General features: G+C 35.2%; 2 protein-coding genes across 2 annotated transcripts; both read right to left on the bottom strand.

Annotated features, from left to right (window-relative positions):
- Positions 1-44,140: 44,140 nt before the first annotated feature.
- LOC131067149 (probable xyloglucan endotransglucosylase/hydrolase protein 8) lies at positions 44,141-45,812 on the bottom strand. Its single transcript, XM_058002087.2, has 4 exons — positions 45,575-45,812; positions 45,265-45,365; positions 44,784-44,980; positions 44,141-44,697 (listed from the first exon to the last, which is right to left on the bottom strand). The coding sequence occupies exons 1-4, from the start codon at positions 45,768-45,770 to the stop codon at positions 44,295-44,297; spliced, it is 897 nt and encodes a 298-aa protein (XP_057858070.2). The 5' UTR covers positions 45,771-45,812; the 3' UTR covers positions 44,141-44,294.
- Positions 45,813-65,815: 20,003 nt separating this feature from the next.
- LOC131067150 (probable xyloglucan endotransglucosylase/hydrolase protein 8) lies at positions 65,816-67,637 on the bottom strand. Its single transcript, XM_058002088.2, has 4 exons — positions 67,399-67,637; positions 67,197-67,297; positions 66,730-66,926; positions 65,816-66,638 (listed from the first exon to the last, which is right to left on the bottom strand). Exons 1-4 carry the CDS (start codon positions 67,592-67,594, stop codon positions 66,236-66,238), a joined length of 897 nt encoding a protein of 298 aa, XP_057858071.1. The 5' UTR covers positions 67,595-67,637; the 3' UTR covers positions 65,816-66,235.
- Positions 67,638-72,089: the final 4,452 nt, after the last annotated feature.

Genomic DNA, 72,089 nt, shown 5'->3' with positions numbered 1-72,089 from the left:
GCTTCCTTTTGTCGGATCGATATTATTCTTTCGATGAAAATGCTCCTTTTGGTGGGTCCTTTCTATGTTGCACCGATAGTATTATTTCCTCAAGAACTTTTCCCATCGATGAAGACCCTCTCTGCTTTCTTTGATATCTTTTGTCGATGAAGTTATTATCTTCGGTGAGTCCTTTCTAGAATTTATCGGTGTTTCCTTCCTTCGATGTCTCTTTTATATCAATGAGACATTGCTGGGTCTCATCGATCCGAATTCAAAAGGTATCGATGAGACCCAACGATGTCTCATCGATATAAAAGAGCCATCGAAGGAAGGAAACACCGACATCGATAATAAATTTTTTTTTTAATATAAAATTATCATCATCGGAATTACGAGGACTACCAAGCTTTCGACCGACGATGTAATTAGTGGACATACAATGTTGACAGAGTCCATTGGATTGTCGTATTTCCGACGGGTATGGCATCGTCGACCAATCCGACGTCAAGTTTTCGATGGTTGATTTTGTCGGCACTCTGACGAAAATTCGTCGCAAATCCAACAAACGGCCATCGTAAATCAGCTCTGAATGTACTAGTGACACAAGGAAAAACCATAGTAATACCCAACCTATCTAACCTCATGCCAGTAAGAATTCTATCCTGAACAACCAACCAAGCAAACGCCCCTGCTTTGGGCAAACAGGCAGCATGCCAAAATAGCTTAAATGGGAAATCATCCCTTTTAACATCTAAAGACAAAAAATTATATCCTTCTTTGACCGAGTATTCCCCTGATTTTGAATAAGTCCAAATGAGCTCATCATCCTTCTCCAAGAAGAGTAATGGGCGTTTCTTAAGCTCATCCACAAATGCAGACTTAATATCTTGATCCAATGGAAGAGAATCAATTGATTTCCATTTTGCCACAGGTAGGGAGCCCGAGGAGTCTACAAAAATATAATCCACCACAAAAATACCCCAGGAGGATTTAAGGATGGACATAAGGGGCGACCAATCCCTAAGACTAGAGAATACAGGGAAGCCATTCCATACTTCATCCCAAAACCTAGCCTTAAAACCGTTATGGATAAGCCAGGACAATCTTGGAAAAATGACAAATCTACACTCAACCATGAAATTCCAGATCACAGACCCCTTGGGAAGTGAAGAAGCAGTGAAGATAGCCTCCCTAGAATAATTATTCAGGTACTTTGTAGATAAAATGGATGCCCATTTAGAGGTAGGCTGCTTATAAAATTTCCAAACTAGCTTAGCACCAAGAGCCAAGTTCTGCTTACCTAGATCCTTAATCCTAGCACCTCCTTTTTCCCTAGGAGCACAAACCCTATCCCAAGCCAATAGGGAGATCCTATTTTTCTTATTAACATTATCATTCCATAAAAAAGATCTTACAATTGATCGAAGAGAAACCATGGATTTTTTAGGCGCCTTCAAAATGGATAACAGATAGATAGGAACCACATTTAAAACAGCTCTAATAAACACAATTTTACTAGAAAAAGTTAACCACTTGTGAGACCAAGAAAGAATCCTGGATGAGATAACCCTTGAAACCCGTTTCCAAAAATTATGCTTCTCTGAACCAGTATAAAATGACAACCCTAAATACTTACAAGGAAATTGACCCACAGAGAAGCCCCAAAATCGAGATAGTCTGGTCTGCACCAGAGGGGAGACATTAAGGGAGATTTTTTTTTATTTAGTCTGATTAACCTTTTGTCCAGAAAACAAAGAATAATCTGAAATGATCTTGTTAATGATCTGAGCTTCCCCCATAGTAGCTTTACCAAACAGTAATGTATCATCCACAAATAAGCAATGAGTATGACTCGAGGTCATATGAGGGATGGAAATCCCCTTCCATAGGCCACTCTCCCTGGCAAATGAATTGGCTCTACTAAAGGCTTCAGCCAAAATTATAAACAAAAAGGGCGACAACGGATCCCCTTGCCTAAGGCCTCTAGATGAGGGAAAAAAAACACATGGAGAACCATTCAAAATTATTGAGAACCTAGCCGTGCTAATACAAGCCTGAACCCATTTGATCCATTTAATTCCAAACCCAAATTTCTTGAGCACAATCAAGAGTGCCTGCCAATTTACCCTGTTGTAAGCCTCCATCATATCCAACTTGAGAATCATGGCCGGAATAGATAACTGAGAGATGGAATGAAGAATCTCATGGGCCACAATAGCCCCTTCTGTCGTCTCCCTACCAGGGACAAAGCCCTCCTGCTCACCCGAGATGATTTTAGGAATAAGCTTAGCAAGCCTTAATGAAATAGCCTTAGTAATAATTATATATAAGGTGTTGCATAATGCAATTGGGCAAAAATCCACAAAAGACTTAGGATTATCACATTTCAGAATAAGAGCAATTAAAGTTGGGTTAAGCTCTCTTAACATAGTCCTATTACATCTAGCTTCTTCTAAAACCAAACGAAGATCCTCCCCAAGAAAAGACCAGCATTTTTGAAAGAAGAGAGCAGCGAAACCATCAGGACCAGGAGCCTTATCTAGCAACATTGAGAAGACAACATCTTTGACTTCTTGAATGGAAAAAAGAGCCATGAGCATTGCATTATCCTCATCAGTTATAAGCTTAGGAATGGAAGAGGCAAAATTGTCATTAAAAACAGATAACTCTTCTGAAAGCAAAGACTTAAAAAACCGAACACCCTCATTAACAATCTTTGATTCTTTAGTGAAAACAACCCCATCAGAGTTCTGAATACAAGAGATCCTACAACATTGGCATTTCATCTTGGTTGAAGTGTGGAAGAATTTGGTATTTTGATCCCCATCACTCAACCATAAATCTGTGGATTTTTGTTGCTAGTAGATTTGTTCTCTGGAAAGGATCTCTTCTAACTAAGAATTCAAAGACTTATGCTTCTGAAAAGTGGCAGAATCCATGCCACCATTCATAACCCTATCATTAAGAACTTCAAGTTCTTCCTAAATCTTAGCCTTCTCAGAAAAAATATTTTTGAAATGCAAAACATTCCATTTCTTGATTTCTAGCTTAAGATAAGAGAGTTTTTTAGCAAACCGAAACATCCTAGTACCTTGAACATAAGAAGCCGCATATCACCAAGATTGTAAGAGCAACAAAAAGGAAGAATCATGAAACCACATTGATTCAAACTTAAAATAAGAACAACCAGGGGCTTTGTCATCAATGATGGATAACACAACCAGAAAATGATCTGAGCTAGCATAAGGCAAGACCAAGGCAACCACATCCACATTAGAGGAGATCCAATTGTCTGACACCAGAAAATGATCAAGTCTCTCAGCAATCTGTGAGAAATCCTTCCTCCTATTTGTCCAAGTAAATGGCCCATTCAAAGTTTTACAATCCACCAGATCATTATTTAAAATGAAAGTAGAGAAATCCTCCAAGATACGTTTATTAGGAAGAATTCCCCCACACTTCTCACCTTCAGAGGAGATGGCATTAAAGTATCCTCCAAAAACCACAAACTGACCATGAAGAGGGGAAAGAGTGAGGGATAAGGAATCCCAAAGAGCTTTCTTACCCTCGATTGACATTGGACCATAAACATTAAACAACCAGAGTTTAATATTCGAAACATGACTTCTAACCAAAGCCAACATCCAGCAGGGAGCAGAAGCAATGAATTTCAAATCAATAGTCATATCCTTCCAAAGGAAGGCCAAACCCCTAGAAGCCCCCATCGAGGGGGATACACAAAAATTCCAAGGCTTCCATTTGGAAAACAACAAATCAGCACCTTGGCAACTTAACTTAGTTTCTTGCAAAAGTAACACATCACGCCTCATTAAATCCAACTGAGATTTAATGAGACGTCTTTTGTTAGGGACATTTAAGCCCCTAACATTCTGAGATACAAACTTTATTTCCCTCGAGGGGAGGTATTATTAACTTTCTATTCTAAACATAATTAAAGTTGTTATAAAACATTCCTTCAATTAATTATAAAAAATAAATATAAAATCATATTTCAAATAGCACCTTCAAACATATGTTTGTCATCATTATTAATTTAATCTACAAAATAAAAGTAAGCCTATAAAATAATATTCTATAATATTATTTTTCTATAAATGGTAATGTAGGAACTTACCCATAAGAAAATATACTAAACTTGAACTATGTAGGCCATGAATGAATAGTACATACGTACACCAAAACTTTACAGGGTTTCCAAACTACTTTTTAGATCTGCCTTTCAACAATGAATTTTGATTAGTAGATTTCTTGTTTTGTCCAACTTTGATTCCTGAAACAAATTGTTCAAATTGTCTAGCTTTATACACATACACATACTTACATGTATACGTATATACATACATACATACATACATACATACATACATATATGTGTGTGTATATATATGTACATATATACATATATGCATGTTTATATATCTATATATGTACATATATACATACATACATATATACACACATGTATATGTATATGTATCATATACTTTTAATGTCTTATATACAAAAAATAAGAAATAAAAATAATGTATCTACTATGCACAAATCAAATTGTACTCTCTAAAATATTAAATTATAAATCTTTTCTATTGGTGTGACCATTGCACCTCCGTTTGGTGCAAGTGCTAGTTAAAATTTTGTGGACTCTTTTGTCTTGGATGACTTCTCCCTTAGTTCAAATTCACTTAAAGACTTGTACCCAACTTGTTCATTTCGGTCCAACACACTTAAAATTGATTGATGAATTAATTGGGGTAAGCCAAGGGTTTGGATGTCAGTTTCATTCGGACCTAAGTGTTTGATGCAAAATTCATTTAGATGCAAACATACATGTGGCTTCGTTAGCTGGAATATACCACACTCAATGCAATAAAATAATTTAACCAATTAAAAAATTTAACATTGTAACTTTTTTACATTTTATCATTCAACTTTTGAAAATTAGAGCATATATATATCCTATGATAGCCTTTGGTGATTCACCAACAATTTTAGAAATGTAGCTCATTTTTTATTGAATATAAATTTATACTCACATTGTGTTCTAGAAATTAATAATTAAATTGGAATAGAGCAATATGTCATTTTAGTTTGCAAGGATTTCATTTAAAATTTAAATAATTGTTGTATAAAGTAATATGATGCACTTTGTAAGACATAAAACACACATGTCCATTGAACTTCTTCAAAACCTTGAGATATACTTTCTCAATACATACAAACTTTGCAACAATTTCCCCTAAATGTTGAACAATTTATCCTATTTTAAGGATCAAAGCCATTAATATCTCTTGTTATCTATCTCTTGTTATTGGATGAATGCTAGATTTGTAATCAATATAATGTTTCATTTATCTCTCTTAAAGATTTTAATTTTGTAATTTATGAAACATCATCCAAGGATTCTATTACATCTTAAGCTAAATTAATAATATAAGTTACTACACTATATTTAGTGCCAATAGGATTGTTTTCTATAGTAAAATTTGGAGCCAAAATGATGGATCTGTAAATTATAAACAAATGCATCACTTAGGCTAAATCATTGTATTTTCCTATTTTATTTTTTTCTTGTGTTTCCAAGACATTTGGCAAGGTTAGTTTCTCAAAAAAGTTGTATCTTATGTATCTTTATTTGTTTCCTTCCTTTACCATTTTTTTAAAGACTTATAGCAAATAATTTACTATAATTTTTGTAATGGAGGAAAATTGGGAATTAGGGTTTCATCAAGTAAATCCACTAAATAACCCCATTAACACCACCACATTGAAAGAGGGTTGAACCCAATAGACCTAGGCTCAATCCCAATTGGGAAAGGTCTAAAATTCTAATTGGATTCAACTAGTTTGTATTGATTACCCTATTTTTTAGTTGAATTTATAATGTAATTGTGAAATTAAGGCAAAACCATGAATGATTGAAGTAAACTGATAGAGATAGTAAGCTACAAATGTCCCACCAAGCCACCAACTAAGGTTTGGGCAAAAGAAGATGTTTAGAACATGTTCTTAGAAGTTCGGCCTGATTTTTCAGGGAAGGTAGCATAGATCCACCCTGGTCCTTTGAATTTTTTGTCATCAAAAGCTGAACCTGTTTGTCATTGTCGACTCTGCTAGATTTCCTGAGTATAGCCCATGCACTTGTTTTTTAGCACACAAAAGAGAGGGAAAGATGTTGAGAATAATAGTTTTCCTTAGGTCAAACCTTGATTTTAGAATTAACCATGAAATTGAATTGATAAATGTAATGAAATACTTTCCTTTTGAGGGAAAGGTTGAAAATTCTTGAAACAACAATGTATTCCTTGATGAAGTTTTGTTTGACCTTCACACAAAGGTTTTAGGATTTCATGTGGGATGTCTTCATAAAATATAGATCATAGATGCCATCTTCAATACTTGAACTTGACTTCGTTGATGCTCCAATGCTTGATGAATGACTACTAGCTTGCTCACTTGAATTTAATTGAGATCTTCAATTTTCTTAGGTGATTGCTTAGCTTAGGATTTGGGGTTTAAAATGAGAGGGGTAAACCTCCTTTTATACTTGTTTTCCTAAAAAACAAATTGAGTTTCTAGAACAGGTTGACATAGAATCAAATTTCCCACTCATTTGAGATGACCATTGTGAGTCCCCAATTTAGGGCCTGATTAGGAGGACTAGGGTATGGTACACCTTGGTCCTAAAAATAAGGACTCCTAAATGGTGAGGGAAATAGACAAATGATTAAAATGCAAGATTTGAATGAAATGTGAGCAAAATCAACACTGTAATCAGGCATCAGGAGCTAGAATGCCAAAGTGAAGCCTAGGTGAGGACAAAATTGTAGGCGAGTACAATTTAGGACGCTACAATTTTGTACCATATATACTTTTGACAATAGTCATATTCAGAGAAACTAAATGATCGTTATTATTGTCCAAGCTATTTACAAAGTTATTGTCACAAATTTCAAGTATATTCTCTTTGCCCCTGTATTTAGAACTATATCTTGAAGAGGACCAGGAAAAGGAAATTCGAAAAGAACTTACCATGTTAATTATAATTGACCAAATTCATATGTAAATTTTCTTTGTATGTTTTTTAAATAGGTTTGGTCCTCCATTATAATAGAAAAAATATTTTGATAAACGTAAAATGCAAATAAGGAGTTTGTGGATGGATGGATCCACAAACTATCTATGAGGAGCATAGAAATATGGAGTTTGTGGATGGATGGATGGATCCTATATATTTCAGGTTCAGTATTTATAAAATTGACTCAATTCTCCTTCAATAGCGTTAAAATTTTCACTTTTAAATTTCAAGTAGGAAGTTAAATAAGTTTAATAGTTTTTTATATTAAAAGAAACAAAACAAGGGTATTGATCCTTTAACAACCCATTGACAACATAAACATTAACAAGACAAAGACTAACAACAACCTAACAACAAATATCAAAGACCATTATGAGTCTTAACCAAATAGCTAAATGAAATAAAGTCTTAACAGTCAAGACCAAAAGGCCTAGAGAAATAAACTAGCCACTTAGTGGCTATTTGAGCACATGGCTCCAATCATTAGTATGGAACTTAAAGAGTTCCTTGTGATTCCCTTCTTTTTTAACATCATTTCCCAGGACTTTCCTCTACATCAAACACATTAGAGTTAGCAAAGATATGTATCACCTTCATATTAAATTTGGAGACATTGACCATCCTCTATTCTATATCCAACACCTTTTTCATTAGAGCCTTTAATTATTTTGATGTGGTCCTAACACAATTGCACTCTCGCTCTCCCCCTATCAGATGTCTTCTTCTTTCAACATTTCACCTTGGGTCGGGTCCATGGGTTCATTTTGTTCAGAATTGTCACTAGTTGATTTGTTTGAACTTTCTACCTTCCACATGGTGTCCTCCTCCTCATCTACCTCCTCATTGTTGAAAACTTCCTTCACCTCTAATTCTTCCACATAATCAACTAATTTCTTACCTCTAGTTTTGTTCACCAAGTGGTCAGCCAACCTATTTGAGTGTCTCTGAGCACTTCTGCTCTTACCATCATCTTCAACACCATCCTGCTCCTCTTTACTAACCACTTCCTATATTGTGATTTTGTGCTTTTTAGCCAGGAGTGAGTGTCTCTAGCATTTCCTTCATTTCTCCGTGTTAGAAATAAAATCTGGGGTTTTATCTTTGGCCCCCAAGTCCAAGGTGGGGGTAGTTAAGGAACCATGGAAAAGGGGCTTTAGCAATAGAAGGAACTTATAGGCTTTTGTTTTTGTTGGCCCTTGAGGAGTCAAGAATCACAGCCACAAGGAGAGAGTTAGTGCACAGGGGTTTAGGGGCTTCATGAACTTCAAAGACTAAGAGCTATCTAGACGAATAGAGGACCAAGTGGAAATGGTACAAGCAAAAAATTAGGCATTGGTGGAGGGGAATCATTTTCCTAACTTGGTTTTTAGCTAAGTCCAAAGCATCATGAACAAAAAATTAAAGAAAAGTAAGCAAAACAAATAGAAGAGAAAGCAGGTCATGGTTCTGAAAATGTTTAAGCAGAGGAAGATGATAATAATAAATTTTAAATCTTCCTTCTAAAGTTAAAAAAATCATGAGCATGAGACAAACCTCACTCCAAGGGTCAGGTAATTTAGCATGAGAAAAACAACCATGGAGCTTGACTGGCTCCACACCACTTCCTCATCCTCTCTAAAGAATTGGGCTAAGCTTTTGTTGTTTGTGACCCTACTCTACTTTTTCTAATTTATCCCCCTCATGGAAAGTCCTGCCACTTTCCCAATAACCTCTTCACTTATTTCAAACAAAATTCTCCCCACGGTAACCCTTTTGTATACCAAAGACCTAGTAAACTAAATTATAAGATTTGTATCCTAATCATTTATGATTTTAATAAATGAAGCCACCCCACCCTCTTTACAGATATGACAAACAATTTATTCCTTTTGAACTCAATGTGATTGTTGAGCTCGATTCTAACCCTATCCCCACCTATGGAAGTCATTACTGCAACACATAGAACTTGAAACTTAGCCCTTTCTTTTTCTCACAATTTTCAATTAGCTAGTAAAATAAATTTCAAAGCCTTAATATTAAAGGCCTTAGATAAAAATCTACCAATGTTGATGTAATGATTAAACAATGTCCATTGTAAACCCCAAACACGCCAACCTTTTTCCTTCAGATCAATAGGGAGATTACAATGGGATTTTCTACCATGGGAAATAGTGATATTTAAAGAAACCATTAAAGAAACCATTAAAGAAACATTATGTTTTCTCCTAATAGTCATTTCAATAGCCTAGCAACACATGAAATAATGATATCTCAAATTCATTAGACTATCCTCTAGGGTGCCCATGTGAGTGACCCATGCACAAATCAACCACCTCAACATCATAACCCCTTCATTATAAAGGTAATCCCACACAACAATCCAACATGTCATGTTGTATTGTGGACAGGGTATCCACGTCATCTCAATATACATCATCCATCTAATAGTTATCTCCTTGCACCCAAGATGACACATTTTCTTCCATGTGGGCCACGTGAAGGGCATCCATGTCAGCTTGAAAGTTTCCACCCCCTATAGTCTTGCCCTTTGTCATGAGGGTCACACCTTTTTTTTGCTTGATCCTATCACACATTTGTTTATTAGTCCACCTTAGGTCACTTGACCATCTTAGCTCCATGTCCCTCATTTGAATACCAATCCTATTAGGAGCCCCAATATAATGTCTAGCCTTTAAGCAATTTAAATCACTCCCACCCCCCCCCAAATAATTTAAATTTCCTGCTTTCACTTCCCATCCTTTGTGCTAGAGACAATGAATAGAGAATGAAACCAAGAATCCAAACCTTCCATTTTTTCATCATTTAATCATTCTAATTGAATTTTCTCTTTTGTATAAGGAGTCTGTGAACATTTGTGGGGAGACACTCGCTTGATCTCCACCATCTAAGGTATCCAATCCCCAGACCCAAAGCCGCCATAGCATTCACAACATTTTTACCTTCCCTAAACGTGTCTTATTTCAAAAGTATCAATCCCAGGGAGAAGTTTGCTAACATCATAAATAATCCCATATAAGGTAGATAAACCACCATCTTATCACCTTTTGTAGAATTCACAATAAGCTTTGAATCACCCTCAATATTTAAAATTTGAATGCCAATTGAGAGGGCAATTTCTACCCCCAAAGAAGAGCCATCCCCTCAGGTTGATTATAAGTACCCTCCTCCAAACTACCCATGTAAGCTACCACCACTACACCAGAGCTAGATTGAATTACTCCTCCCGCAACAACCAAGTACTACCTAGTTGTCCCATCAAATTTTAGCTTGTTCTATCTTGACAACAGGGGTGCCAACAAGTATTCATTCTCTCAATCCTTTTAGAGTTGTCAAATCTAGAATAGGAGTTAGGCAGGTTCACATTCGTGGCCATTTTATTATCAAACTACAAGGGGGGTAAGAAGGGCACTTCTTGTTGCAAATGTGTTGTTGATTAGTATGATTGGTTGTCATTGATGTCAACATAATGGTTGTCGTTAATGTCATTGATGTTCTTGGTGTTGATGATCCAAAAGTTGTGTATCAAATCCTTTGGTGCTCCAAAAGATGTGTTGATGGTGATCCAGATATCTCTGTCTATTTGATATGGTGTTGATCAATGGTATTCATGTGTATCTTGGTTTCACACTTATTTTTGTTGTATTGGCCAGTTCTTTTTGCGTTCGGATTGAATCCAAAATTCGAGGATGTGTAGCGTGTGAGTCATGATTTGTGTCCAGAATTTGTATTGGACGTATCGTGTTGAGTTGATTGATGATGTGTGTTGTACTGTGGTCCACTACTCATTCCTTCCCACCACCAGAATGTTTAGTGTTGACCTATTTTTAGATCTTTGTCTTGGTCGAATTGGAATATTATGCTTCCTGGAAGATAGTATATATATGAGGATGATCTAATTTTGTTAGCATGAAAAAAGTACAACATTGTTAGTGAAGATACATGAGATTGAAAAGGAAGGATTTGATTATTAATTATTGATGTTGTGCAAAGTGTGTTGGTGTTGAGGCACTAGACGCAGTCTGGTTTTTGTAGTGTGTGTTACAGTGGTGGATTACCTTTCTTTCTTTATTTCTTCAACAATGAGCATTTTTCGAGGTAGTGAGCCCTCCTACAGTGAGCATTCTGGTAGTGAGTCACCCTTTGTAAAAATCACTTTAACCGGTTTTTTATATTAAGAACTAACATTCTCTATGGTTTTTCCCTTTTTGGGTTTTCCACGTCATATCTGGTGTTCATTGTGTGATGTGTTGTGTATATATTTTCATGTTATATCTGTCTTAATTAATTTTGTTAGTTACCTTGGATGTGCAAAGGAATAAAAGAAATTGATTTAAGTTGTCAAATAATTCACCCCCCCCCCTCTCAGTTTCCTATATATTCAACAATTGGTATTAGATCTTTGGTTCCTTGAGAAAAAGATTAACCACTTGAGGTAGATCTTGATCCGATGGCACATAAACTAACTATTCTTATCTTTGAAGGATCCGACTATAGTTTCTCGAAAGTGAAGATGAGAGGTTACCTGATATCTTTGGGTTACAATACTTGGAAAGTTGTGGAAACTAAGTATGTTCAACTAACAAGTGGTCTTACCACTCCAGATGAGATTCAAGCTTATGAAGAGAATCAAAAGGCATGGTATGTTATCTTTAGTTCTTTATCAAAGACTAAATTGACAAAGGTCATTTCATTGAATATTGTGTACGATGTCTAGGAAAAGTTGAGAGATATCTATGAAGGAAATGATAGAGTTAAATTATCAAAGAAGCTAATAGCTAAGCACAAATATGAGAACTTGAAAATGGAAGAAGGTGAAGATATAACAAGCTACTTTTAGAAGGTTAATAGTGTGGTAAATGAAATCAGAGAACTTGGCAGCACCTTGACAAATGAAGATATAATTGAGAAGATTCTAATATCCTTACAGGAAATATACAGTGATAAGATCTTGATTATTGAAGAAACCTATGATTCAAAGAAGTTTACTAGAGAGTATCTTTATGGTACTCTATCAGCATTTGGGATAAGGAAATTCAGAAGAGACAAAGCTAAAACTGAATGTGCCTTTAAAGTCTCTGAGGAAGGTTTGGAAGATGAAAGTTTAGATGAGATGGAAGCAAACTTTGTAAAGAAATTGAAGAAAGGCACCAACAAATACAAAGGTATGTTACTTCTTAAATGCTTTAGATGTGAAAAGATTGGTTATATTGCTACTAGGTGTCCAGAAAAAGGTTCAAGACCAAAGTTTAGAGAAGGTAAAGGAAAGTTTAATAAAAGTGCCTAGTATGTCAAAGATGATCGTGGCATTTCAGATGATGAATCAGATTATGAGGATGGTGATTGCTTATTTTTAGTAGAAAGAGATGTACCTAAGATTGATGCTACTGGTTTACATGTTAGAAGAGATAAAAATGAATGGTTGATTGATAGCAGATGTTCAAATCATATGATTGGTGATAAAAGTAAATTTGTAAAACTTGAAAAGTATGATGGTGGTTTTGTTAGGTTCGGAGATTATCAGACAACATAGATTGTGAGAATTGGTTCTATTTCTTTTGATGAAAACATAATATTGGTAATGTTTACTATGTGAAGGGTTTGCATCATAATCTTTTGAGTGTTAAACAAATGTGTGAAAATGGTTACAATGTTGTCTTTCAAGATTATGGTTGTGAGATCTAGAAGGGATCCAAAAAATTTATTGTAGGAAGAAAAAGGACTGGTGGAGAGATGTATCTACTAGGAGCTACAAGGCATTGTTTGTTATCTCAGATCAATGATAAATGGCTCTCGCATCAGAAGATGTGTCACATCAATTTTGATAATTTGGTTAAGATTAGCTCATTATAAAAAGGAACATACAGAGGAAAGGAGCATTCACCCACCAAATTGTTGGATTTAATACACACAAACCTATGCGGTTATACAAGAACAAGAAGCATACAAGGTGAGAAGTATTTCATGTTGTTGATTGATGATTATTCTAGAATGTCATGGGTTGTATTTTTGAGAGAGAAATCAGAAGGATTAGAAAAAATCAAGGGATTCAAGGCTAAAGTTGAAAATGAAGTTGATAGGAAGATTAAGTGCTTGAGTTCTGACAGAGGAGGAGAATTTACTTCTGATGAGTTTAATATTTTTTGTTGGAAACATGGTATTATAAGATGTTTGTTTTCCCCTAGGACACCACAATAGATTAGTGTAGTGTAAAGGATGAACCAAACTATACAAGAGGCAGCCAAAACAATGATCAAAGGAGAAGAACTCCCAAATGTCTATTGGAGAGAAGTAATCCATACTACAACCTCCACTATTAATAGAATTATATATCAAAAAAGACATGGAAAGACATTGTATGAACTATGGCATGGTAGAGCTCCGACAGTGAAATATATCAAGGTATTTGGAAGCAAGTGCTATATCTAGAGAGATGAAGATAATCTTGGAAAGATTGACAACAAAGCAGATGAAGGCATATTCCTAGCATATTCTATAAGGAGCAAGGCATACCAGTGTTACAATAAAAGGCTGAACAAAATTGTTGAAAGTGCAAATGTGAAAGTTGATGAGAACATTGCTAAAGAATCTGATAGATTGGTAGGATATGAGTCTGATGAACTAGATGACACCAAAAGGGAAGAGATAAACAAAGAAGAAGAAAAGGAATCTCAGGAGGCTCTGATATATACATCTAAAACCCTGAGATATGTTTAGAAGAATCATTCAGTGGATCATGTTATTGGAGATAAGAACAAAGGAATCATCACAAAAAGCAAAGCAACTCAAGAACAACTTCTATTATCTTTACTATTAGAAACTGAACCAAAAATAGTAAAAGAAGCATATAATGATTATAATTGGATGAAGGAAATGAAAGAAGAGCTAGATCAAATTGAGAAAAATCAGACATGGGAATTAGTTAATAGACCGAAAGATAAGAATGTGTTTGGAACAAAATGGGTATATCAGAACAAGCTTGATGAACATGGAAATGTTTTGAGAAATAAATAAAGGTTGGTTTGGAAAGGTTATACACACGTTGAAGGCATTGATTTCGAGGAGACATATGCCCCAGTTGCTCGAATGGAGGCAATCAAGAGGTTTCTTTCTTTTTTCGCTTTTAAGGATTTCAAAGTCTATCAGATGGATGTGAAATCAACATTTTTGAATGGAGAATTGAAAGAAGAAGTTTACATTGAACAACCGAAAGGATTTAAGTTGAAAGATGATCTAAATATTGTTTGCAGATTGAAGAAGGCCATGTATGGATTGAAACAAGCCCCTAGAGCTTGTTATGGAAGGCTAGATAAGTACTTGATTGATCAAGGTTGTCAGAAGGGTTCGACTAACAACAATTTATACTTCAAAATTGATTCAGGTAAAATTTTAGTTGTTGTAGTTTATGTTGATGACATAATATTTGGAGGAAATGAAGGCATGTGCAGAAAATTTGCTAATGAGATGTAGAAGGAATTTGAGATGTCCATGATTGGTGAGTTAAATTTTGTTTCCCGATTTGCAAGTAAATTGGAATGATAAAGGAATTTTCATTTCCTAGTCTAAGTACATTAAGGAATTGTTGCAATTTTTTGGGTTGGAGAACTCCAAACCGGTGTGTACACTGATAACCACTGGATGTAATTTGATAAAAGATAATAAGTCCCCTAAAGATGATGCAAGTCAGTACAGATCAATGATTGGAGGATTGCTATATTTGACTACTGCGAGACTGGATATCATGTATGCAGTTTGTTTGGCAGTTAGATTTCAACAAGAACCGAAGGAATCACATGTTGTGGTAGTAAAAAGAATTTTCAGATATCTAAAAGGAACAAAAGAATTTGGCTTGTCGTATCCCAAAAATTCAGATTTCACTCTGACAACTTATATTGATGCAGATTAGGTTGGAAAGGTTGATGACAAGGAAAGTACAAGTGGTGGAGCATTTTTTCTTGGCTCCTGGTTGTTTACTTGGTCAAGTAAGAAGCAATATTATATCTCTTTATCTACAGTTGAAGCGGAATACATTGCAACATCTTCATGTTGCACACAAATTCTATGGATGAAGCAAACCTTGAAGGATATTGGTGTAACATTCAATGAACCTATCTCTATCATGTGTGATAATACTAGTGCAATAAACATCTTCAAGAATCCGGTATAACATTCCAGAACAAAGCATATATCCATTCGGTATCACTTCTTAAGGGAAAAGGTGTTGGATAATGAAGTAAAGCTTGGATATGTACCTACAAAAGTGCAAATTGTAGATATCTTCATGAAGGATTTTGTAAGGATACTTTTGAATATCTCCGGTAGAAGTTAGGGGTATTACCCCTTCCTAGCTTCAACTAAGGTACATTTGGATGTGCATTGGCCCAAGAAACTACTCATATATCATTATCTAGATTGATGCTTGGTTGCTTCCTCTTAAGGGGAGTGGGAGTAAGTTTCATAAGGGGAGAGTTTCTCACCTCTGTCATTGTTGTCAAAGGGGGAAAGATGCAAAGTTGTTGATCTGATGAAGAGAGGAGAAATACAAAGTTTCATTATTTGTTGTTGTTTGTTGTTGATGGATGTTGCCATCAATGACAAAGGGGGAGATTGTTGTAAATGTGTTGTTGATGAGTATGATTGGTTGTCATTGATGTCAACATAATGGTGGTCATCAATTTTATTGATGTTCTTGGTGTTGGTGATCCAGAAGTTGTGTCCCATAACCTTTGGTGTTTCGAAAGATGTGTTGATGGTGATACAAATATCTTTGTCTACCAGATATGGTGTTGATTGATGGTATTCATGTGTATCTTGGTTTCACGCTTATTTTTGTTGTATTGGCCAGTGCTTTTAGTTCCAGATTGAGTCCAAAATTTGAGGATGTATAGAAGCATTGGTGTAGCGTTTGAGTCATGATTTGGGTTCGGAATTTGAAATGGATGTACCATGTTGATCTAACTGATGATGTGTGTTGTAGTTTGGTCCACTTCTCATTCCTTTCCACCGCCAGAATGTTTAGTGTTGACCTATTTTTAGATCTCTGGCTTGGCCAACTTGGAAGATTATGCTTCCCAGAAGACAGTATATATCTGAGGTTGATTTGATTTTGTTAGCATGAAAAAAGTGTAGAATTGTTATTGAAGATATGCGATTTTGAAAAGGAAGGATCTGATTATTGATTATTGATGTGCAAAATGTGTTGGTGTTGAGGCACCAGATGCAGTCTGGTTTTTGCAGTTTGTTATAGTGGTGGATTACCTTTCTTTCTTCGATAGTGAGAATTGTGGCAATGAGCCATCATTTGTAAAAAATCACCTTAACTTGTGTCACCTTAACCAATGTTTTATATTGAGAACTAACATTCTTCGTGGTTTTTCCCTTTTTGGGTTTTCCATCTGGTGTTCATTGTGTGATGTGTTGTGTATATGCTTTCATGTTATATTTGTCTTAATTAATTTTGTTAAATACCCCGGATGTGCAAAGCAATAAAATAAATTGATTTAAGTAGTCAACGGATTCACCCCTCCTCTCCTTGCCCAGATATTTAACACTTTCATATGCAAACAAATATGTTCTCTCTCAGGAGTCTATCAAAGATGATAAATGCCTCTTCCATGAATCTTTTCTCCTCTCTAAAAATCTTATTATTTCTTTCCTTCCAGATACTCCAACATAGATGAGGTGAGAATTGTCTCTAGAGGGGATTCTCAGAAGGGTACATCCAATCCATAGTAAGGGATGGGGAGTTATATTCATGGACTAGCTCACATCCAATTTTTTTTAAACATGACCCCACAACTCATGAGAAAATTGGCAGTGTAAAAGAATATGGGGGATGGATTCTTCCTCTTTCTTGCAAAGGATACAACTATTAAGGAGTTGAAATCCCCTCTTAATAAGATTATCTAGGGTGAGAATTTTATTATGCATAACCATCCACCAAAAGAAGTTGATCTTTGCTATGAGTTAAGGATTCCAGACTTTCTACCATAATCCTATATGTGTGTCATCCTTTATCACTAGATTGTAAGATGATTTAATCAAGAAGTCGCCTTTTGATATTTTTGGTTGAGACAATCTTATCTTCCCTTGTGAAAAGTGGGATTCTAATTTGCGGAAAGAATTTTTGAAGTATAGAAGTCGACTGGAGTAAATGTGGTTGCTTCTGACAACATTGCATTAAGTCTTTCCAATCTTTTGTGGTGAAATGGAGTCTATCACTTGAGCTCCAAAAAGGGATGGGTAACCAAGGGCATGTCTCCAAGCCATTTATCCTTGAAGCGGATTGTTTTCTCATCACCAATTCACCACTTTATGCCCATACTAATCAGATTTCTACTTTTGATAAGATTATTCCAAATTCTAGATACACTAGGGAGTCCAAGAGTGGAAAAGGCTTTGTAAAGAATTTCAGAGTTGAGGTACTTAGCACAAATAAAAATAATTCATTCTAAATTGTGCAGCGAAAGATTCCACCCCATTTTGGATAAAAGAACCTTATTGAGTAAGTTGATTCTTCTTCATCCAAGTCCTCCAAAATTCTAGGGGCTGCAAATCGTGTCCCAATTGGCTAGAGCCATCCGCTTCTTTAATTGTTATAAACTTTTTATAATTCAATATGTTTAAATTTAAAATAATGAGATCACTAATTTTAGAAAATTATTCATTTTATTTATATGTAGTATTTATATATAATAAATATTATGTGAATCATTCAAATTATTAAAAAATTAATTATTAAAAATTATTCTTTTATAAAAGATGATTAGTTAAGAGCAACCTAAATTCAATGGGTCCTTGGTCTTCTAATGAAGTTGAATGGTTCTTAATGAGCCTACCAAGGATCGAATCTTGTTGACTGTAAATCCCCAACATCATAAGGGATGAGGTTAGGATCGTTCCTTAGGCGAGTTTGGCAAAATAGAGACCCCTCAGGCCTTGGATGTTAGTCAAAGAGGTTATGGCTCATGTGCTCCTATAGGGTTGCAAAATGTAACAAAAAAAGAGCGACTTAATGTAAACAAGATATGTAAAGGCTACCAACAAGGAAGGAAAGACGATCTAAATGGAAAAGATAAATTGGGTGGGCTCCAACCAACACCCTTGTCCAGAATGTTCTTATGGCTGCTGCAAGCTATAGTTCTATTGTCCAAAATGGCCACTACAATGCTGATAGAGACTTCAACTTTTATTGGTTTGTAATATTCTAATTTTATACCTTTTTCAATCAAGGGGAATGAAGAGAGATTTAAGCATTTGATATGGTTCCAAATTTAGCAAATAGTAAGATATTACAATTGTAGGCAATAGGAGGTTTACTACATTTTTTAAAGCACTCATAAAAGAGATATAAAAAAGAAGTAAGGAACCCATAAAGCACACAAGATTCAACAATAAATAAACCATAGGCTTCTCTACGGCTAAAAATTTTGAGTGGATAGGGGTGTAGAGAATTAGATTACTACTTCAATACATTAAAAATATATTTTCAATGGTACTGCAATACAATCTTTTATTTCTCAAACTTGTGCCATTTTAATATAATCTTCAGTTAAAAAACAAAAGAAAACTTTAATATTTTTTCAAACATTTTGAAAGATTAACTCCTACATAAAAAATAAAAGAAATAGATACGTTCTTAAAATTGAATCCTTAAACCCAATTTCTAATATGTAAGATACTAAATTATCCTATTTTTAGTAATTAATAATGAAAATTATTATTGATAATCTTTAATCTCCTATTTTAACTAGATAAAATGTGATAATTTGTAATTCCTTCCATAGGACCAATTCTTTGTGAGAAGATATCTATAGTTAAGTCACCTTATCTCTACTTTGATTACTTGAGTGGAAGTTATATTTACCAATTTTAATCTCCTATTTTATGGGTTAAAATTTTTAGGATCCAAAATCATGGAATTTCATTTACCTATTTTTAGTTGTAAAATATCATAAATAAAATGCTATGTAATGCAGGTTATAGGAAATTTTCTCTTCCCTATTACAATTTCTAGCAGATTTGAAGTGTTTGGTAATATTATTTTTGCAACTCTATTAATTTTTCCTTATTGACATGGTTGATAGGACAACCAAATTTATGTATAGTCTTATTAAGGCGATTCACTTAGCACCGGCAAAATTGCATAGCTCACAAACAAAAGATAAATGAGCCAAAGAATTGATGTGATAGGGGTCCAATAAAAGTGATTTAATTGAAAATGAAAATAGAAAAAATTAGGGGTTGCCACATGAAATGGTGGGAGAGATATATCTCCAATCTACAATCTTCCCAGGACCTCAACTATTTTGGTGAAGTTCTCAGACTAGAAAGAGATGCAAATCGAAAGGCTCTGATACCATGTTGGATTTTGCAACCTCCCAAGCTAGGATCATGACCGCAAGCAACTTCCACAAAAAGAGATAAATATTTCAACAGGAAATGAAATGATATATGGTTGAGATGATTTACAAATGTACAATAGCCTTGCTTAAATAGGCAAGAGTGGTAAGTGAGAGAACACAAGATATGAACATGTATCTCGATAGGATGCCAGGGTAGGTACAACTACCATGATGCAATTATCAATGCATTTAGAAAATATTAAATAATGACAACTAATAACTAAATGATAAATGCCTAAGTTGGACTTAATCACGAGTAAATAATATTTACATATAAATAATTTAGTTAAGATAGATATTTTTAAAATAAAAAAGAATAGAATATAAGATATAAAATTACTATTAACTATTAATTATATCTTTTAAATATTCAAAAATATGTCTAGTATGAATCAAGATAAGGTCCTAAAAACTATAATATTCATAAACTTGGTAAAGTTGTGATACATTCAACTTTGAATAATTTGTTGATCTCAAACTATTATTTAGCATACCTTTAGATTGTTGTCATGACTCATCTATCAACTACACAACATATACCTTTATCACAATCCTACAAAATAGGTAATTGCCATTATGTGGCTACTATACACATGACTTTCAAAAATTTGTTATCTCAAACTATTTTTTTCTTTGTATTCCACAAATAATTTATTAATTAATGAACAAATACTATTATTGCAATAGTACATAGATAAGTACTTGCCACTATGTGACACTTTTTATTAATTGTTTTGATTATTCAAATTACAATATCATAAACAAATTGAAGGCAAACATTGCAATTAATAATTAACCAAAAATTTATTGTATCTCATCTTAGAAAAAAGCTACATTATCCTTAATACATAATTCATCATTTCTTTAAGGGAAAAATTTAGAATTGCCTAAGTTTGTTTTATTCCACAATTTAACACTTATTATTAATTATTTTTCTTTTTTAGATTAAAAATTGAGATAGTAAAAAGTGCAGATAAAAACTACAATTGATATGTTTCAATGTGTTGGCTAATGAAAAATAACCAAAATACGATCATATTTATCTTGTGAAAAAACTACTTTATCCTAAACTGATAATCTTTAAGAGAAAAATCTAGATTTTTCAAGTTTATTTTATTTCACTAAATTGTATAAATATGAATTCCTTTTACTTGAAATTACTTTCAAATTTATCACAAATTTTTCTATGCTTGTATATCGAGACTACTAGCTTTGTTGCAGAATATTGCGACTAGATTTTAGGTAAGCATTGTTAGTATGGCAAATTTGGTTGACTTTATTTCAAAAAGACATCAAATATGAAAATGATAAAAATGGGCATTTGGAATTGGTACATAATTTTATCTATTTATATAAAGTTTTCTAATTATATGCACTTTTCTATCTTTTTTGTCATTTTAGCAATGTTTAAGATAACAACAAAAGATTACCTTATAGATATTGTAACTAAAATCTCTCATTAATGAGGCATGCTTCTAAAGTTTTTAATAGTTGAAGACAAAAAGGGTTTGGTCTCATTTTTTGTTAAAATGTTGTTTGAGATGTTAATATTATATTTTAGCAATAATATTAATTTGATTGAGGCTTAAGAAAATTAACTTATTATTGTTGGGAACATGAAGTTGAGGTGAGTTGCACATCAATTTTTAAGAGCATGTTTGAGGAGGCATTTTTTTTTTGTAGATTTAAAATAATCTTGTTTAATCTATTGATCTAGAGAAGCTAATAGATTGGTGGAGTTGGTCATGTTATTAATTTCATTGTGCATGCCGCCTAAAGCCTGCTCTCTTGTTGTAAACTTTGAGTTGTTTTTTATAGTCTTGCACTCCTTTTTTTCAATAGATTCTCTTCTACTAAATTCTTGTCTTTACACCAAACGTGTGCCCCTTCCTTTTTCTATTGATGTATCCACAATACTAAAAATATATACAATTTGAAAGAAATCATTGTTTTGGCTATGTATATCAAAATCTCATTTTTTTTTAGAGTAGTTTTTCATCCAAAAAGGAAAAAAAATGTTTGCTAGGATGGACAATTGTTATCTTTCCTTTGTTTTTTTTTATTTTTTTATCCTTTAAAGTGTCTATTGTTATTTCATTGGTCTTGAAATATATGTTTGGTCCTTTGGTCCTCTAGATTTTAGCAACTATAGATCTTTTATCAAATTTATTGGAAACTTTATATAAATTACAATCAATGAAACCATTGGACCTCCTTTTAGTGAAAATGTTACTAATAAATTCAAATAGATTATAACCATGAGTATATAAGAACCTATTTAATGAAATACTTTTTATTATTCATTTTTAAAAGTTTTTAAAACTCTCTTTCTATTTTTAAAGTCTTATTTATAGGCATTTACAATGCCAGTATGGGGATTAAAATATTCTGTATATAAAACAATAAGCTCCTTTCCTTATCCAATTGCACTAGGCCTTTGATTATTATAATAAAATAATAATATAATAAGATAATAATACTATAAGAAAAAATAAATTTAAAATGAGGATATGATAAAATAATAATATAATGGTATTATAATAAATATTTAATAAATATATTAACAAAAATAATAATAATATAATAATAAAAATAATACTAATTTATTGATAAAAATATAAATTATTCATATAATTAATAAACTATAATTTATTATTAGGTCTGGGAGGGGTAGAATGCAAAAAATATATTTTAATATTGCATTTAAAACTGTTTTTGAAGAAATGTTTCCATTTATTTTATAGGCAAACATATATTGGCAAACATATAGTTTAAGTGTCAAATGACTACCTAAGCAAAAAAAATATTGAACATATAAATGTGTTAACCTTGAAGATTAACATGTTAACATCCCCCTTTAATCTGAATTGTTCAAACTTCTCTTGGCCTAGCACTTTGGTGGAAACATTTGTTGGTTGATCTGAAGCTTTTTTTTAAATCCTATTACTATGACATGTCTTGAAATTTGTTTGAATCAATGTCGTTACCTTGAAAGGGTTCAATTTTTTTATAATGATGGGTCTCAAATTTCGACAATGAGCATATTACTTTGATGAGTCTCGGCTTTTAATAGACAGTCTATTACTTTGACATGTCTCGAATTGGGAATTGTTTCGTCCATTATGAAATAACACACATTAGGTATAATCACTAAAAAGAATACCTGAAATAGCACACATTGAGTGCAATCACTGACGAGAATACCTGAAATGACACACATTGGATGCAATCAATACATTGAAATATAATTAGCAAACCAATCACAAGGTGTCTTCACTTGAATCTATACACAAAGTTCCCCCATTTGGTAGATTAGAGAGGAAAATACCAACAACATGGTCTCCCTGATGGAGTTATTGAACAAGAGACGGCATCTTTATCTCCATAGCTTCAAATAAATGGAATACATTGGTAAGGACCAAAATCAACATAATCATCATAAACCGTGTATCCAACACAATCATCTTGCTTAGAAAAATAATTCTTATCAACAAAATTTTCATCACCAACAATATTGTCATCACCGACCACATTATTGAAATCATTGTCATCACCAATAGTAGCTTCAACAATGCTCAACATAGCCTCATTTGGAACATCGGGTTCAATCTTTGTCAAAGATGTAACAACTACAATATCTAAAGAGGGATCTAATGTCCTTCTCGGGACTGGTTCAAACAAAGTATTAGCAACACATAACATAATTTTTTGCACTTTGTTTTGAAAATAATGAAAGAAATCCTGAGTGTGTTGACCACACAAAGAACAAAGGTGTAGATCAAAACATGTACTAGAAAGATGAGCTTGACATCCACAATGGGAACAAAGTTGGACATTTTTGGATTTAGTATGTATTGTAGAATATAAAAATATTTTTTAATGCCACATTTAAAATTCTTATTGAAGAAACATTTACATTTATTTTATAGGTAGGCATATAGTTTATATGTCACAAAAATAAAATTATAAAATTTACAAATGTGTAAACCATAAAGATTGTCACATTAACATATAATAACATAATATTTTAAAGCATATATTCCAATATGACATTTGTTGGCATCTTTTACATAGATTTATCTAAATATATGTATGCTAGTTTTATATCTTTATTTTTATACGAAGATGAGAGACTTGTATGAGAGTGAAGAACCATGTACATAAAAATCCAAAAATAGTAAATTGAAAAACAAAATCTTATTTATATTAAAATTATTAAAATATAAAATAAAATAATTATCTTTGCATAAAGAAATAGATGATAAAGATAATTTTCTTATAGTATTTGAAAATATTTCAAATTTAAAACACTATTTTTATTCAAGTTTTTTTTGGTAAGTTAATAGCTAGTTAGAGTCAGCACCCATTATATTGATATTAGAAAAGTTGTTACAGTATCATGCAATTAACTAATTTTTATGACAGTCACATGCATATGTTGCATTGCCTCGGTATTTATCACCTATCTACCCACATGACTAAAAATTGTTTACCAAACCCTCCAAAAATGGTGAACCAAAGCATACCAAACAAACGTATACATTATATGCTTATATCTATAGATTCCAAGACATACAAAAACAAAATGATGCCTCCAAGGAAACAAAATTGCTCATTTTTTGAGCAGATTGACCTACGTATGATTATATGCCAAATATTTAACAATATGAAGTTATCAGAACCGCACCAATTACTTGTTTTTTGCCACAATGCCCGTCTACATCACAATCCTCGTGCTTGGGCCTTCGTTAGTATCCTTGTTCATTGGCTCCTTAAGTATCACACCAAATTCATCCCCCGCATTGTCCCACTTCAAACCTTTTGCCATCACGTATGCTTGCAGCTAGTCTCTGCCTTCATTCATTGTGATTGATAGGCCAACACTAGGGTAGGAATAAATGATCAGAGGAAAATTTGAAAATATTATTATATATTTTCTTAGTTTTTTTATATGTTAGTAAATGGCATTTTTGAAGGCCTTCAAGGCAGTTTTAGTCCTTGAAAGCAGCAAAAGAGCAAAATCTCGCATACAACTCTTGGAGACCTTTCCAACAAGTTAAACAGCTCGTAATTTCGAGTCCTACAGAAATTTATGCCTAGTTAAAGTTAGGACAAATTTTATATAGTTTTTTTGAAAAATTACATAGTTTTAGATTTTATTATGTAAATAAACTTGATGTGACTGTTGGTTTTTTGATTCTCAAGGAGTTTTTGGTGACCCTTGGAATCCCTTCGACTACTATATGTTGGATTTTCGAATTGAAAACAATACTTTTTGGCTTGCTTCAATTCTGTATTATCTTGTTCATCCACAACACTGCAGGTTCTCACTTAGGTGTTGTCTTCCAAATCCATAATTCGGATCAATGGTATCAGAGAAAGTTCACTCCTGTATGTCATATCACACATGATCAACATATCAAATATTGGGGTTGGAAACAAGGAATCCTTCAGACTACCTTCCTTTGAGACGCACACGATCACAAATGGCTAAGTTGCAAACTGATGAAGACATTAAAGCATTGGTTGCAGATGCATTAACAAAACAATGAGAAGAAATGATGGAGCAGTTCAAGCAGATGCTGGAAAGTCGTGGGTCACCTACAAACCCACCATTCATAGGGTATACACCATTCAAGGTGCAAGTGAATTTCGATATACCCACCTTTCAAGGAACGATTGATGTAGATGTCATTGATGACTGGGTTTCAAAACTGGAAAGATATTTCTCTGTCAACCAGTTCTCAGATGAAGAGAAAATAACTTTCGCTCTTCTCAAAGCAGAAAATCATGTGAAAGATTCTTGGGAAGTGAAGTTAGCAACCAAGGCAGCAAAAACGGGCACTACGTTCATCTTTGATAAAAAACCCACATGGGGAGAATTCATGGAGCACATAAAGGAAGAATATTTTCCTTTAGATACATATGAACAGAAATATATGCAATGGCAATTGCTTCGACAGAAAAAAGACCAAACTGTTCAAGAATAAACTAATTTGTTTCATGCTTTAATAGCAAAACTTGGCATCAAAGATTGTGAGAAGCGTCGAGTTTTAAAATATCAGAGTGGACTCCATAGGTATATTCAAACTGAAATGGAATTCCTGAACATAGAAAGTTTATCTAGTGCATATAAATTTGCTACAAAAATTGAGGAGAAATTCAAACAGAAAGAAAGGAGGGATAACTTCGCAAATAACAGATGGAAGAGCTCCAAGGAATCTCCTCCCAATTCAGCAACAAAAAAGGCATGGGGTATGAAGAAGACACAAGAGAACAATATGTGGTGTGAATCCCATAAGAGTCTCTCTCACAACACAAAAGATTGCAGAACCATAAAAAGTTTAATGATGGAGACACATGAGGACAAGGAAGAACCTTAGGTGGCAGAATCTTGTCCAAAAGAAAGTCATGAATAGGTCATTGAGGCTTATCCATACGCAATGGTAGCTACTACAAAGATATTGCCTCGGGAGGATGAGGAGAGATTGTTTCACTCACAGGTGTGGGTCGAAGGAAAAGCCCTGCACTTTATTGTTGATAGTGGAAGACAAACGAACCTAATATCAACAGAGACCCTAAAAAGATTGAATTTGAAAACAACAGCACATCCACAACCCTATTCTATGGGATGGATAAGTCAAGGGAGAGATATCCAAATGCACCAGCAGTGTCATATTTCCTACTCTATAAAGCCTTTCCAAGATGAAGTAATCTGTGATGTGGCTCCTTTAGATGTTTGTGATGTTTTGTTGGGACAACCATATATGTACCAGTGCCATGGTGTCTATGAATCTAGACCTCATAGTGTGACAATCAGATTAGGTGAGCAAAAATACCAAATACCAGAGGTAAGCCCTGCATACACTACCTCTTTAATTAGTGCTAAGCAAGGTAGGAGGCTGGTTGTCAAAACAAGAACATTCATATTATTAATGATTCAGTCCAAAGAAGAAAGGAAGTCTATATATAATTCCAATGACATTACAAGCACCACAACACAGTAGAAAAGATCAATGGACCAAATTTTGATAAAATATGAGAATTTGTTTAAGTTGCCAACTGGGGTACCTACACACTGCCAAGTAAGACACACTATTGGTTTGATACCAGGAACTCGATTGCCTAATGAACCAATCTATCATAGATCAGTATTAGGAAATGATGAAACTAAGAGGCAAATACAAGAATTGGTTGAGAAAGGACATATTCGTCCAAGTGCATCACCATGTGGTAGTCCCATGCTTCTAGCAAATAAAAAGGATGAAATCTTGGAGCATACCAATAAGAAATATAAGGAGAGACATGATGAGTATCACACTCCTCATAATTTTCAAGTCGGGGACAAGGTGTGGTTGCATATTCAAAAGGAACTCTTGAAGTCATATTTCCCTCTACTATTAGATGTTGCAGAAACAATTTCCACTACAGAATTGAATCCAGGTGCAACTTCTCCATTCCAATGTGATCAGATTGTGAACACCATGGTGAAAACAGTCAAACAACAACACATTTATCTATACAAAGTGGTTCGAGCAAGACAGATCACTCAACAAGGAAAGTGGTTTGCCAAGGAGCAGCTTCAACTCCATTTCCCTCATTTCATTAAGAGTATTGATTCAATGGAGCCCATTGCTCTTCAAGAGGGGAGTAATGATCAGATGCAAATTTGAAAATATTATTATATATTTTCTTAGTTTTTCTATATGTTAGTAAATGGCATTTTTGAAGGTCTTCAGGGCATTTTTAGCCCTTGAAAGCAACAAAAGAGAAAAATATTGCCTACAACTCTTGGAGACCTTTCCAACGAGTTAAATGGCTCGTAATTTGGAGTCCTGTTAAAAAAGTTATGCCTAGTTATAGTTAGGACAAATTTTACAGAGTTTTTTTGAAAAACTACATAGTTTTAGATTTTATTATGTAAACAAACCTGATATGACTGTTGGTTTTTCGATTCTCAAGGAGTTGTTGGTGACCCTTGGAATCCCTTGGACTACTATATGTTGTATTTTTGAATTGAATACAATACTTTTTGGCTTGCTTCAATTCTGTATTATCTTGTTCATCCAGAACACTGCAGGTTCTCACTTAGGTGTTGTTGTCTGAATCCATAATTCGGATCAGTGGTATCAAAGCATGTTCACTCCTATATGTCATATCACATGCAATCAACATATCAAAGATTGGGGTTGGAAACAAGGAATCCTTCAGACTACCTTCCTTTGAGACGCACACGATTGTAGATGGCTAAGTTGCAAACCGATGAAAACATTAAAGCATTGGTCATAGATGCATTAACAAAACAACGAGAAGAAATGATGGAGCAGTTCAAGCAAATGCTAGAAAGTCGTCGGTCACCTGCAAACCCACCATTCACAGGGTATACACCATTCAAGGTGCAAGTGAATTTCGATATACCCACCTTTCAAGGAACGATTGATGCAGATGTCGTTGATGACTGGGTTTAAAAACTGGAAAGATATTTCTCTGTCAACCAGTTCTCAAATGAAGAGAAAATAACTTTCACTCTTCTCAAAGCTGAAAATCATGTGAAAGATTCTTGGGAAGCGAAGTTAGCAACCAAGGCAGTGGAAACAGGCACTACATTCATCTTTGATCAAAAACCCACATTGGGAGAATTTATGGAGCACATAAAGGAAGAATATTTTCCTGTAGATACATATGAACAGAAATATATGCAGTGGCAATTGCTTCGACAGATAAAAGACCAAACTGTTCAAGAATATACTAATCTGTTTCATGCTTTAACAACAAAACTTGGCATCAAATATTGTGAGAAGCACCGAGTTTTAAAATATCAAAGTGGACTCCATAGGTATATTCAAACTGAAATGGAATTCCTAAACATAGAAAGTTTACCTAGTGCATATAAATTTGCTACAAAAATTGAAGAGAAATTCAAACAGAAAGGAAGGAGGGATAACTTCACAAATAACAGATGGAAGAGCTCCAAGGAATCTCCTCCCAATTCACCAATGAAAAAGGCATGGGGTATGAAGAAGACACAAGAGAACAATATGTGGTGTGAATTCCATAAGAGTCCCTCTCACAATACAAAAGATTGCAGAACCATAAAAATTTTAATGATGGAGACACATGAGGACAAGAAGAACCTCAGGTGGCAGAATCTTGTCCAAAAGAAAGTCATGAATAGGTCATTGAGGCTCATCCATATGCAACGGTAGCTACTACAAAGATATTGCCCTGGGAGGATGAGGAGAGATTGTTTCACTCACAGATGTGGGTCGGAGGAAAAGCCCTGCACTTTATTGTTTATAGTGGAAGTCAAAAGAACCTAATATCAGCAGAGCCCGTGAAAAGATTGAATCTGAAAACAACAGCACATCGGCAACCCTATTCTATGGGATGGGTAAGTCAAGGGAGAGATATTCAAGTGCACCAGCAGTGTCGCATTTCCTACTCTATAAAGCCTTTCCAAGATGAAGTAATCTGTGATGTGGCTCCTTTAGATGTTTGTGATGTTTTGTTGGGACAACCATATATGTACCAGCGCCATGGTGTCTATGAATCCAGACCTCACAGCATGACAATCAGATTAGGTGAGCAGAAATACCGAATACCAGAGGTAAGCCCTGCATACACTACCTCTTTGATTAATGCTAAGCAAGGTAGGAGGCTGGTTGTCAAAACAGGAACATTAATATAATTAATGATTCATTCTAAAGAAGAAAGGAAGTATGTATATAATTCCAATGACATCCAAAACACCACAACACAGTAGAAAAGATCAATGGACTAAATTTTGATACAATATGAGAATTTGTTTAAGTTGCCAACTGGGGTACCTACACACTACCAAGTAAGACACACTATTGGTTTGATACCAGGAACTCCATTACCTAATGAACCAGTCTATGGTAGATCAATATTAGGAAATGATGAAACTAAGAGGCAAATACAAGAATTGATTGAGAAAGGACATATTCATCCAAGTGCATCACCCTGTGGTAGTCCCATGGTTCTGGCAAAGAAAAAGGATGAAATCTTGGAGCATACCAATAAGAAATATAAGGAGAGACATGATGAGTATCGCACTCCTCATAATTTTCAAGTCGGGGACAAGGTGTGGCTGCATATTATGAAGGAACTCTTGAATTCATATTTCCCTCCACTATTAGATGTTGCAGAAACAATTTCCACTACAAAATTTAAAACGGGTGCAACTTCACCATTCCAATGTGATCAAATTATGGACACCATGGTGAAAACACTCAAACAACAGCTGATTTATCTATACAAAGTGGTTCGAGCAGGGAAGATCACTCAACAAGGAAAGTGGTTTACCAAGGAGAAGCTTTAGCTCTGTTTCCCTCATTTCATTCAGAGTATTGATGCAATGGAACCCATTGCTCTTCAAGGGGGGAGTAATGATCAGAAGAAAGTTTGAAAATATTATTATATATTTTCTTATTTTTTTAATATGTTAGTAAATGGCATTTTTGAAGGCCTTCAGGGTATTTTTAGCCCTTTAAAGCGAGGAAAGAGAAAATTCTTGCCTACAACTCTTGGAGACCTTTCCAACGAGTTAAACGGATTGTAATTTTGAGTCCTATGTAGAACGTTATGCCTAGTTAAAATTAGGACAAATTTTATAGAGTTTTTTTGAAAAATTACATAGTTTTAGATTTTATTATGTAAATAAACCTGATATGATTGTTGGTTTTTTGATTCTCAAGGAGTTGTTGATGACCCTTGGAATCCCTTGGACTACTATATGTTGGATTTTCAATTTGAATACAATACTTTATGTTTTGCTTCAATTATGTATTATCTTGTTCATCCACAACACCGCAGGTTCTCACTTAGGTGTTGTCTTCCGAATCCATAATTCAAATGAGTGGTATCAGAGAAAATTCACTTCTGTATGTCATATCACACGCGATCAACATATCAAAGATTGGGGTTGGAAACAAGGAATCCTTTAGACTACCTTCCTTTGAGATGCACACGATCGCAGATGGCTAAGTTGCAGACCAATGAAGACATTAAAGCATTGGTTGCAGATGCATTAACAAAACAATGAGAAGAAATGATGAATCGGTTCAAGCAAATGCTGGAAAGTCGTGGGTCACCTGCAAACCCACCATTCATAGGGTATACACCATTCAAGGTGCAAGTGAATTTCGATATACCCACCTTTCAAGGAACGATTGATGTAGATGTCGTTGATTAGTAGGTTTCAAAACTGGAAAGATATTTCTCTGTCAACCAGTTCTCAGATAAAGAGAAAATAACTTTCACTCTTCTCAAAGCTGAAAATCATGTGAAAGATTCTTGGGAAGTGAAGTTAGCAACCAAGATAGCAGAAATGGGCACTACGGTCATCTTTGATCAAAAACCCACATGGGGAGAATTCATGGAGCACATAAAGGAAGAATATTTTCCTGTAGATACATATGAATAGAAATATATGCAGTGGCAATTGCTTCGACAGAAAAAAAGACAAAACTGTTCAAGAATATACTAATATGTTTCACGCTTTAACAACAAAACTTGGAATCAAAGATTGTGAGAAGCACCAAGTTTAAAATATCAGAGTGGACTCCATAGGTATATTCAAACTGAAATGGAATTCCTGAACATAGAAAGTTTACCCAGTGCATATAAATTTGCTACAAAAATTGAGGAGAAATTCAAACGGAAAGGAAGGAGGGATAACTTTGCAAATAACAGATGGAAGAGCTCTGAGGAATCTCCTCCCAATTCACCAAAGAAAAAGGCATGGGGTATGAAGAAGACATAAGAGAACAATATATGGTGTGAATTCCATAAGAGTCCCTCTCACAGCACAAAAGATTGTAGAACCATAAAAAGTTTAATGATGGAGACACATGAGGACAAGGAACAACCTCAGGTGGTAGAATCTTGTCCAAAAGAAAGTCATGAACAGGTCATTGAGGCTTATCCATACGCAACGATAGCTACTACAAAGGTATTGCCTCAGGAGGATGAGGAGAGATTGTTTCACTCACAGATGTGGGTCGGAGGAAAAGCCCTGCACTTTATTGTTGATAGTGGAAGTCAAAAGAACCTAATATCAGCAGAGACTGTGAAAAGATTGAATCTGAAACCAACAGCACATCTACAACCCTATTCTATGGGATGGGTAAGTCAAGGGAGAGATATTCAAGTGCACCAGCAGTGTCGCATTTCCTACTCTATAAAGCCTTTCCAAGATGAAGTAATTTGTGATGTGGCTCCTTTAGATGTTTGTGATGTTTTGTTGGGACAGCCATATATGTACCAAAGCCATGGTGTCTATGAATCCAGATCTTGCAGCGTGACAATCAAATTAGGTGAGCAGAAATACCGAATACCAGAGGTAAGCCTTGCATGCACTACCTCTTTGATTAATGCTAAGCAAGGTAGGAGGTTGGTTGTCAAAATAGGAACATTCATATTATTAATGATTCATTCTAAAGAAGAAAGGAAGTTTGAATATAATTCCAATGACATCACAAACACCACAACACAGCAGAAACGATCAATGGACCAAATTTTGATAAAATATGAGAATTTGTTTAAGTTGCCAACTGGGGTACCTACACACTGCCAAGTAAGACACACTATTGGTTTGATACCAGGAACTCCATTGCCTAATGAACCAGTCTATCGTATATCAATATTAGGAAATGATGAAACTAAGAGGCAAATATGAGAATTGATTGAGAAAGGACATATTCATCCAAGTGCATCGCCCTGTGGTAGTCCCATGGTTCTAGCAAAGAAAAAGGATGAAATCTTGGAGCATACCAATAAGGAATATAAGGAGAGACATGATGAGTATCACACTCCTCATAATTTTCAAGTCGGGGACAAGGTGTGGCTACATATTCAAAAGGAACTCTTGAAGTCATATTTCCCTCCACTATTAGATGTTGCAGAAACAATTTCCACTTCAGAATTGAATCCAGGTGCAGCTTCTCCATTCCAATGTGATCATATTGTGGACACCATGGTGAAAACACTCAAACAACAACAGATTTATCTATACAAAGTGGTTCAAGTAGGGCAGATCACTCAACAAGGAAAGTGGTTTACCAAGGAGCAGCTTTAGCTCCGTTTCCCTCATTTCATTCAGAGTATTGATGCAATGGAGCCCATTGCTCTTCAAGGGTGGAGTAATCATCAAAGAAAATTTGAAAATATTATTATATATTTTCTTAGTTTTTCTATATGTTAGTAAATGGCATTTTTGAAGGCCTTCACGGTATTTTTAGCCATTGAAAGCAGTAAAAGAGCAAAATATCGCCTACAACTCTTGGAGACCTTTCCAAGGAGTTAGATGACTCGTAATTTCAAGTCTTGTGCAGAAAGTTATGCCTAGTTAAAGTTAGGACAAATTTTATATAGTTTTTTTGAAAAATTACATAGTTTTAGATTTTATTATGTAAATAAACCTGATATGATTGTTGGTTTTTCGATTCTCAAGGAGCTGTCGGTGACCCTTGGAATCCCTTGGACTATTCTATGTTGGATTTTCAAATTGAATACAATATTCTTTCTCTTGCTTCAATTCTGTATTATCTTGTTCATCCACAACACCACAGGTTCTCACTTAGATCTAAATGTCCATCTGGGGATCAGAATAACAATATTTATTAGAAAAAAAATCAATAATTAATTTTCATATTTTAGCTCAAAATTAAAATAAATATCACCTATTAATATTTAATCATATGCAACGTAAATGGTAGAATGATATGAAAATGGAATGGAATATAGCAATGAATATGATTAAAATGGCATAAAATGAGACACAAATAGCTCTGATTAGTTTCTTTAGGAAAGCAATGTTCCTATCAATAATAGGTCGCCTAGCCTCAAACACCTCACGGTTGTAGGTGGTAATAATTGGAAATCAAAGGACATCCTTTCCACCATACTATAGATAGAAGTAGTCCTGAGGCAATTGAGTCTTCGTGTCCTTATCAATGTTTGTTAGCACAATCTCCAAATTCCCTAGAAAGGAATCCTAGAAAAATGTTCTACAAAGGAATCTCGCCCCATCTTTGGATTCAACAGCCATTAAAATCATCGCAAGAAACATTTTGAATACATCTGTATTCACTCTGTGCTAGTGCTCCACAAACAAAAACTCATGACCCTGAATCCTCTTGACAACATGTAAGACCATCCCATTGTAGTATTCCAGAATGGCCTTAAATCTCTTTTCAAAGACTTCTCCCAAAAAGGACATTTTTCTCTTTTCAAAAAGCAAATGAATTGGGTATCCATTTTTGTTACAAATGTATTTTCTTAGTTTCAAAGCATGAGTCACAACTGGATGCAAAGAGATGGTATTAAATGTAGCCATGGAGACTTAAAATCCCATGAGAAATAATCATCCAACTTCTAAAATTGTCATCAAATCTTAAATAAATTGTCCTACATCAAGTTTCAAGGCAAAATATCATGTGTGGGAGCCTGTCAACTGTCCTAATATCATGTGAAACATGCTTGTCTAGCACCACCTCATCATGTTAATTTATTCCCCATATGCACCATTTATCACCTACACTAATTTGGGCGACAGTAATCAAATATGTCATTATTAAACCTCGCTCAATATGTCACATCCTTCTCTCCTTATCAGCATCAAGACAAAGTGGCCAAGAATGACCATCATGTCAAAACACCCCACTCTTCGATGCCAACTTAGAAAGCTCATCAACACTATCATTTCCTTCTCGGTATACATGGGATCATTTGAAATTTTGAAATGTGTTTATGAGGTTATGTATTGGTCTTAACCATTTCTCTAATTTCTAATTAGGAGTTGAATTTTGCCTAATTACATTAATGGTAATTAATGAGTCTCGTTCAAGGTGAAGATGGCTTACCTTGAGTTCCTTCCTTTTGTGACCTATTTCACACATCGCCCCATTGAAAATGAGGACCCCAAGTAGTTTTCTTTTTTAGGCTTTAGCTTTGCAGTTTCATTAGGTATTTTCGTTGAGAGTTTAAGGGTTTCCCGAGCCAAGTAGAGAGTTCATGCTCAAAACAGTGTTTGAACATTAACAAAGTGCTTAGAAGGTTTGAAGGACGAAGATCACAATTGCTTTGAGTCATTTCTGACAACTTTCTATTTTTAGGAATTTCTGTTTTTTTCCTTTTTCTAAATTTAGAAAGTTTTGATTTTGGCACTTTGGGCCCAATCCAAGAAGCAACTTTTTTGGCTTGCTTTTTGCTTTTTTGCTTTTTGTTTTTTTCTTCTTTTTTGAAAGTAGGATTAGGACTTCATTCCTTTGGTCATATTATCAATGCCCATGTCTTCATATTTGAAAAACTATGTCTCCAAGTACAAAAAGCAGGGTGAAAACCCTAATTTAGGGTTTTTGTTCCAATTGATCCAGGTATGAACATAGCAAGTTAGAGATGGACATGGTAGTATGAATGAAGATGTTTGGAAGAGGAAAAATGGCATGAAGGTCAAACTCGCCCAAGGCATGAAAGACATGGTCAATGATGTGCCAAGTCCGCCCTGGCATAAAGCTCTTCAAGTCCACCTTGCACATGCCAATCAAACTTAAACTCCTCCCAAGCCAAGGATGGAAGCATGAACATGGTAATTAAAGACCAAGCAAAGTCTACCAAAGTATGAAGGAAATGGCACAAACTTCATGAAGTCCGCTTAGCCAAGTGTTTGATTGTCCCCCAAACATTCCTTAGCTCCTAAATGTAGTTAAGAAAGACATGGCAGAGGTTAATCAAACTCTGACCTGCAGTTAACACAATGAAAAGCAAGAAGTTTTGACATGGTAAATGGATATGTCCAACAGGACTTAAATGAGCCGCCCTCCTAATTCAAGGGGCTAGCAAGCTTCAAGGTCCATTAGGCACATGCGGTTTAATGCCCAAAGGTATTCAAAGTCTGCCATGTCTTGTCCAACTCAAAGTCCGCCATGGCATGGAAGCAATCAAGTCTGCCAAAGCATGAAAAGAAAGCATGTCAAAGACCAAGCAAACTCTGTCTAGAAAAGATGACACAAACAAGGGAATTATGGCAAAAGATTGGAATGTCTGGACCAAAGAAAATTTTGTCCTTGAATATATCCAAGGAGCCTCCAAGTCCTCCTAACCAAGGTGTGGAGACATCCAAATAATGCACAAAGTCCGTTAAGAAAGACATGGCAAATGGGTCTCAAAGCATGCCCAAGGGGAAATGTTAAGACGGCATGATCACACCAAAGTCCACCTTGGCTAGACTTTCTTGAAGTTTGCCATAGGAAGACAAGGTTGGGAGGATAGAAAAGCATGTAAAAGATATGACTTATGAGAGGCTGAAGTCTTCCATGTGCTAAGAAAGCTTGAAGTCCACCTAAGGGATAAGAGGAATAACAATTTCGATAAGGAAGCAAGGTGCAAGCTAGTATGTCCAAGTGCACTTGAAGTTCACCCTCTTCTCCATATGGAAAGAGATTAAGCCTAAGACATAAGGAAGGGAAAACATGAACTAGAGCAAAGGGTTTTGACATGTTAAGAAGAAAAGAAAAAGGTTAGAATTAAGTTGGATGGCCAAACCTATACCAAGTTTGCCTAAGACCAAATTAAAAAAAAACAAATAAAGAACAAAACAAAACATGGCACAAGCAACACAAACTCTGCCCAGCCATGAAGGATGTCCAAACTCTTATGGAGTTCGCCATGTAGAAAAGCAAAATAAAGTTGGCAAAGACAAGGAAGAAAGCTAGGAAATCTAAGTAGCAAGCAAGACATGGGTTAAAGCACACAAAGTCTGATGTGGCTAAGTAAAGAATGTTTAATAAGCATGAAAGATGTCCAAACTCATGGCTAAACACACTTCAAGGTCCATTCAAAAATAAAAGAAAACTTTCCAAGATAGATGGCACAAACAAACACAAGTTGGCAAGACACTAACCAAGTTCGTCTAGGCATAAATGGAATATGTGAAGATGCCTAAGCCAGATGAAAATTTGCTCAAGATTTGAAGATCAACTTGCCATGAAATCAAGGGTCAATCAACGAACGGGTTGGAAAATAAATCTTGACACATGAATATTTTTAATTATTTTCCAAAAGGAAAATAATTTCAACACTTAAAAAGACAGAGAAAGTTCTAGAAGGTTCCTAGCTTTTTTTAGTTGAGGATGGAATTTTTGAAATAAAATAAAACTTTCAATTTTGGAAAGATTTAAAACATAAAAACAAACAAAAAAAATCAAAAAAACAAAATCATGGAGCTTCTAAAATTAAAATTCTTAGCTCTATATATTTTCAATCAATCACTTTCAAATTCATTATTGGGTTGGAAGATTGGAGTGTGATTCCGAAGAAGTTTTCTCTCTCTCAAATTTTGTGGAAAAATGATTTTCAAGAAGGAATTTTGATGAATTAAAAATTTTCTAAGTGTTGGAAAGAAGAAAATATGTGCTTTTTCTACGTTTTAGATAGAATTTTCAGAATTTAAGGCAAATTTTCATCAGAATCGGTCAAAGAAAACTCTAGAGGTTCAAGAAATTCTTATTCTTGACAGATTTCTTATGTCTAAACCGTTTATTTCTCAGAATTTACTAAGTACTTGACCAATTTCATGCACTTTCAGTTTGATTTTTCATGGATATTTAGCTTTTTAACAAGCTGAAAATAAAATTTCCAAGTAAAAAGGTCTAAAATCAGAATTAAAATTATGAATTTTTGGCAATTTTCATGTGTTTTTTAGGTTAAAGGCCATCAAAGGAGTTCCTTCCAGAAAAACTCAAAAAAGAAGTTCGCTAGTAAAGGATTGCAGCCGGAATCAAAGATCAAATCCAAGTGGAAGAATGTCACAAATACTAACCTTGGGCATGTGGATTTCGAAGACTTCAAAAAGAGAATGTATGGCCATGTTGGATACCTGTCTACACCCATTGATCATTGGATGATGAGAAATGACATCATCCAAGCAACTAGATTTCAGCCGACTAACGAATGTGTTGAGCTAATGGTTGAATGTGTTATGTACTATGATGCACAAGAAAGAGTGATCATTGCACCTGATAGAAGGGTATTAGCTAATCTTTCAGAGTTAGTCATTTGGGAAGTGTTTGGAATACCAAGCTACGATAAAACCTCATATAAAACTAAAGAAGATACCCAAAATATTGATGAGGACCAGTCTGAACTCTGTGCGGCAAATGTCAACAAGTCTTGGTTGGAAAAGGCAAGACCCCAAGGGAAAGTGCCAAAGAAGTTGTTGTGCCCATACTTCAAAGAAGAATATGGTGATATTATCCTATTGTTGAATAGAGTAATGGGCATCCCTCAGGGTGTACCATTTGAAACATGGATGTATTACTTCATTGATGGAATCACCTTGGGAGTCAAGATGTTCAATTGTTCCCGCATAATCAGTAACAATCTTCATGAACAAGTGAAAATTTTAGAAAAGACAAAGTCATTTTACATGATCTCTTACATTGTCTACCTGTTGGCTAGAAATTTTAGATATTTTAGACTGATTTGTAGAGGTATAGTTGGCAATGGTGAAAATGAATTCAAGTCTTATGACTGTTACCCTCAATTGCATCTTAGTCAGAAGAGTCATTTCAAGAGAGTAAATGATGCATTCCTGATGTATATCACAAGGACACTACAAGGGAGAACTCATCAAAGGTTGTCTTCTGAAGCTAAGAGTTTAATCAGTAAGTATGGATCCTGGTTTATCCAGTTTCTAAAATTCACATACATAAGAGTTCAAGGTTTTATTGGTCATCCTTATCGACTTTCGATCTATCCCACCAATAGAATGATCTTACTAGAAGTTCTTGGACAGTTGGATACATATTAGGGCTTCAAAAGAATAAGGCAGAAGGCAACCATTTCCTTCCCATTCTTTATTGGAAATATGTTGGAGTCTTGTCCAACGACACAGGCAACTGAAAGTGCCAGGCTAGAGATGCAATGGTATCCCTTCATATTCTACCAGTCTAGAGATAACTATGATCCTCACGATAATATTGGGATAGAAAATGGAGAGAGAGATATAGGCATAGAGTGGACTTAGAAGATTTTTGGGCAGATGTTGTAAATGAATTTGACATCAGGGAGAGACTATGGTCCAAACTACCAGTAAGCTTAATCAGAATAACTGAACTTTTCCATGTGCCTAATCAGTTGGAAGATAATGCAAAATACACTCAGCCATGCTTTGATGAGAATACATCCCTTCTGCTTGTTAGATGGTCAAAATCTGAGCATGCAGACCTGGCTACTTTGATGCAGCCAGTTTTGAATTATTCTCGTTGGTGGGTCGATTAGAAAATTCATGGACTAAGATGGAGAAATTTGACCTTGACTTGTGACCTGATGGGTGAAGCAGAAGAATGTTCTTCAAATGCAGAAGCATCTCAAACTGCCATACCGACTGAAAGTACTAAAAAGAAAAGAGAAGTAGGAAACTCTTCAAGAAAAAAAGGGAAGACAGTTGTAAATGAAGAACCTTCTCAAAAGAAACAAAGGATAGAACCATCTTGCTATGTCACATCAAGAAACATAATTGATACATTGGTTATTGATGAGTCATTGGCAAATATGGAGATTCCTTCTCTACTCCATGGGGAAAATATAGAGTCAATCCATTAGGAAGAAGAAGAGCCTATGTCTCCTACAGGCACAAAAATATTGGATTTAGATTCTGAAATGGATATTCTGGGCAATAAATTTCAAGAGGGAATGATTTCTACTCTTCGAGGAGGCCAAAATATGCCCTATGAAGAGGATGATCAGGAAGTGGAAGGAGTTGAACAACCTATAATTCCTGATAGGCTGAAGGAAGGATTGAAAGAAAAGATACAAGTAATAGAAGTTCAAGAAGAAGATGGTATGGCTGACTTCTTGGCCATATTAGAACATGTTGTAAAGAAGCCATCCAAAAGGTTTTCCACCATCTAGAAAGATGAAGTCAGTTATTGCACGATGCAAATTGTTGTGCCAAAAGTAGACAAGGCTAAAGAAGATATTGCTTCTCATGAATATGCAATCACTACAAACAATTTGGGACCAACTACTAAGAGTCGGGAAGTTGAAGACTTGAATAATTCGGCCGCTTCCATGAATACAAGTCTAGACAAAAAAGTAGGAAAGAAAAGGGAATACAAAAGAGAATTGAGCAACTGATGGAATACATTCAACACTTGACTAAGCCGCTCAATCAAGCCAATCCATAAGTTCCTTCACTTTTAAATTCACAGGAGACAGTTAGATGTTTTGAGGAAGAAGTAATTACGGCCAGAGAAACCAAAGAATGGATGGAAAATGGAAAAGGAGCAGGAACATTTGCAGACAAATTGAGACTGACATATGGGCATACTTCCTTCCTACTCTCTAGAATTGCAAGCATGGACTGATCTCCAAGATATTCAAGACAGGATTATCCCATGCCTTAGAGTATTGAAGGGCATGCATAAACAAGAACTAATTAACAAAGAGATAATTGCAGCAGGGGTTGCCTATGATTTTAATACATAGCATTGGACATTAGTTGCACATAGTGAAGTCTTGGAGAAGGTAAAGGCAAATAGTGCTAAGGCTGAAGAGAAGATAAAAGAGATTCATGATAAGATCTTCCTTGTAGCTACAGATGTGCTCGAGAAAGAAACAATCAGAGAAAGTGATATGCAGTTGGAAATCCTAAAGCTTATAATATAGGAAATTTTCTTCCCCATCAGAGGACAAGTCCTGAAACAGAATTTGGCTAAGGCATTAGAATTCTTGTCTATATGAGATGTCTTCCAGAAATAGGAGTCGGAGTGGGAGATTGCTTTTGCCACTTGCGCAGATGATTTGGACGAATGGGAATACATGATCAACATGTTGCCACATGTCACCATGGAAGAGGTCGACTCAATTGTGTCCAGATTCATTGAACACACTGATACCCATGAGAATAAGGATGCACCTTCTTAGGAGATGGCTAACAACGCCACTTGTCTTGCATGCATTGGCTTCTAGTTTTATTTTGGGAAACCCTGATTAGGGTTGTGTTGTTTTAATCTTGATCGTTGATCTTAGATTGATCTCGGTCATTCATTTATTTTTTAGAACTCTATATAAACTCGCATTCTCTCATTTTCGTTGTTGTGGAGAGATTTATGAAATTGTTGCGTAGAGTTACTTGAATAATAAAAAGTTCATTATCAGTATTGTTTTGAAGTCTTATTGTTATCAAGTGGTTGCGTGGTTGCATATTTTCCTCAACACTTAGAATAGATTTTCTTTAAGTAATTTGCTTTGAAGTTGTTAGATGAATGAAGGATTGATAGTTTAGATTGGTGAAACTTTGCTCATATTTTCTTTGGATGGATGATTTTCATTCAATGTGTAAAGTTAGCTTGAGCTTTTGATGTGGATGCTTAACTTCTAGTTTGAGTAATACTGTTCAATTTTTGGTATTATTCATGAGTGTGAAAATCTTGAGCATAGCCTTAGAAGATTGCACATGCTTTGTGTAGTTGTCCAAGAGTGGCGAAAAAAAGTGTCGTTTATTGGTTTCACCCAATCTACACAATCTCTTGAGTTATTAACAGTGGTTAGAATTCCTAAACTCTTATCCTTTTTTATTTTATTTTTTTGAAATCCCAAATCAGAAAATCCAAAAACAAGGAGCATTTATTGATAACTTCGCCTAAGTCTAGCTTGTGAATGATACCAGTTGAAGTGTAAGTCCCTTTGTGTATTACTAGCATATCACAACGCCCATTGAGCTTACCCACACGTCAAGACCTGACAAAAGAAACCTTGGAATCGCCATATGATCTTCTCGCAATCTTAGCATAAGCAGTGATTTTTCAAGAGAGGATAGAGTGTCGTTGGACATTTTATTATGTGTTCAGTGAATGATAAAACACACGCCAACACTTCCCCAATTCTAGTCCTAAAAATGTCACTTTGAACTCAACCAAATTGTTTGTTTTTTATAAAAATAAGCAGCAAAACAAGGGTGTTGGCCTTATATACAAACAACTTGTAGGCGACATAAAAGAAAGGCAACAAAACAAGGGTGCAAACCCTAAACAAGCTTAGGTTGGATAGGCCTTTAAGAGCAAGTCAGATTACCACAATTAAAGGTCAACCAAACCAACAACAACCCCAAAAGGACTTTACTCAAGAGTGGGGAGAAACAACCAAAAATCAACATGGAGCAGTTTGAGGGGGGAGAGACTTACCTTTTTGCTTGCGACAAACAACAGTCTAAGCAATAATATTATTAGGAACATCATAAGAAGGATGAAGCAGGAAGAGCCCCTCAACGATTTTATCTACAACTGGAGCAGATTGTTGTTGCAAAACAATGTCAAGAACAGACACACCAAGAGCAACAAGAGTATAACCCTCAAGGCCAGAGGAGGCCACACCAATAGCAACCAAGGGGCCAACAGAGGCCTCAACGGCAGTAAGAGGCACAACCTCATCCCAAGAGGGGCCATCATCCCCAAGTGAGGAGTCATCAGGATCATCAGAATCAGAAGCCTTGACATTCAAATGATTAGTAGTAGTGTCTTTCCACCAAGTAGTAGCACCTTTATGGCATGAAAGAGAACAATTTGAAGCTAAGTGACCCATTGAGAAGCATCTTCAATAGCGAAAGGGGAGGCCTTCATAGTCCAGTGATTAAGTCCATGGCCTATCCCCAACCATAAGAACCACATCCCCAAGGAGAGTCATAGAGATGTCAATGTCGATTAAAATGTGAGCAAAGGTAGAATGACCCATGGAGACATGTAATCATCAACCTTCAAGAATCAGTCGATAGAGTTACCTATGGCCTTGTAACAAGAATGCACCCAAAAATGAAGGGGAAGATTGGGAAGACAAACCCATACTGGATGCACACTGAGTGGTTCAATAAGAGGGTTAAATGAAGGAGTCCAAGGTTTGATGGAGAGAGAGTTAACTCTCCAAGCCCACAAACTTGCCCAACACTAAGTCACAATCATCAGAAGAAGCAAAGGAAGAACTGAAAAAACCTTTATCACAAGGGTAAAGCTCAATGCTTCTAGCAATAAAGGCTTCCAAGAATCACTCACCCAATGATGGAGGTCAAGGAGAGAAGACTAGAACCCAACAAATCTGTGCACCAACCCACAATGTTGGTAGAAACTAATGTTTTTACCACATCTTGGCCACAAACCACCACAAGGGATGTCTTGGCACAAGGGAAAAGATGAGATTTTCCCTTGGGAGGATGATTAGCAACAGATCTAGCCACGCGAACAAAGCTTCACCCACCAGCAGTAGAAAGAGGTCCAGGAGGGACCTCGGTACCCTCAATAGCCTTGGCTAGACCACCAACATCTGAACCCCTGGCATGGCAACCATTCAAAGCAGCAGGAGCAACACCGTCCCCCAAAATCGAAGAGGATAGAGGCCCAGACCTAGCCCCACCTAGAAGGGACACCGCAGGCAAAGCAGGCCTTGAAGAAGCTATTGCCGTAAAGGTAGCAGACGGTTGGGAACCAATATGAACAGAGGGCACGATCATAGCAAAAGCCCTGTTTGAAATCGGCAATAGCAAGAGATGACATCGCAATGACTCTATGCTTGAATCCTAGGCAAATTGTTTGTTGCATCACCTATAAAGATGGATTTTTATGCTAATATATTTCCTTTGTGATCTCTTGCTACGCATCCCACCACTAGGTCTGAGATTTCCTTTTGATGCCCCATCGCAATTAATTTGACCCACTCATCTTCTGGTGGGATCCATGAAACACTAATCCTCGAATTTGAAGGAAGATCAACCTTCCTAAACCCATTAACGGGGATATTTTTATTCAAGTTTATCCTAAGAAAAAATTTTAAATTATCCTACAAATATTTTAAGAATTAATTATTGAGAAAAAGAAAATAAAACAATATTTAAAAAGGGACACTCAATCTCATGAGACCACCTTTTTATGATGCATCCAAATTTTTTAGAAAGATATTTCTTGATTTTTTAATATTTTTTAAAGATCTATATACTTATATAAATCTAATTTATATTATTATATTATACATTCTAGAATGTTCAAATTACCTCATAAATTGCTGACTTAGAACACTTAACCTTTATATAAACCAAACTCTCATGGTAACACAATGTAAAGCTTTGAACACCTCATTCAATAATCTTAAAAATCATATCGAATTAAGGTGATATTAGTAATCTTAAAAAATCACGTCAAAATAAAATGATATAACAAAACTAAAATACTGCCTTGGAACACTTAACCTTTATATAAACCAAACTATGTAAATCTTTGAAAAGTTCATTTTGAAAGGCTTTTCTTAATTAAGTAAAACCTGTTTATATTATAGAAAACAATTAACAAACTTTATCAAATTAAAAAATCGATTATACATATTTCATAAAACATGTGCTGTTTTAAGGAATATTTTGCATGTTTAACTTTATACTATATTTTATCTTGAGTAATCATATGAGTTCAATTAAAGGCCATTAAAGTAATGTTGATAAGCAATAGTGCACTTGTTTTATAATTGCTTTCTGTTCTGTGGAATTACAACACCCACATCCACATGCAGAGTGCTCTCATAAGAAAATCTTAATTCCAATCCAATAACTATCATCATTCATCATGCAAATCATACCATTGCAATTCATTTTAACTTGATATTTTGGTAATGGTGATGAATCATAAGTAAATTAAACTTCTATGATACATACAGCAGAGCCTAAGTGATTTGCAGAGAGACTATAGCAGCTGTCTGCATATTTTCCAGGCAAAGAAGATAAGCATAAAATGAACTCATTTATCTAAGATCTCAGTTTAGTCCCAGGGAGCAACAGTGCATTCAACAGGCTGTGTGGAGAAGCGAGATTTATCAGAGCAGTAATCATACGCCATGAATTTACTCTTCACCCATCTGTAATCTTCCTTCTGCTTCTCATTCAAGCTCCATGCAACTGGCTCATCCCACCATTTATCAGTACTGGTGGCAACACAGGCAGGAAATGAATCCTCCCATTTGCAGCCCAGATCATGAAATTTCTTGTAAGAAGAAACAAAAGGAGCTGCTGCCCAGTTTGTTTTCTCCAATCCACCTCTGGTAGCCCAGTCATCTGCATTCCAAATGCTTGAAAACATGTACATCCCCTGCTCCCTGGGAAACACATGGGTTGTTGCCTTGGTGTGCCTGTGCACTCTCACTGGAATTTGGTCCACAAAAAACCTGCAAAACCCAACAATTTGTCTAAGGAGGGCATGAACTCACTATAAACCCTAAAAGACAAGTAAGTGAAAGAATATCACACATACACTATCTGATGAGAGTTCCAGAGGATGGAGTAGGTGTGAAATTCCTGAGTGGGATCAAACCAGAGAATATGCCTCTGCTCTCTCCCACCCACACCTTTAGCATAGATGTTGGTCTGCAAGGCATATGGCTGTCCACTTCTATTGCCCAGGAATTCAAAGTCCAGCTCATCTCTGTTCATGTCATTATTAGAAGACATCTGTACACAATACAGAGCACACACCCATGTCAACCAATATTGTATTTAAAGATATCAGATTTTCATAATTTATAATATTGAGCGAAATAGTTTTCGGATTCAATTGGGTCAAATTTATATTGTCTCTTAACTATCTAGATGATGGATCACAGAATATGCTTTGTAACATTGATTTAAATTTGATACAATAAAATCCAGAAACTAATCTACTCAACATTATATTTCTTAAACAATGAAAACGATCAATTTAGAGCTTTTCCCAAATTGGAATGCTAAATCCCTACATAATAAGCAGTAACCACGCCTGCAGAGTCCCCTGGCACAAGCTTAAGCTTCATGCTGAACCATCCAAACCTGTACTTATGTTTGGACTGGAACCCAGATCCTGCACACAGATATATATTCAACGTTTCATTTAAATATCTAGTTTCAAAAATTTAACAACTATTTTACACCTCATTTACATCAAACAAGATTACACATAACTGAAATAACCTAGATCATGCACACAGATATATATTCAGCCCCCCAAAAAAGATTGGGGCTTGTGCATCAAACAAGATTTTAGATTACACACAACCAGTAGTAACTCACCTGATATCTGATCAAGAGTGAGGTGCCATACATGACCATTTTCAGAGGTCTTAACATGGTCCTCTGCCCACATTACATTAAAATTGTCATCAAACTTCTTGTCCACCCCATCATCATTCTCACAAATCACAGAGCTCACAGAACCCAATGCCAACAAAAACACCACCACCAAACCCATCTTCATACTTGCGAACATTAGCTTAAATTTCCTAATTGTTCTGGTCTTATATCACAAGATTGAAAGTGCAGCCTATTTATAAGTAGGATTTGATGATTCGTTGAGAATTCAATACTTTGAAAGCATATTCATACAAGACAAGCCAGCTAATGGTGAGCTATAAAGCGAAAACAGTGAGTGGCATACAGAGCAGGGGAGGTTGTACATTCTTTACTTTTTTGCATTTTTACATCAATCTTGCTGAGATTCCTCGCAGGGATTGAAGGTAAATGGAAACACATTTTTCACATTTCAAGATTTTTGTGAAATGTTTTAAGTTTTATGATGATGGAGAGGGCCCTTCAAAGCCATGATTGTATCCTCGTAGTTGCCAAGTTGATTGAATTGCAGGTACTATCTGATAATTCCAAATACTGGAGGATCTCAAAAAAGAAACACAGAATTTTTGCAATGATTTCTGGTCATGGCGATTCAATTATTGCTGGTAATATTTATTATTTAACTTCAAGCTAAAAATCTCTGTGACTAGGCGTGGCCCCTGCATCAGCGGGCTGGACCACTGAGCGCCCAATACAAGGACGGGACCATCATTATATTCCTAATGCTTGTCACCTCCAAAACTAGCCGTTTGAACTAGGATTCCTCCACAAAAATAACCTTGAATTTACTAATTAAAAATAACCTTTCTTATATAGCTAGACATAGAATTTATAGATTATATAATGTTAGCTTGAAAATATCTGGATTAGATTACCTAAAAAAATTTCCGTCAATGATTTAGATCTCATTTTATGGTCTGTCATCACAATAAGATATATAGTTATTTATATTATATTAATTATTTGTTTGAAAATATCTAGATTAAATTACTTAAAGAAATTTCATCAATGATTTAGATCCCATTTCATGGTCTGTTATCATAATAAGATATATAATTATTTTTATAATGTTAATGATTTGTTTGAATGAATTATTAAAAAGCTTGTCTACCAAAAGTAATCTTTACTTGCAATTCACGTTTTCTTATCATCATTCATATCAAGCTTCTAAAATAAAAACTTTTAATTACTATGTTGGAACTTAAAGTATATGAAACTTAAATTTAATGGTGAAAGTCTAACAATTATGTTTGATTAATTTCTTATTATGGATTGTTGGTATATTTTAGAAGTCTACTTGTATATGAAAATAGATCATTAACAATCTTATAGAATACAATGATGTTTTGTGATTAAGTGGAATTGACAAAATGGCATTTCGCTAGAAGCCTTTTTCTCCCTCTACCCTATGTCCATGTCAACTTGCATTTGTTAATCATATCTTCTGAGTATAGGTTCTATGGAAGCGGAAAACATGGGAGCCAATGATCAAAATCTAAGTACGATGGCTGAAAAAAAATTGTGCTTTCCATCATTGTAACTAAATGGAATAGTTGTGTGATTCCGACAAAGCTTCTTATTGATCCACAATAACCAAGCTAGGGGAATAAATAAGGTAACCAACCCACCTGTTATAAGGATCATGTTCTTCTCAATCCAACCCCTACATAGAATAAGTCATTGAATTTGGAACAATGATCAAAGACAACAAGGAACCTCAAGTACTTCCATGATTGATTACTTACTAAAATGATAATGCACGAGGACCTTCAATGATTTTTCAATTACTAAGACATTTATTTTAGAACTCATTCAACTTATTGGTGCCAAGGCTACCCCTCTAGTTCTTGAATAGTATATCTCTCACAATTTCCTCTTAATTTTGTTTCTTAATTTGCTACACCATAATTTTTCAACCCGTCCCTCTACCATAAGTTAGATTATGTTATTATATACCTACTTCCCATCTTGATATTTGTGAATTCCACTCCCCCTTCCCATTGCACTACTATATCACCTAATTTAAGTACTATCCCTAGTTAATAGTGTCATTCACTGCCCATGTTCCTAGTGTTTCTTCTATCATTTATACCTCCACCACTATTGTTGTTGTTACACATGCAGTTGTCGTTGCACCAAAGGATCGACCTGTTAATGCCCGATACAACCACTAGACTTATAGAATCCACAAGAGGTGGTTAAACCATGTCACGAATCCAAGTGTTGTGTTGCACATCACAAGGAGACCAAGAGCACGCACCTTGCAACAATCCCCCCCTAGCGCAAGTGAGGGGTTTGAACCTATGACCACTTGCTCTGATACCACTTGTTACAAGTGCGGTTGTCGTTGCACCAAAAGATCGACCTGTTAATGCCCGATACAACCACTAGACTTATAGAATCCACAGGAGACGATTAAGCCATGTCACAAACCCAAGTGTTGCATTGCACAACACAAGGAGACCAAGGGCACACACCTTGCAACAGTTGCCTCTTCCTCCCACCCTCCTAGTGCTAACCTTATCTCCATCATCATTATTCATCACTATATTCCTTGTTTTGTTCCTACTTTCATACCTAGTTCCACACAACATTTTATAGGTCCCATTCCTTATATTATTCCAAGTACCACATTTCATTCCTCTTATCGTGGCCATCCCTACAACTTATTATACTCTTCTTACAAGCTAATCTATATTCAACTTTTAGTATCTCATATTTCCACTACCAACATTCCTACTCCTACCTTGGATGCATATATTCAAATGCTAGATAGAATGGAGCTTAATGTTGATGTCATGCCTAATGGAAAAGATAAAGATGAATACATGAAAGCACATAATCACCACTATGACTTATTCAATGACCCTCAAGGATTGTAGAGAATTAAGTTCAACCTTTTTAACTTTTTGTAACTATTAACTTAAAGAGTGGATGAGTGTCAAACATGGAAAAATAGAGAATAAAGGTTATTTATCATACAACCTAATGTGCAATATAGTATAACATATAAAATGCTTTGGCCAATGCTCAAATTAAATAAACTGTAAAAAAATTGATTGATTGTTGTTCTCTACCATATCATGTTATTAGATGGGCAAATATGTGCATTGAATTATGTATGCATGTGTGAGCATTAGTTTTATGAATGCTAGGTGGTTTATAAATGCATGTTGCACAATATTCCTTCATGCAAATCAGATTTAGATTGGTAGATCCTTTGTGAAGGTGTAGTGTCATAAAATTGCGACCCCTGCAATTTTAACCACATTTGGGGTCCTCGCCTTGGCGACGGCATCTTCTTCCCTAATCGGGACCTATATTTGCATTTCCAACCCTTCTATCTTTCTCCTTCATGTCTTGTGTCTTTTTTATTCCTTGTTTGGGCCCCAAAATAAGGCAGGTCCCCCTAAGACAGGGGTGCGGCACCCCTATCCCCACCTCTTAAGGTGGCCATATGTCAGGTCTGCCCGATCTCCTATGCATTTCTTGTCTTCAGGGTTTGCTATTCCTCTTTGTCAACCTTCGGTGGTTGAAAGTTAATCCTTGAGGCATGTATAAAAGGGAATTCAATACCCTCATTCAAGGACGGATGAAAAATAAAAGGACAGATAGAGAGCATAAGGAGAAGATACAAGATTTCAAGGTCATCATCAAGCATTCAAGCATTCAAGTCTTCTTCATTCATCCATTAGAGCAACATTACAACATTCATTTGCAAGAATGTGTGTGTGTTAGGGTTTTTCCATGTTACATGTCATTTCATACAACATTTGTGGTTACATTCAAGAAGCAAAGAAATCATCATCAACAAGTTGCAGATCTACAAGGTATACATCTCCATTGTTTACATTCAAGAATTTGCAATTACTTTCTTTCTAGGTTGATTCCTCAACTGGGGTTTGACTGAGGCAAACCCCTATCCACAACCCCCCTTTCTTCTCTTTATGTGTGTAAGTTGCAGGTGTGCAACTGTAATTGCAGATTTGGGTTTCATTTGCAGAGACGGAAGGACCCTTTTCATTTCGCGGAATTTGTGGCGAACCCTGTACATTCCCGCCATGGTCCTGACGACTTTTCTCCAAATTTGCAGGGCAAATCCACGTCGATTTAATTAGCTCATATCTGAAGTTACAACACGATCCTAAATCGGTAGCTCCTCATTTCACTCATTTCCTCTCTCTTTTCCACATAGTCAACAAGCCAACTTTCTCATTTACAAAAGAGGGTAAATCACACTTCAACCACTTGCAATCCACTCAGAATTCACATACTTGTTTCCCTCGGATTTGGATCTAGTGGATTCAAGCCCCTCTTTTGAATGTAAAGTTCCTTTCCAAGTGAAAATCATCATAGTGGCTTCCTTTCTCTCTCCTAGGTGGGGAGTCACTAGGATCCAATTTTCCACTTTACATTTTGGTGAACCCGACGTCTTACGCATTAATTCTGATTTCTCATTATTAGATCTGATTAATTTCAATTTGAATTTCAAATTTTCATTTTCAAGTTTGATCTGTTTGCAAATCTTATAGGTTAATTGCATAAAAACCCTAATTTTTCATTTTGTGAAAATTAAGCTTGTGAAGTGTAAAATTTTAATTACTTGTTTCAGATCTGATTTCTATTTCAAAATTGCAATTCAAATCTATCTCTTTATTATGAAATTCAGTGGTTAAATCATAAAACCCTAATTTTTAAAGTTCTTTTATTTTTTACCTTTGACTGCAAGTTTGACCGATCTAGACATCTCCAAATCGGTTGTTTTTTTGGATTCCACATTAAAATCATAATCTCTATCATCCCTGAAAATTTTGGAAAAATTTGGTTGGACCATGTGCATTCCCGCCACGGTCCTCGGCTTTTTTCCCAAAATTTCGGGAGATGGAATTGCCTGTATTTTTCTATTCATGTCTAGAAAATCAGCGTACTTTATCAATTTTAACACTCTCTAAGGTCAAACACAAATTCAAATTTCATCAAATTCACATCTTAAAATTAATTTTCATAAAAAGATCCTAATTTTAGATCTACTTTTCCAGCAAATTCATATTTCACTTAAGAGGCTTTTAATGGCAATTAGTAAATTGGATTTACTTGCTCTTTCACATGTGATTACATTAATTTTTGCATATATTTATCATGTGTCGGATAAGAGTTTCTTCCATTTCCTGTTGCTTCTCTTTCTTCATAGCACTTGGTCATATTGTGTTGTTAGGATTTCCAAATTATTAGATCTCAAAGCTTTCATGTATCATTTATGTTGCATTATGGTGATGTTGTTAACAACATGCATTTCCTATGTTAATCACCTTAAAGATTTTGTGGATCCTAAACCTAGAGATCCTAACCCTTGTACCTCTCCTAGGGTATCTTGTGTGAAAGAAATGAGATTTAGTGCTTTACCCAATGATCTTTCTACAAGAGAGAAAGCATTGGAAAGTAATATGGATCCATCTTCTTCTTCTACACATACCCTTGAGCAAGAGGGGCAATATGACAATATCAACATTCTTACATCTTTTGATCCCCCTTATTCTCCTAAGACCTATCTTCAACATCAAAGTCTATGTAAAGAGGATGATGTCATGCATTTTATTCATGACCTTTCTCCTCGCATAGAAATCACTAAAAATGAGCTTTTAGATGATTAAGATGTTCTTCCCCAGTCTTCCAACAAGGATAAGCTTGATAAAGGCAAAGGGATTGTCATTTCACATGCTAATCCTCCATCTACAAATCCTTTTCTACCTCCTTACACATCGGATTTCAAAGAAATTCATGATCTTGTTCCTCCATCTAGTCAATTGCAATATTCTTATAGTCGAGGCTTTCATATAATCACAAAACAAGGTTTTAAAGGACAAGGAATTGGGAAATTTGAGCATGGAATTTGTGTCCCTATAAATCCTCCTACACAAACTACTACGAGAGGCCTAGGAAGTGGTACCCCTCTTTCTATGGACGAATTCCTTAGACTTCGAAACTTTAAAGACTACCTTCAAAAACAACAAATCAAGAGAGCCCGCAAGAATGTCTCTTCTTCAAAGTGTCCTTTTTGTTCATTTCATCATACCCATGACCATAATGCTGATGATTGCCCTGATTTTCAAAAATCTATTCAAGATGGCATAGAAAGTGGCAAAATTAGAATTGTGGATAATGAAACTCCTTCTTCTAACAAACCTTCTTCTTCATGGCAAGATGATATTTACCATCCTGACAAATTAGCTGCAAGAATCTATTCAAGATTCAAATATGACAAGAACATTTCCTTTCCTCCTCAAAATGAAAACAAAAATCTTAAGCAAGTGAAAGGTATTGAATATTGCATTTTTCATTATTTATATTCACATTCTATTGGAAAATGATATGCATTTAAGAAATTTGTTAACTACAATATGATCTTGCACACATTTATCTAACAGAGGGTCTAGATGCATTTCTTGGTAAAAACATTGTGCCTTAGCACTTCTTTTCTCTACATGTTGCTCTTCATTCTATAGCATAATTATCCCATTTTACGGGGGCTCTTTATAATTAGTGGTGGTAGTATTTTACTTTAACATACTTTGGGGCAGCAACATGAAGTCTATTTCTCTTCTTCTTTCTATGCATTTATCTCTATCTTTGTGCATTATTCATTATTAGATCTCTTTTCTCGCTTAGGGTTATTCCTATGTGAGCATATAAGTGTTCTTTGGTTTCCCTCTTTGCTTGGAGAAGGGCATCTTTAATGAGTACTTCACTTCTTCTCTTTCCTTCATTCTCTTGGAAATATTACCTCTTCTATGGTTTTGATTATTCACAAGTATGATATGCCCCTTAGCAGGGAATGATCTCTTGAGAAGTATGTATTCCTTCCTTGAAAGGATTTGTTCCTCTAGGACGGCATATCTCTTGAAACTAATAACCATCAGAAAATGTGTAATATTTCTCCTTGTTCTCCTCACTTGGGGGGCAAGGATCTTCGCTCCTTTCCCTTGTATCATTATTTCCTTTAGGGGCTGTATTTTTCATATGTTATTATCATTTCTTACAATGGTATGCTTTTATGATTAATCCCCCTTGGGGAATATATGATGTTTTTTCTCTCTTCTTTTCGAAGATTACCACTTCTTGAGACATGTATTTTACATTTACTAATGTCTTTTCTTGCATGTGTTCATGTAAGTTCATTGCACATTTTCTTATGTTTAATCTCTCTCTAGTAGATTGTGTAAGCTCTTCTCATTGTCCCATTAGCTTGGGGGGCAATGATCCTTCTCTCTCTCTTTCTCTAGGGATCCACTTTTTCCTATTAAGTGGATGGTGCGAGTTCTATTACTTGATGTCATTCCTTGTGTAGAATTGTTGGTTTTTGACTTAAGGATTCTCTCTTATACAAGAAGTGTTAATCCTTGATTACGACCTCTTTTACACTTGGTGATATACATCTGTGATAAATCCAACCATCCCTCTGGGGGATAAACATGAGTCATCCCTCATCAATAATCCCTTTCACCTAGAAATAGGAGGAAGGATTGATTCTTGTTCTTTCCTTTTCTTGTTCTAGAAGACATTATATTTGTCTAAGAAAACTCATCTTGTGGGTAGATGTCTTTTTGAACAAAGATCTCTTCTCCTCCAAGGATCACCTTTACACTTACATCAAGATATCTCTTGTCAACTATCTTATCCTTGCTTGAAGAGTACTCCCTCTCTTGCATGGATTTATGACATTGTTGCATAGCGGATATCTTCTTTGTGATAAAGGTAGGTATCTTTGTTCTGCTTTCCTTAAGATATCAACATCAACCTATGTTGACATTTTAAGGGGGGACACCCACATTGCTCCTTTGTACTATAATTCTCTCATGCATTGAACAGTGAGACATTCTTGGAACCAGAGGGAAACCTCTTAGAGCAAGATGTCATCACTTTTTGTACAATGGGTCATTCTCGGAACCAGAGCACGGTCTATTAGAGCGAGATGTCTTAACTTCTTCTTTTCTTGTACAGTGAAACATTCTTGGAACCATAGGGAAACCTCTTAGAGCAAGATGTTGTCACTTTTTCTCTTGTATAGTGGCTCATTCTCGAAACCAGAGCACTGTCTCTTAGAGAAAGATGACGCCACTTTTCTTTTATGCGGGGTGATTATTCTCGGAACCAGAGCATGGTCTCTTAGAGCAAGATATCACACCTTTCTTGACACTTGTACTATACATTCTATACATGTTGTAGTGTACTCGGGCATAGACTCCTATGAGGTGCTTCAAACCTCACTTGCACACACATGCATGAGTTTGAGTGAAACTAACAGTGTTCTCACTCTCTCTCTCTACATGGATCACCTAGGCAAGCTCTAGGGGTGAGATTTTCCATGTCCTTCTCTCCATGGATCACCTATTTTTTAGGGGCGAGACGTCCATGGTTTCTTTCTTCTTCGCTTTTCTTCTCATGGATCACCAAAGTGTGTATTCATGTTCTCTCTCTTCTTCCTCTCGTGAACTCATAGTTTTACTATTGATAGTTCATGGATGATGTCAGCTTTTCTCTTTTATGTGATCGCTCGTGTTTATGTGATGTCATTCATCTTTGTGTCATGATTAGTTGTTGAGACATCTGAGCTCGAGATCTTTTCGGCTAGTTAGTTTGTCATCTTGTGTCATGTTCTTGTTGTTTGTCTTTGTTTTGTGTGTCTTGTGCCTTTTTGTTTTGTGTGCTCTTGCATATGTTGGCATGAGTTAAGACCCTAAGATTGGGGGTTTTTGCTCCTCAATATTAGTGATGTCTTACACTCCTTGTGGTTTTTGCTCCACATCTCTCATCTTCTTCATCTTTCTTTTCTTCTACTTCACCGACAGTAGTGGCGTAAGCCATACTCCTGCTAAAGTGGGGGCTAAATGCAGTGTCATAAAATTGCGAACCCTACAATTTTAACCACATTCAGGGTCCTCACCTTGGCGATGACATCTTCTTCCCTAACCGAGACCTATTTCTGCATTTCCAACCCTTTTCTCTTTCTCCTTCATGTCTTTGATAGTTCTGATACTTAAAGATAAGTACAGATGCCAAGCTAATAAGATGAGAGGGGGGGTGAATCATACAAACTTAATCTTCCATTCAAACATCAGATTCAACCTCGATAGCATATACTTCAGTAATATAACCAAAACTGCTAAACATGCAAATTCAAAAGCATATAAACATCATAACACTCATAACACCAGATTTAACGTGGAAACCCAAATAGGGAAAAACCACTGTGGGATTTCGGACCCACTAAGAAATATATGATTCTAGAGTATGCTCGGTTAAAAGAAAATTCTGTTAAAGATTACAAACACATTGCTAGATGTGACCCGGTTAAGGGATTTCCCTTAGATCTGTTAGGATCTTCACCTTGTTAGAAGTGACCTTGTTAAAGGATTTCAAACACTCAATCTGAATGTCACCTTGCTAGAGGGTTTTACAAATAAGACTGTTAAGTCCACTTGGTTAAGAGATTTTCTGTCACTTCACAAAATAACAGTAACAAAAATCTATCTGCAACTTCACATCTAAAATGCTAAAGCAGATTTTTATTTGCTCAATACAATATAGACATAGAACTAATCTTGTCCATCTGCTGGGCTATATACTCTATTATTCAAAATAGATCTTCAAGCTTCTGTGCTCGGTAATCACTATGTAGCATCCTTGTGCATACATTTGCCCACATACATTTTTTGTCAACAGTTCCCTATTTATAAACAATTTGCCAACCGCTTAATCTCCTTGATCAGATTTCCCATGATCAATCATAGCCATCAGATCTTCAAACTTTGTCCAGGTTCAATGTATCCTTCAATCTGAAAACGTTTTACCCCACCTTGGAACTTGCATAAATTTCTTGGAACTTGTGCTAGGGTATTGCGGTTCAATCTAAGCTGTAGATCTTCCTGCCGATTTTCCTTTGCCATAGATTCTTTAACAAACTTCATTCATGGAATACCAATCATTTAATCATAGCCAGCTCATCAGCTTCCTTCATTAAATAATGCATGTAATCATTTAATGCATTTTGTTATTACTCGATTGCAACTCGATAAATACTAAACTTCACTCGGTAGACATTCTGCCTTCATTAACCGATAGCGATAACTTTAGGGTTTACCGACTAGGTTCTTTGCTCGGTAACATAGTATAGTATTAACCTTTCAATCAATAACATATGTAGGATATCAAAACAATCTAATCATCATGACCTCATCATTGTCTAACTCGGTAACAGTTGCCCATTGAATAACTTATTTTTCCCCTTATCCATCATATTCTTTCTGTGTCTTTTACCGACATCTTTATATTCATCAAATCATACTTCTTAAGATATGGCAACATCATACTGAATTAGAAAATCAATTTCTTGACATCAATGTCAAAATAATAATAATAGTAAGACAGTAAACATCCTTAATCAGTTTTATCCATAATCATCAACAACCTTGTCAATATCCTTATTGAAATGTCAACAATCTCTCCTTGTCTGTTATAATGTCGAATGCCAACAATCTCCCCCTTTGGCATTGATGACAAAACCAATTGATTTTACCTAATTGATTCGGATTGCTGTGAGAATCTGAAATGCTGAAATGCTCTCCTTCTGTCATCAGAATTCTCCCCCATACATTAGTCTTCTCCTCTTCTCTTCCGTCGTCTCCCCCTTTGACAACAATGCCAAAAAGTAAAGAACTAAAACATAATTTCTTCCTGTATGAAGTGATTTCCTGTTGTTATGTGTCAACTTAGTCTCGGTCAGAGCATTATGTCTTCAATTCTTGTTCTCTGTATTGTTTCCTGTACACCTTTAGAAAACCTCCTAAAGTGTGTAAATCAGCATCAACTCCTAAAAGATATTTTGTAGAGTCATTGAATTGATGCTTTCACCGAACTCGGTCAGTGAGTAGAAGATAGGGGTAGGACCCCTAACTTACTTCTAAGATACTCAAAAGTGTCCCTTGGCAGTGGCTTGGTGAAGATATTTGCTATTTGTTCCTTTGTGCTAACATACTCCAACACCACTTTCTTCTCTTGAGTTTCTTCTCTAAGATAATGATATTTGATAGAGATGTGCTTTGTCTTAGAGTTCATAATAGGATTCTTTGAAATGTTAATGACACTAGTATTGTCACAGAATATAGTTACTGGCTCGGTAACTTTCTCATTTATACCTTCCAATAGTTGTTTGATCCATGCAATGTTGGTACAATTCAATGATGTAGCAACGTATTCAGCTTCTGTTGTTGATTGTGAAACACATCCTTGTTTCTTGCTAAGCCAACTCACTAGTCTTTCTCCTAAAAAGAAAGCTTCTCCACTTGTGCTTTTTCTGTCATCAATGTTGCCTGCCCAATCAACATCAGTATAAACTTTTAAATCAAAATCATTTCTTTTCTGATATACTAAGCCATAATCCTCAGTGCCTTTCAAGTATCTAAAAATTCTCTTGATTGTTGTCATGTGTGTTTCCTTAGGATCTGTAGAGAATCTTGCAACTATACCTACTCCATGTGCTATGTCTGGCCTGTTGTGAACAACATATTGCAACTTTTCAATCATGGATCAGTAAAGTGTCTCGTCAACAGATGCAGATTCATCATTCTTTGATAATTTACAGTTGGTAATCATAGGAGCACTTACTGGTTTTGAATCCTCCATTCCAAATTTCTTCAAGATTTCCTTTATGTACTTGGATTGAGTAATGAAAATCTCATCTTTCATTTGTAGTATCTGTAAACCTATAAAATACTTTATCTCACCAATTAATGACATCTCAAATTCTTTGCTCATTTCATTTCCAAAGTTCTTACATAGAGAGTCATTCCCACAAAATATAATATCATCAACAAATATGGCTGACATCAGTATTCCATTTTCATCATTCTTCATGTAAATATTGTTGTTTTCACTTGTTCTTATAAAACCAATCTTGATTAAATAAGAGTGCAATCTTTCATACCATGCTCGAGGTGCTTTTTTCAGACCATATAAAGCTTTGTTCAATTTACATACCTGATCTTTATTATTGTCTTATGCAAATCCTTTAGGTTGTTCAATAAAAACTTCTTCTTATAATATACCATTCAGAAATGCAGATTTGACATCCATTTGATATACCTTGAAATTCTTCTAAGCAGCATATGCCAACAATGTTCTTACTCCTTCAAGTCTTGCTACAGGTGCAAAAGTCTCACCATAATCAATTCCTTCTTCTTGGGCATAACCTTTGCAAACTAGTCTTGCTTTATTTTGAATGACCTCTCCTTTTTCATTCAGTTTGTTTCTAAAAATCCATTTTGTACTAATTACATTTTTGTCCTTCGGTCTAGGGACCAGTGTCCATGTGTCATTCTTCTTGATTTGATCAATCTCTTCTGTCATAGCATTTATCCAACCTTCACTGTTAAATGCCTCTTTCACTATTCTCGGTTCAAATTCAGATATCAAACATGTGTTTTGTCTCAGTTTGTTCCTTGTCATCACTGGATCATCCTTATCTCCTATAATCTGACTTGGTGCGTGATGTCTTTTGACATATTTGGCTAATACAGGCTCAGTAGGCTCTATATGATCTTCTTCATCACTCGGTAACTGGATATTCTTTTCATTTCCTTCTGCAGTTTTCTCGGTAGGACTTGTTGGTTGAACATAGACAAATTCATCATAATCTTTTGGTTCCTTGGAATTACCTTCATCATTTCTTTCTGCAAATTCATCAATTTTTACATTTGCACTTTCTACTATTTTGTTAGATGATTTGATCAGACATTTAAATGCTTTACTTCTAGAAGAATAACCAAGAAATGTTCCTTCTTCACTTTTATGATCAAACTTGTCATTTCTATCATCCTTGTGTACATAGCATCTACTTCCAAAGATTTTAAAATAACTTACATTAGGTTTCTTGTCATACCAGATTTCATATGGTGTCTTCAAAGTACCTTTCTTCAGTTGTACTCGGTTCAGGGTGTAAATTGTTGTACTTATTGCTTCTCTCCAAAATGTTTGTGGCACTTTCTTTTCAATCATCAGGGTTCTGGCACAATCCACAATAGATATGTTTCTTCTCTCAGCAATTCCATTTTGTTGTGGAGTTCTCGGTGCAGAGACTTGTCTTTTTATACCACGATCATTGCAGAATAAGTTGAACTCATCAGATGTGAACTCTCCTCCTCTATCTGATCTAAGACATTTCAGTTGTCTTCCTGTTTCATTTTCAACTCTTGCCTTGTACCATTTAAACATTTGAAAAGCTTCTAATTTTTCTTTTAAAAACATTACTAACATCATCCTTGAGTAATCATCCACAAATAATATGAAATATTTATCACCATAATAACTTTGAACTTTCATAGGACCACAAAGATCACTGTGGACAAGATCTAAAATTCCCTTAGAAGTGTAAGACTTACTTGTAAAGCTTGATCTTGTCATTTTACCCATCTGGCATCCTCGGCACATAGCATTCTCAGGCTTTTCCAAACTCGGTTGACCTCTTACTCGGTGCTTCTTGCTTATTTTGATCAGATTATCAAAATTTACATGACAAAACCTTTTATGCCATAACCAGGTATCATCTATCTTTGCATACATACATTTATTCCTAGTTGAGTCAAGGTGAAATGTGTTACCTTTTGTTTGTGTCCCGGTAGCAGCTAACTTTCCATGCTTGTCATGAACTTTGACAATTCCTTTATGAAATTCTATTCGGTATCCTGTATTGTTTAGTTGTGCTACACTCAACAAATTGTATTTCAAACCTTCAACCCAATAAACATCATTGCATCTTGCATTGTCAACAAGTGTTATAGATCCTTTACCTCTTACCGGACATGGTGCATCATTACCAAATCTTACATAGCCTCCATCATAGTCTTCTAACATAACAAACTTGTGTTTATCACCTGTCATGTGATGTGAGCATCCACTATCTATGATCCAAGAATCATTAGTATTTATGTGAGATATAAGGGCTTTTTCTTCATACCTTTCTTCATCTAATCCATCTTTGATAGCCACATAAACTACTTCCTCTGTATCAGTTTCATCTAATTTATCATCATTGGATTCCTCATCGGCTATTAAGCATGACTTTCTATCTCTTCTTCTGAAATCTCGGTGTCCTCTGTAATGATTATCTTTTTGTCTATCATCTCGGTAATCTCTCTTTTCAGTAGAATCTTTGTCAGGACAGTTAGAAGCCATATGTCCTATCTTATCACAATTGAAACATTTCAAAGGTAGTTTTCCTTTATACTTACCTTTGCCTCTTGGTAACCTTCTGGCTAATAGTGCTTCAAACTCTTCTTGCTTTCTGATTTCCTCATACAGTTTGTGTACTTCCTCCATGTTCTTGTGAAATCTTTCACTTGCTCCACTGTGATCCCCTTTAGTGTACTTACTCATTCTATCATTGTAATCATCAGATTCACCAATATGAAAAGAACTAAATGCAGATTCAACTTTATTTACCGATGACCCACTGTTATCAAAGTTACTTAACTCAAATGCATGTAGCTTACCAATAGTAGCATCTAAAGAAACTAGCATATTTGGTACAGACCTCAATTCATTGATTGTAGAGACTCGGATTGCATAAGTTGGTAGAAGGGTTCTTAACAACTTACTTGTTATATCTTTTTCTTCAATAGTTTCACTTGCTCCTTTGATTTGATTGACAATCTCCTTTAGTCTTGTACTGTACTGGGTTATGTTCTCACCTTCATTCATCCTCATAGATTCAAGTTGTCCTCTTAGACTATCCACTTTTTCTCTTTGAACATGTTCATCTCCACCATACACAGATATGAGCTTGTCCCACATTGCCTTCGCATCATTGCAGCCTTCTAGATCATTAAACTCTGAATCGGTCAATGCAGATGTTATTTCAATCATTGCTTGGATATGTTCGTGCTTTGCTTTTATCTCTTCCATTGTCAATGGATAGGTGCTCAGTGTGATGAAATCATTCTCTAGATAATATACAACATATTCTCCAACTCCTTATAGGTGCAGCTTCATCCTTTTCTGCCATGTAGAGAAACTTGGCTTGTTCAGCTTCGGTGCATCCCTCTTATACATCTTTGGATCTTTTCCTCAAGTACCTTTAAACTTTTCCTTCTGGAGTCCAAAGCTCTGATACCAATTGATAGTTCTAATACTTAAAGATAAGTACAGATGCCAAGCTAATAAGATGAGAGGGGGGGGTGAATCATACAAACTTAATCTTCCATGCAAACATCAGATTCAACCTCGGTAGCATATACTTCAGTAATATAACCAAAACTGCTAAACATGCAAACTCAAAAGCATATAAACATCATAACACTCATAACACTAGATTTAACGTGGAAACCAAAATAGGGAAAAACCACTGTGGGATTTCGGACCCACTAAGAAATATACTCTTCTAGAGTATGCTCGGTTAAAAGCAAATCCTGTTAAAGATTACAAACACTTTGCTAGATGTGACCCGGTTAAGGGATTTCCCTCAGATCTGTTAGGATCTTCACCTTGTTAGAAGTGACCTTGTTAAAGGATTTCAAACACTCAATCTGAATGTCACCTTTCTAGAGGGTTTTACAAATAAGACTGTTAAGTCCACTCGGTTAAGAGATTTTCTGTCACTTCACAAAATAACAGTAATAAAAATCTATCTGCATCTTCACATCTAAAATGCTAAAGCAGATTCTTAATTGCTCAATACAATATAGACATACAACTAATCTTGTCCATCTGCTGGGCTCTATACTCTATTATTCAAAACAGATCTTCAAGCTTTTGTGCTCGGTAATCACTATGTAGCATCCCTGTGCATACATTTGCCCGCATACATTGTTTATCAACAGTTCCCTATTTATAAACAATTTGCCAACCGCTTAATCTCCTTGATCACATTTCCCATGATCAATTATAGCCATCAGATCTTCAAACTTTGTCTAGGTTCAATGTATCCTTCGATCTGAAAATGTTTTACCCCGCCTTGGAACTTGCATAAATTTCTTGGAACTTGTGCTAGGGTATTGCGGTTCAATCTAAGCTGTAGATCTTCCTGTCGATTTTCCTTTGCCATAGATTCTTTAACAAACTTCATTCACGGCATACCAATCATTTAATCATAGCCAACTCATCAGCTTCCTTCATTAAATAATGCATGTAATCATTTAATGCATTTTGTTATTACTCGGTTGCAACTCGGTAAATACTAAACTTCACTCGGTAGACATTCTGCCTTCATTAACCGATAGTGATAACCTTAGGGTTTACCGACTAGGTTCCTTAGGGTTTACCGACTAGGTTCTTTGCTCGGTAACATAGTATAGTATTAACCTTTCAATCAATAACATATGTAGGATATCAAAACAATCTAATCATCATGATCTCATCATTGTCTAACTCGGTAATAGTTGCCCATTGAATAACTTATTTCTCCCCTTATCCATCATATTCTTTCTGTGTCTTTTACCGACATCTTTATACTCATCAAATCATACTTCTTAAGATATGGCAACATCATACTGAATTAGAAAATCAATTTCTTGACATCAATGACAAAATAATAATATTAAGACAGTAAACATCCTTAATCAGTTTTATCCATAATCATCAACAACCTTCTCAATATCCTTATTGAAATGCCAACAATCTCTCCTTGTCTGTTATAATGCCAAATGCCAACAGTCTTGTGTCTGCTTTAGACCTTGTCCGAGCCCCAAAATAGGGCAGGACAGGGGCGTGGCGCCCCTGTCCCCACCTCTTAGGGTGGCCCTATGTCAGGTCTGCCCGATCTCCTATGCATTTCTTGTCTTTGGGGTTTGTTATTCCTCTTTGTCGGCCTTCGGTGGTTGAAAGTTAATCCTTGAGGCATGTATAAAGGGGAATTCAATGCCCCCATTCAAAAGACTGGTGAAAAATAAAAGGACAGATAGAGAGCATAAGGAGAAGATACAAGATTTCAAGGTCATCATCAAGCATTCAAGCATTCAAGTCTTCTTCATTCATCCATTGGAGCAACATTACAACATTCATTTGCAAGCATGTGTGTGTGTTAGGGTTTTGTCATGTTACATGCCATTTCATACAACATTTGTGGTTACATTCAAGAAGCAAAGCAATCATCATCAACAAGTTTCAGATCTACAAGGTATACATCTCCATTGTTTACATTCAAGCATTTGCAATTACTTTCTTTCTAGGTTGATTCCTCAACTGGGGTTTGGCTAAGGCAAACCCCTATCCACAACCTCCCTTTCTTCTCTTTATGTGTGTAGGTTGCAGGTGTGCAACTGTAATTGCAGGTTTGGGTTTCATTTGTAGAGACGGAAGGACCCTTTTTGTTTTGCGGATTTTGTGGCAGACCATGTACATTCCCGCCACGGTCCCGACAACTTTTCTCCAAATTTGCAGGGCAGATCCACGTTAGTTTAATTAGCTCAGATCCGAAGGTACAACGTGATCCTGAATTGGTAGCTCCTCATTTCACTCATTTCCTCTCTCTTTTCCACATAGTTAACAAGTCAACTTTCTTATTTACAAAAGAGGGTAAATCACACTTCAACCACTTGCAATCCACTCAGAATTCACATCCTTATTTCCCTCGGATTTGGATCTAGCGGATTCAACCCCTCTTTTGAATGTAAAGTTCCTCTCCAAGTGAAAATCATCCTAGTGGCTTCCTTTCTCTCTCCTAGGTGGGGAGTCACTAGGATCCAATTTTCCACTTTACAGAAGGATCAAGATTTTCTAGTTTGGAGTAAGGCCAAGGAAGCTTACGACTTCGTGGTTTGGTATGATTTGGTGCTTTGACGATGCTCTCTCTCTCTCTCTCTCTCTCTCTCTCTCTCTCTCTCTCTCTCTCTCTCTCTCTCTCTCTCTCTCTCTCTCTCTCTCTCTCTCTCTCTCTCTCAAACTTCAAAGACCACACTTCAACTTTTAGTCAAACTTCTTAATTAGAGAGAATGTATTTATTGTAATTGTAATATGCTACAAAATCTATTTGTAAAATCTTATTGCTCAGAGGTCAAATCCAAGTTGTATTTAAGATGAATGATAATGAGATTTATGATCTATTCTATTATGAATACACTTAATAAAGTTGTTCAAGTTTTAGTATATTTATTGGAATTGGTGGGTAACCTATTAATCATTTTCAAATTTAAAATTTTCACCATTTTAAATTGTATTTTGCATTAATATATTGTTATAAGGTAGTGGTCTTTACACTAGGGATGTATTTTTTTTTTAATTCTATGGTTAGGATCATTTTGACGGTAGTAGTTCCAATCACAACCATCAATATCTATACCTGCTCAAATTATTTGCATTAATAGCATGCCCACATCATAATTAGCATCCTCTTCTATGAAAAAAAAAAATCAATCAATAACTATTTCATAAAACATGATTTTATGTTGTTTTATGAAATATTTTGCATTAACATTTTTTTTTTTTTATCAATATGTGTATTGCATTATTTTGTATAAAGATTAATACTATATATTTAAACAAAGGTGGGTGGAAAAAGTCACACACTAAATTGTAAGGAAGGCCAAGCCTTAAACAACGAATCCAAAGAGAAAAACAAAAAGACAAGACTACTAAGTGGCAAGAGCTAAAGCACTAGAAGGTGGAGGAATATCTTTAGTTGTCTAAATTTCCTCAAGCGTTCGGAAGGTCTTGGCCATCAAGAATAGACTCCCAACCAAATAATCACACCTTCATTTTCTTCTTCCTTGCAATGTTGGGTATCATAAACTAGAGAATAGACTTGGAGGTAGAAGGGAGACTTGAAAATAACCATGAGTAGAATGACCCTTGACTCTTATAAGAGGGGGCTAGGAAGCATTTGACTAAGAATCATGCCCACTACAAGCATTCAAACTAACAAGAATAAGATTGGTACTTGCTAGAGGGTGAAGTTGATGGGACTCAAGCAACTATACATGATGCATTACCTCAATGATTTGAAAACATTTGTATGTGAGGAAAAATATTGATTCTTGCTAGAGGGTGGATTTGAAAACATTTGTTTCAAGTGCAGCTTTATTAGCTTCCATAAACAAATCTATGTGAGGAAATTAGAGCACATCATAGCCTTAGTATAAGGAGACAAGTGAATATCAACAAAACACCTAAAGAATATTGTAGTTTTTATATTAAAAAGAATTCCATCATGAAATTATGTTAAATCTAAGTAATTCTAAAAAAATTCTAGGCCAATCTTATAAAAAAATTATATGCCATTAAAAAGGCTCAAACCTAAAAAGCATAAAGAAATCATAAATCTAATTTGAAATAGCCTAAGCTTTAAGACAAAACTACGAAATGTGCCTAAGAGACCCTTATGTCCACAAAATGAAGGTTGACAACATCAATTAGGTTAACCTCATACAAACAAGAAGGCCTTGTTAGATAAAGCACCAAGCAAAGTGAGCAAGTTACGGCTCAAGGGTACCCAACCAAGAAGACTAATAAAGTTGTGTGTGATCTAGCTTTGAAACTATGTGCAAGTGTGAAGAAAGCCAAGCACATTCTTCATGTAACAAAAAAGAAAATTCTGAAGAGTGACCCATCAAAACGGGATTTGAATTTGAGGGGTGGTGACACAACCTAGTTATTTTAGAGAGAAAAAAAGTAAAAAAAGAGTCTTGATACTTGTGTGAAAGAAATTCAAAACATCAAACTAGTGGCTATTAGAAAAGATTTGATCCTAATAATAAATAATAAATAGCCATTCGTGAAATTTCCATAGAAACCATCAAAACGGGATTTGAATTTGAGGGGTGGTGACACAACCTAGTTATTTTAGAGAGAAAAAAAGTAAAAAAAGAGTCTTGATACTTGTGTGAAAGAAAATCAAAACATCAAACTAGTGAATATTAGAAAAGATTTTATCCTAATAATAAATAATAAATAGCCATTTGTAAAATTTCCACAGAAACCATAACTACTTCAAAAAAAACTTCACATATTTATATCATATATCTAAATAAATTCTTCCATAATATAAAGATTATAAAGCTCAATATCTCCCAAAATTCATTTCCCTCATACTTTGATAATCCCTTAAACATTAGATTGAAATTAAATCAAACCCACCAAATTCATGGAAGAGGCCACAAAACTCTCAAGCCCCTCTAGAGAATCTTTTGCCTTGGTCAAGGATGTTCAATTTCACAAGATAATTTTTCATTGATGTAATCAATCATATGCAAATTCAATTACAAGCAATTGAAGGTAATGTTCATAAATAATGAAGCACATTTTTTATAACTGTCTATGCATGGCAGTCCACTCACTTGGGCCATTGATAGGATTACAACACTCACACCCACACATGCAGAGTGATCTCATAACCAAATCTGAAACTCTAATAACTACACTTTCCCAGCATTTACTATCATCATTCATCCCACTAAACCTCATTCTAACTGGAGATTTTGAGAATGGTAACAACTCACAATCAAATTAAACTTCTATAATACATACAGCAGAGAGAATGATTTGCATTGAAGTTATTGCAGCTTTCTACATTTCTGCAAGCAAAGATAAGCACAATGTGATCTCATCATCTCAGATCTCAGTTTAGTCCCAAGGAGCAACAGAGCATTCAACAGGCTGTGTGGAGAAGCGAGATTTGTCAGAGCAGTAATCATAGACCATGTACTTGCTTCTCACCCACCTGTAATCTTCCTTCTGCTTCTCATTCAAACTCCATGCAACAGGGTCATCCCACCATTTCTCAGTACTGGTGGCAACACAGGCAGGAAATGAATCCTCCCATTTGCAGCCCAGATCATGGAATTTCTTGTAAGAAGAAACAAAAGGAGCTGCTGCCCAGTTTGTTTTCTCCAGTCCACCTCTGGTAGCCCAGTCATCTGCATTCCAAATGCTTGAAAACAAGTACATCCCCTGCTCCCTGGGAAACACATGGGTAGTAGCCCTGGTGTGCCTGTGCACTCTCACTGGAATTTGGTCTACAAAAAACCTGCAAAACCCTAACAATTTCAGCCTAAGGAAGGCATAAACTCACACTAAAAACCCTAAAAGACAAGTAACTGAAAGAATGTCAGACATACACTATCTGATGAGAGTTCCAGAGGATGGAGTAGGTGTGAAATTCCTGAGTGGGATCAAACCAGAGAATATGCCTCTGCTCTCTCCCGCCCACACCTTTGGCATATATGTTGGTCTGCAAAGCATATGGCTGTCCACTTCTGTTGCCCAGGAATTCAAAGTCCAGCTCATCTCTGTTCATGTCATTGTTAGAAGACATCTGTAAACAGTACACATCCATGTCATTTTATGTCTCTTAAAGCATTCCATGGTGTGATCAGAAACATCAGTTCAAAAACTAACACACAATCTAATCCAGAAATTCAAAAAGATATTAAAATCGTGAATTGTGAAAACCACAATCTGATATCAATAAGTACACACCCATGTCATATCCACATCCTCAAACCATTCTCTATTTCTTAAATCTTAAACAATGCAGGCAATCAGTCAATAAGTTTTTTGCCAAGTAGAATGTTAAGAAACTTACATAATAAGCAGTGACCACGCCTGCAGAGTCCCCTGGTACCAGCTTCAGCTTCATGCTGAACCATCCAAACCTGTACTTGTGTTTGGACTGGAACCCAGATCCTGCACACACATTTATTGTCAGTCCCTTAAAAAAAATTGGTGATTCAGCCTCAAGGCTCAAACAAGATTGATTACACAGATGACTTGTAGTAGCAACCAACCTGATATCTGATCAAGATTGAGGTGCCATACATGACCATTTTCAGAGGTCTTAACATGGTCCTCTGCCCACATTACATTAAAATTGTCATCAAACTTCTTATCAGCTCCATCATCATTCTCACAAATCACAGAGCTCACAGAGCTCAATACCAACAAGAACACCACCCCCAAGCCCATCTTCATGCTTGTGGCCATTAGCTTGACTTCTTGATCTTCTTGTCTTGTGAAACAAGTGTGGAAAATGTGGGCTATTTATAACACAAGATAATGATCCACCGCTCCCAGTAGCAGGTACAGTCATGGGGAATGCAATGTTTTTAAGGCGTATATACATACATCTACAGCACGCCAGCTAACAGTGAGTTAAAAAAGAGAATCAGACAGTGATGGACAGAGCAGGGGAACAGTACATTTGTTTACTTTAGCATACTCCAAATTGCATTTATTCATCAATCTTCATGGGATTCCCTACAAAGGGGAAAAAGTAAATGCAGACACATTTTCCAAATTTCAACATATCTGTAAAATGGCAAGCTTTATGATGGAGAGGGCCCATCCCTGCGGCACCATTGACAGCCATGATTTTTATCCTCGGAGTTTGCACTTTGATTGAATGCATATTATTTTATAATCCCAAATCTTTGAGGAGGTTGATCTCAATTAGGAACACAGAATTTTTGCAATGATTTTGAGGCCATGGTGATTCAATTATTGGTTCTGTTTCATACTAAACATTAGCCTAAGATTCTTAATAACACAGCTGGCCTAATATAAGGACAATGATTGATGTCTGTAGGTGCTTGATACCTTCAATACTAGCCGTTAGAATTTGAATTCCACCACGAGATAAACAGTAAATGGTTTTTTATATTTGTTTTAAATTACATTGTCATTTTAGAAGTACTTATTGGAAAAGTGGAGTATAACTTTTGCTTAGAATTCAATTTCTTCTTATCAACGTCCATTTAACGTTTTTAAGTTTTAAGAGAACAACATGATATTATTAAGAACGGTATGTGGAGTTCAGAATATATCGATACTTAAATTTAATATGAAAAGTTAACAAGTAGTAAAGTAATAATGATTTGGAGTAATGAGTGATATTATAATGATGAGCGATTGATGATTGATAGATATTGCATCATTTGTGAGTGATATGATTTATAAGCGATGTCTTTTTATATTTAGACATACAAATTGAATGTCTTTTTATACTTAGACATACAAATTGAATGTCTTGGGTTAGAAAAGACATATGTGCTAGTTAATTTGAGGGACTTGTTAAGGATCTACAATAAAAATATAATTTGAAATATCTAAAGATCATTTGTGCAAATCATAGAGTCGAAACAAGTCAAAACTATGTGTGCAAAATGAATCTAGCAAAGGAACAAGTAATCTAAGAATTGGGGAATGTCTAGGTACGAATTTATTTTTATTTTTATGAACAAAGGGGATTATGGATCAAAGGGGATGTCAAATCAAACAAAATCTTACAAAAAGGCCAAGTACTTGGAATACCCACACAAAAAATGAATGTTAATAGTGTATGGTACACATATTTTGTTCCCACCTTAGTGCACATACAAATCTATATAGTGTATGGTACACATAAAACAAGGTTGGAGAAAAGATTAGTTAAAAACTATAACCTAATAGTGTGAGTAGAAGTGAATAATAAAAAAGATAAAGTGAGCATGAAAGCGGGATAGCTTTTAACAAAATAAATTTGAAATAACATAAAAAAAATAGAGATATGAAAGATGGGATACTAGTGGATGAAAATCTGGAGGTATGCTACACTTCGAACAAACAAAATACAAGAAAAAATAAGCACTTCCTATTAAAAAAAACCACTCAAAAGTGTTATTGTATGAGCAAGAACGGAGCCTCAAAAGTTCCTCAAATGAGAACCGCCCAGCAACACCTATGAGGATTTGTCATTTCTATAAAAAATAGGCACCAAAATGAAAAATCAATTGGACTATTGCAAAGAGAAAAATGGTTTACCCCAAATTAAAAAAAGTTTCTTGCAAAAAGGAGGTCGGATGATTGAGTTATGGCCATTTGAATTTCGCTTACAAAATAAAAAATGCAAATGGAAAAGGGGGGTTGGTTGGCAAGGTTGGTTGTTGTCGCTGCTAACATAGTGGTGATGTTAGTCGTTGCAATAAACAAAATATTCCCTTTAGCACTAGAATATTTTGCTGACGATTGTGAACAAAATATTATTTGTTCTAATGAAATATGTTTAAGACTGTGTCAAAATCTTCTACCAAATAATGAAATATTCCCCATTTTTTGTCACTGGTATATGCTTTGTCTAGTGGAATATTTCGCAATTGGATTTTATTGGCATAGGGTATGTGGGTTTGTCATGGGTAAATTCCAAGGCACCACATGGTGTGCCCACAAGCATCTAATTGGTACCTACTCTATGGAGGTCTATGTAGGCCCGTGTTGACACAAGCACCTATAAGAGATTTTTTTTTAAAATTCTATAGAATATTATTTGCATAGTGATTTTTATGATTGAGGAGTAGACTTGTTTTAGGGGTCTACATAAATTGCTTCAATTTTGATGAATTGACAATTGATCTTAGGGTTCTTCGGCATTCTAGATGCAATGGCGAGATCAAATTTGACCCAAAATGCTCCAAAAATATAACTACTTTCTTGATCTAGCAACCACCTCATAGCTTCAAACCATTATAGATCTAGCCTCATATGTTCAATTTGGATGAACAAAAGGAAAAATTAACTTTCTTGAGCCATTTGAACTCAACGGTGAGCTCAAAATGCACCAACAAGCTCTAATTTTGATGTACATACAAAACCACAACGAAGAAACCTCCAAATCTAATATTTCTTTCAAGTCTTTTTTTATTTTCCATATCACCAGTTGAAGCAAGAGAAAAGAATACTCAAGTTTTTAAGATCTAAGATTTGCAGTCTAGATCTCTCAAAAAGGCTAACAACAAGCGATCCCACAAGCTCTGATACATTGTAAGATTTGGTATAGAATGCTATCTATCGTACAATATTGGTTGAATATTATAGTCACCCAAGATCTAGGAACTTTATGAAGGCACATAAGAGATGAGCCATGAAAGCATAAAGTTATTCTATCAAAGGATGCAAACGATAGATTACAATGAATGGATTGAATGAATTAAGATTACAAACGAGACCCCTTGGTTATATAAGCCAAGGTGAACATAGGATTGCATAAGATTATGATAGGCATCTTAATCTTATTATTTGAAATATAAAGTGATATCTATCATATGTGTACCCTAAATAAACTTAAGTAACATGTGCAATGGGAACTGAGGTTATGAACTAGTTAGGTAAAACACCACTTTCAGACAAACAAATTGGATGGAGTTAGTGTAGGCCCTATTTTGAATTTGAAACTCAAAAGTTTAGGTGTGATTTCATGCTTACAAATATAACTTGATTTAATGCAAACCCATAGAATTAACATAGAATAGAAATATATAAAATAACACAATAAAAATATAAAATTTGTGAAAGGAACGTTACTTTTCATAGCAAAAGTAACTTTGAAATTTTAGAAAACCATTTAATTAAAAATTGTTCATCATTTTTCATCAATCATTTTAAAAAGTTGATTCAACAAATATTTTCAGTTTATATTAAGTGATATTAACTCATGGGGAACCTCCACTTTCAACTATAGTTAAGAAGAGCTTTTAAATAGGAATATTCTTAGGTTTGAGAATTCCTCTTTATATGCGTAGGGTCTTCTTCCCTTTAAAATTGCTTGCATCTTTTTCACTTAAATATTATTGCATTAATTAGATCATGTGTGGGAAAAATAAGTGGCACTAGAAAAGAAGAGATTGTCCCCCTTTTTATAACATGAGTTATTATAGTCAATGAATTAGTTCTTATTTAAATGTTCGGAGGATTTCATATTTCTATTTAAAACAAGTCAATTTTTTTTTTAACTGGGACATGTTTTCAATTGGAATCTCTAGTTCAATGTGTAGAAATATAGATAAATTAATTTAAGCTAATTAATGATAGTTGTTGATTGATAAATTAGATAAATATATTTATTAATTTTAGAAGATATATAAGAAAATTAGAGCATTTAATTTTATGACCAAAGAATATATATGTAAATCTAGAATGGCATTGAAATTTAAATATTTTTGGGTCTAAAATGGATGATGACAACTTAATATCTTCCTTAGATTTTATATTAAATCTACATTCTATCGAAGGATAAGCTCATAGATTTGGTACAAGTTCACATTGTTTGATTGGCCCTCTAAATCTAGATGCATCCTTGCACATAATAAGATTACTCTTTAGTTCACTTGATGCACCTATCTGGCTTTTTTCCTTTTAGATGTTTGTGGGTGCTAGTTATATTTAAGAATACCTTGATAAACTTGTTATTAAATGGGAGCTTAAAATTAGTGGAGATCTCGCCTTATTGACCTCTTAAGATAATATTTAACTAATACATTTGGTGATCCAAATGATTTGGAATTCTTATGCAAACAAAAAATAGGAACATAAAAGAAGTTTTAAGTACAAGGATGGGGTTCGACAATGATAAAGATTGTATGTTATCATGCTTTTAGATTTGGCTCTCGAATTTGAAAGATTATGATAACCCCCAAAACTTTTGGCCAATTACGGCTTCTACACTCTG

This window comes from Cryptomeria japonica, chromosome 11 (assembly GCF_030272615.1).
Source record: "Cryptomeria japonica chromosome 11, Sugi_1.0, whole genome shotgun sequence".
Taxonomy (NCBI): domain Eukaryota; kingdom Viridiplantae; phylum Streptophyta; class Pinopsida; order Cupressales; family Cupressaceae; genus Cryptomeria; species Cryptomeria japonica.
Note: the sequence above shows the minus strand (reverse complement) of the source record. Positions and strands in the feature narration are given on the sequence as shown.

Excerpts from the sequence above, each read along its gene's own strand:
- LOC131067149 (XM_058002087.2), bottom strand. The coding sequence starts at position 45,770 with ATGTTCGCAAGTATGAAGATGGGTTTGGTGGTGGTGTTTTTGTTGGCA. Across the intron at positions 44,981-45,264 it reads GCGTGGTTACTGCTTATTAT|ATGTCTTCTAATAATGACAT; the intron begins GTAGGGATTTAG and ends TATTGTGTACAG. Across the intron at positions 44,698-44,783 it reads TGGAACTCTCATCAGATAGT|GTTTTTTGTGGACCAAATTC; the intron begins GTATGTGTGATA and ends TGGGTTTTGCAG.
- LOC131067150 (XM_058002088.2), bottom strand. The coding sequence starts at position 67,594 with ATGGCCACAAGCATGAAGATGGGCTTGGGGGTGGTGTTCTTGTTGGTA. Across the intron at positions 66,927-67,196 it reads GCGTGGTCACTGCTTATTAT|ATGTCTTCTAACAATGACAT; the intron begins GTAAGTTTCTTA and ends TACTGTTTACAG. Across the intron at positions 66,639-66,729 it reads TGGAACTCTCATCAGATAGT|GTTTTTTGTAGACCAAATTC; the intron begins GTATGTCTGACA and ends AGGGTTTTGCAG.